General features: G+C 47.9%; 2 protein-coding genes across 2 annotated transcripts in view; one reads left to right on the top strand and one right to left on the bottom strand.

Moving 5' to 3' along the window:
• The first annotated feature begins 2,635 nt into the window (after nucleotides 1-2,635).
• CMTM7 (CKLF like MARVEL transmembrane domain containing 7) lies at nucleotides 2,636-39,538 on the top strand. Its single transcript, XM_049766474.1, has 5 exons — nucleotides 2,636-2,806; nucleotides 31,962-32,135; nucleotides 36,708-36,806; nucleotides 39,313-39,394; nucleotides 39,447-39,538. Exons 1-5 carry the CDS (start codon nucleotides 2,669-2,671, stop codon nucleotides 39,536-39,538), a joined length of 585 nt encoding a protein of 194 aa, XP_049622431.1. The 5' UTR covers nucleotides 2,636-2,668.
• A 14,688-nt stretch (nucleotides 39,539-54,226) lies between these two features.
• Nucleotides 54,227-60,948, bottom strand: part of CMTM6 (CKLF like MARVEL transmembrane domain containing 6) — a 28,161-nt gene continuing 21,439 nt past the window's right edge. The window contains exons 2-4 of the mRNA XM_049766442.1: nucleotides 60,839-60,948; nucleotides 56,890-56,988; nucleotides 54,227-54,452 (exon numbers count right to left, since the gene is read on the bottom strand). The exon at nucleotides 60,839-60,948 is cut by the window's right edge and continues 67 nt beyond it. Coding sequence (XP_049622399.1) covers nucleotides 54,318-54,452; nucleotides 56,890-56,988; nucleotides 60,839-60,948 — 344 coding nt within the window. The 3' untranslated portion in view covers nucleotides 54,227-54,317. The remainder of the gene's footprint in view (nucleotides 54,453-56,889; nucleotides 56,989-60,838) is intronic.

Raw genomic sequence — 60,948 nt, 5'->3', positions numbered from 1 at the left:
CACTTACGCTATGGGTCATCTAGTGTGAACCCTCATCTTCCAGAAGGCTTTCATTATCTCTAACCAGAGTATAGCCACAATCATATTGCCATCCATGAGCAACGATCAGTGACTGGCCCCGGGTTCAGAACTTTGGAATCTGTGTCCCCTCCAGGTAGATGAATGAGGAACTTGGAAATTCTTGAATTTCAAGAGCCAGGCCCAGTTCCAACTTCAAGGAGAATTTGAAAGGTTCTCTGAAGTCCTTTGCCTATTGCTCACACCAGTGGGACTCCTTCCAGTGAGGATGGCTCACTTGGCCGTGCAGATATGCTCTGGTGTCTGGTTTTTTCTTGTTTTTTTTTTGGGCCACACCCGGTGATGATCAGGGGTTACTCCTGGCTCTGAGCTCAGAAGTTGCTCCTGACAGACACGGGGACCATATGGAATGCCAGGAATCAAACCACTGTTGGTCCTGGGTCAGTCGCATGCACAGCAAATGCCCTACCACTGTCTTATTGCTCTGGCACCAGGTCTTGCTTTGTTGAGCTTTGTATCTGCATTCAGGCCAGCATGCAATCCTGCACAGCCAAGTATCTTTTTCAAATTTATATATATCTCCCAACTTTAGTTATAAGATCATATACTTTGGGGCCGGAGAGATAGCATGGAGGGAAGGCGTGTGCCTTTCATGTAGGAGGTCATCGGTTCGAATCCCGGTGTCCCATATGGTCCCCCGTGCCTGCCAGGAGCAATTTCTGAGCCTGGAGCCAGGAATAACCCCTGAGCACTGCCAGGTGTGACCCAAAAACCACACACACACACACACACACACACACACACACACAAAGATCATATACTTTACATTGTTAGTCATTATATATCTGGAATGAGAAAATTGGTTTATCCTCCTCAATCATAGATGGAAATTTTAGTGTGGCATAAATCTATCGGCTTTTGAAGATGTGTTTACTAATTTCTTCTTTCTTTCTTTATTTTGGTTTTTGAGTCACACTGGTGGTGCTCAGGATGTGCACAGCTAAGTATCTTTTTCAATTTTTTTTTTAATGTGTGGGAGGGCATGAGGAGTGGTGCACTCAGCAGTACTCAGGACGTACTTCTGGCTCTGTACTCAGGCATCACTCCTGGCAGAACATTTGGGGTGCCGTGGATCAAAACAGGTAAGCTATGTACGAGGCAAGCTTCTTAACTCTATCAGATCTCTCTAACCCCATTTGTTCAAGTTCTAAGTGAACAGAGTGGCTATCGTCAGTGATTTTTTACTGTGTGCTGCTGGCAATGTCCAACACCAGAGAAACCTGTCTCAACAGGAATGAACTTGGGAAATGGCAGGGTTTTTCAAATTCTAGCCACATATGAATCATGTGGAAGGAGGAGATGGGACAAAGTGTCAGAATACAAAATGGGAACCAGAGAGGTCATAAAGTAGGCAGGGTGTTTGCCTTGCAGGCAGCCAACCTGGGTTCGATACCTGGCACCACAAATAGTTCCACCAAGCCTTTCTAGGAGTGATCCCTGAGAACAGAGCCAGGGGTAAGCCCTGAGCACCTCTGAGTGTGACCCAAAAACAAACAAACAAATAAACAAACAATGGGCTGGAGAATTAAATGGAGGCCCCTTGGAGGAGGGGAAATTAAATGATCGTTGTCTGGGGCTGGAGAGATAATATAATGGTAGGGCGTTTGCCTTACACTTACATGTGGCCAGTTTAGGATGGACCTGGGTTCAACTTCCAGCATTCCATATGGTCCCCCATGCCTGCCAGGAGCGATTTCTGAACGCAGAGCCAAGAGGAACCTGAGTGCCACCAGGTGTGACCCCCCGCAAAAAAAAAAAAAAAGAAATGCAAGATCTACCAAGAACAGCCAAAAGTGACAGCAGAATAGAGCGTTTGTCTGACACTTGTGGGTGGGGGTTCCAGGAGGGAAGCAAGGCCTGGGTCACTCGGAGTTGCTGATGGGGCGGTGATGACAATGTGTGCACACAGCAGAAAGGATGGACATCTTACTGAGTGGAAGTTCACAGAAGTTCTCGGGGCTCACATCCGCAGCCGCCCCCAGAGCAAGTCCCAGGGGGCTCAGGCCACATCTGGAGGGGTCCCAGACCCCAAGCATTGGGTTTCCCCCTGCTCCCCGCAATGCAAGCTCTTCAGGGACCTCTCCAAGGGCCCCCTGCAAGGGTAGGGTGGCTGCCACCTTTCTGCAAGGTGCCGATTGCCACCTGGGATCCCAAAAGCAGTGGCCTTGGGCCGGAGGAGTAGCATGGAGGAGGTGGGCGAGTTTCCCATATGGCATCCCATAGGCTCCTTGAGCCTGCCAGGAGCGATTTCTGAGTGCAGAGCCAGGAGGAACACCTGAGTGGTACCGGGTGGGACCCCAAAACCGAAAAAACAAAACAAAACAAAACAAAAACCAGTGGCCTACCCTACCGGGGTGCGGTGCCACGGGCAGCGGGCTCCAGGGCCAGGCCTGCCTTCCAGGGCCTCGGCCCGCCCTTCTGGGGCTCTGGCCCGCCCAGGCCCCGGCTCCGGCCCCGGATAGGCCCGGGTTCGAGCCCCACCCCGGCCCCTTCGCCTTGGGCCCCGCCCCGCCCCTGTGCCGGGTCCTCCTGGTCTGGCCCTCGGCGCCACGGCCGGGCAGGGCAGCGCAGGGCAGGGCAGGGGCGCGCGATGTCGCTCGGAGGCGGCCTGGTGCGCACCACTTGCAGCAGCGAGGGTGTTGCGGGGCCGGGCAGGAGCAGCTCGGAGGGGCCGCTGGACTCCGTGTACCCGCGCACCTACCCGGCCTTGATGAAGGTGGCCCAGATGGTGAGCAAGAAGCGGGCGCGCAACGCGATCCTGGCACCCGGGTTCCCCAAGATGCTGAGTCCTAGTTGGGATGGGGTGCTAGTGGGTCGCTTCTCCCCAGTTCCTAACTCAATGACTCCTCCTCCGGGGTGTTTGCTGGACACACCCACACCACCCCCGGGGTCCCCCAACCCCCCAGATCTGGCCCTCTAGGACCCCAGCCTCTCCTCCAGGGACACCCCACTTTTTGCCAAAGCCCTTCTGGGGCCTAAGCCGCCTTCGGACGGAAACTGCAGGCCAGAAGTTCCTTTTGCGTCTCTGTCTGTCTTCCTTCCTCTTCTGGCCCCCCCCCCCCTCGCGGGCTTTGAACCCGGCCCCTCGGAATCCCACCCCCCGCACCCCTCCTTTCGTCGGGACCCTTCTAAGTTTCTGGGGCAGCTGCTCGGGTGGGTCCTGGAGGACCCCAGCAATGCAGTTTGTCCCGTAGGGGAAGGCCTGTTCTTGTAGAACTCATATTGGGGGGGTCCCCTGGAATCAAGAGGAAGTGGGGTCACCGGCGGGGTGAAGGGCAAGGCCAGGGAGGATGACTGTGTTGTTGTTCCTCACTCTTCTCTTTCGTGGCTCCTTATTTTACTTAAAAATACTTTCACAGGCTTTTCCAGTTGGTGTCTCTGGCTGCCGGGTTGGGCCTCTCCAGTCTCTAGTGTTTGCAGACTGGAGGGGTTGGGGCAGGATTTGAAGAAGTCCCAAGGAGGGAGGCATGTGGGAGAGGCAGGATAGGGATCTGGCTGGAAGTTGGGGTCAGCTTTGTTGGGGTATGTGTGAGCATACTTCAGCCCCAGGGGCAGAGAACAGAGCTGGACACACAGCCCTCAAGCAACTGTTGCTCAGATGTCGAGTCCTGGGCACTCAACCGCCCTCCTTGCCCCCTGCAACAAGGGCTGAGATGACCTGGAATTTGGGAAGTCAAGGATTTTCGCTAACAACAACATCTTTCTGAGTGGAGTGAGTTTTGAACCAGGTCGTGTTTGTATTTTAAAGCCAGTTTGCGGAACACCCGAAGAGAATGGTGGTGCAGAGGGGTGGGAGCTCACAGGGCTGCAATGGGGCTTGGCATATGGGAGTCTGGTTTCATAGGCTCCCCCAACACCCCTAGGAGAGACACTCCTCCCCGAGCGCTGTGCCTTACCAAGGTGTAGTCAGTCAATCCTCCCTGAGCACTGAAAGCGAGCAGAGGCTTTAGTTCATGACTCTCCTGGGCAGAGAAGTGTGGGCTAGACAGTGAGGTGGATAAAGATGGAGAGACCTGCATTGCATTTTAGGCTCCTCCACAAAGCTTCTTTAGTTGGTTGTTGTTGGTTTTGGGGGGCCACTCCTGGGCTCTGGGCTTACTCCTGACTACATTCTTTGTGTACCTTTCATTTAAACTCTGCCCTTTCTCTCTCTCTCTCTCTCTCTCTCTCTCTCTCTCTCTCTCTCTCTCTCTCTCTCTCTCTCTCTCTCTCTCTTTCTTTCTTTCTTTCTGTTTTTGGGTCACACTCAGCCGCGCACTCACGAGTTACGCCTGCCTCTATGCTCAGAAGTCGCTCCTGGCAGGCTTGGGGGACTATATGGGATGCCGGGATTCAAACCACCGACCTTCTGCATGCAAGGCAAACGCTTTACCTCCAAGCTATCTCTCCGGCCCCATCTTTCTAATGCACTTTTTTGGAGGAGGTTTGGGGCCACACCCAGGCTCTGTGCTCAGAAATCGTTCCTGCCAGGCTCGGGGGACCACTTTATTGGGATGCCTGCTTGGACATTTGATGTTCCATGGTTTTGCTGGGAAACTTTGCCAAGTTTCAACACTGGGTCAGGATTGACAATGGTGGTGTTCTTCAAACTCTCCTTAGGTCACTTGTGTTGTCCATGAGGTCTCACTTCCATATAGACCCCAGATAATGCTTAGGCCATGGTCTTGCTCGGCACTCCTGCCAACACGCTGCCCTCAGGAATCACTGAGGAAGGGAAATTGCTTCATTTCTCTTTCTTTTTTTTTTTTTTTTTTTTTGGTTTTTGGGCCACACCCTGTGACGCTCAGGGGTTACTCCTGGCTATGCGCTCAGAAGTTGCTCCTGGCTTCTTGGGGGACCATATGGGACGCCGGGGGATCGAACCGTGGTCCGTCCTAGGCTAGTGCAGGCAAGGCAGGCACCTTACCTCCAGCGCCACCGCCCGGCCCCTTCATTTCTCTTTCAAGGTCTCTTTTGGTTCATCCATTTCTAGCAAATGAGAAAGCGAGAGCCTAGGAAGAAAATGAGTTTCTAAGAGACTGTAGAGTGTCTTTGCAGAAACCCCTTAATCCTGTGACCGCCTTGGATTCAATTTCTGGGATCTTTTTCTTAGAATGAAGACAGCGTTTAAGTTGGTGTTTAAGGAGAGTAAGGTGTGTTTGTGTTGCTAATAGATCTACCTTCTCCCCCCCCACCCCCCACCCCCGTGTTTGGGTCACACCCCAGCGGTGCTCAGGGGTTACTCCTGGCTATCTGTTCAGAAATAGCTCCTGGCAGGCACGGGGGATCATATGGGACGCCGGGATTCGAACCAACCACCTTAGGTCCTGCTTGCAAGGTAAACACTGCTGTGCTATCTCTCCGGCCACTTTTTGTGTCCTGTTGCTCCTGATAATTGCTAGGAATGTTATGTACCTGAGGTTCTCAAAGTTGCCTAGCTACTAGGTCCTTTTCAGGAAAACAAATTTACCCAGTACCTCCTCTCCACACCCATGCACACACACACTACACTTTCAGACACAGATACACTCACACACACCCCAGCAGGCCATCACTGCAGACAAGCAGGCTCGCAGGGACCCAGGTGTGGCTGGCATGGAGGAGAGACTGCCTGCCCCCCTCACCTTGAGAGCCTCTGTTTTCTGTTGCTCAGCGAGCAACATGTTGACCTCATCCCGGGCCAGCGCCACCTCGTGCGGCTCAGCTGCCTCCTCTCCATCGTGGTCCCCATCAGCCACTGTTGGCTCCTCATCCTTCAGGGTGACTGGTTCCTGGGGAGCCCGGTGGCTCCTCTCTCTCTCCCAGCTGTAGCCCAGAATGGGGGTGGGGTCAGAGCCCAGGAGGCAGGAGGCCAGAAAGCTTTTGCGTTGAGGGGCCGGAGGGAGCGATGGAGCAGCAGTAAGGGCGCCTTGCATGTGGCCGACCCAGGACGCACCTGGGTTTGATTCCTGGCATCTCTGTTGCCAAGAGTAACCTCTGAGCATCACCGGGTATGGCCCAAAAATAAAAATTAAAAAAAAAAAAAAAGCCTTTGCGTTGAACTCAGGCTACTCTGAAACACCCCCGCCCCTATTCTGGAGCCCCCAGGAGAAAGTACTATTGCTTACTTAGAAGCACTGCTATATGCCATATATATTGCATTAAAGGTTTTTGGTTGGTTGGTTGGTTGGTTGGTTGGTTGGTTGGTTGGTTGGTTGGTTGATTGGTTGGTTGGTTGGTTGGGGGTGTTGAGCCACACTCGGTTGTGCGCCGGGGGTTCCTCCTGGCTCTGTGCTCAGAAATTACTCCTGGCTCAGGGGACCATATGGGATTCCAGGAATCAAACCCAGGTCCATCCTGGGTTGGCCACTTGTTTTTTTTTTTTTTTTTGGTTTTTGGGCCACACCCATTTGACGCTCAGGAGTTACTCCTGGCTATGTGCTCAGAAGTCGCTCCTGGCTTGGGGGACCATATGGGACGCCAGGGGATCGAACCGTGGTCCGTCCAAGGCTAGCGCAGGCAAGGCAGGCACCTTACCTCTAGCGCCACCGCCTGGCCCCTGGGTTGGCCACTTGTAAGGCAAACGCCCTATCGCCCTTCTCTCCAGCCCCAGCATTAAAGATTTTTTTTTTAGAGTGCAGTCAAGCAGTACGGTTTTTGTATCTGTTTTTGGTTTGTTTGGTTTGGGGGTCACACCAGGCTATGCTCAGGGCTTATTCCTGACTCTGCGCTCAAGGATCACTCCTAGTGAGGTCAGGGGGTTATGGGGTGCTCAGGATTGAACCTGGATGGCTGATTGCAAGGCAAGGGCTTTCCTTGCTGTACTCTCACTCCAGTCCCATGAAGCAGCATTTCTGACGGAGGCAGAAAGTAGTTAGTTGGAAGTGAAGCTACTGAAGTCCCACAGCTGTGAGCACAAATGTGTGACCAGCCCCACCCTCCCCACCCCAAGAAGACACGCTGTTAACTGATCTAAGAATCAGACACCACCTGGGCTGCCACTGCTGGACACTCAGTAGGATGGCAGAACTAATAGCAATAAGCAACTGGAGAAGTTGTGGGGGGAGACACCACATCTCTCTTCAGACTGGGCACTTCGAAAGTGGGAGGGAGTGGCGGTGGCACGGTCATAGGAGAGCATATTGTCTACACAAAGTCTTGGGAAACTTCTGAGCAGCTTTGCTTCGGAAGCAGGGGAAGGAAGCGTGGAATGGGCCTCACCCAGAGTGCTCAGAGCTACTTCAGTGCTCAGGAATAAGTCCTAGTAGAGGTTGGGAACCATATGGATTGCTGAGGATCAAACCAGGCAACTGTTTCACGCCTGTATTATCTCTCTAGTACTGGCTAGAGGATTTGAGAGTAAAAGAGTGGTTGCTCCCCTCAAAAAGGGGGGGGACACTCCTTTGTGGAGGGAGTAGAATGTTCTAAAATGAATGTTTGATTTCTTTTGGCCATACTGGGCAGTGCTCAGAGGTTACTCTTGGCTCTGCGTGCAGAAATCACTCCTGCCAGGCTCCGGGGAGCATATGGGATGCTGGGGATCAAACCTGGATCCGTCTCAGGTTGGCCTTGTGCAAGGTAAACGCCCTACCGCTGTGCTATCACTCCGGCCCAAATGAATGGTTTTAATTAAAACCATGTGTAACTCAGGGTTTTAGTGATAGTTACTGATGCTTCCTTGATGGTGAGCCATACATCGTACACTTTGGGTGTTTGGATTGCTAACTCGGTCAAGCTGCTAAAAGAAATAGGCCTCCGGGCCCGGAGAGATAGCACAGCGGCTATCTGCCTTGCAAGCAGCCGATCCAGGACCAAAGGCGGTTGGTTCGAATCCCGGTGTCCCATATGGTCCCCCGTGCCTGCCAGGAGCTATTTCTGAGCAGACAGCCAGGAGTCACCCCTGAGCACCGCCGGGTGTGGCCCAAAAAACAAAAACAAAAACAAAACAAAAAAAAAAGAAATAGGCCTCCAACTGGCAACAAGAGCTAAATAACCTTCTGTCAATGATTTAATGACTTCATTGCAAGAGAGTCATTTTCACAAATTTTCTTGTGGCTCTTTTCTCCTTTCTTTTCTTTTCTTTTTTTTTTTTTTTGGGTCTCACCCGGTGATGCTCAGGGGTTACTCCTGGCTATGAGCTCAGAAGTCGCTCCTGGCTTGGGGGACCATATGGGATGCCGGGGGATCGAACCGCGGTCCATTCAAGGCTAGCGCAGGCAAAGCAGGCACCTTACCTCTAGCGCCATCGCCCGGCCCCTCTCCTTTCTTTTCTATTTTTCTTTTCTTAATAATTTTCTCTCTTGAAAACAACTGTATTATGATTTTGTATTCCAATTATGTGATACACGAGCTTCAAATCAATTAATTTGTGTACATATTTAAAAAAAGAAATAGATCCAGGGAAAGTTGGGGTAGAGTGGAGACACCCTGCAGGAAGGCCAGATATGGGGGATACAGTTGACTCTTGCCAGTGTTTCTCATTGCTACGGAGAAATATGTCATATGCTTTTCTTGGCACAAGAAACAGATCTCTGAAATGTCCCTGTGTGTGCAGGGCCTTCTTGAGCACATGAAGCATTGCCAAACATCTTCCATCAGATATGTAGTTGAGGAGCTCTTCAGGAGCCACATTATCTCCCTTTTTCTTTTTTGTTTGTTTTGTTTGGGGCCATCTGCAGTGGTGCTTAGGGCTTACTCCTGGCTTTGAGCTCAGGGGTCACTTGTCAGGACACTGGGGGCTCTGACCATAAGCAAGTTGCGTGCAAGACAAGTACCCACCCTCCGTATTATTGCCGTAACTTCTATCTTGGTCTTTTTTGCAGAAAGATTTGGCTGATAAACCCTTACCACTACCCCACTTTTCCGAAATTCTCAGATTCTTTGCAGCAAGCATCAGACTGGGCCTGGAGAGCTGATGGGGGATCATGATAGGAGTGGAAGAAGCAAGAACAACATTTGAGTTGACTCTGTCTGTTTTGTAGTTCCATTTAGTGGTGCTCAAGAATTGGCTCTCTGGTCAGAAATGACTCCTTATTGCTCACATGGATTCCAAACAGGGTGATGGTCATATCAACTGCATACAAGAGATGAATGTGGGGAAAAAAAAAAAAAGTACAGTTGGTAGGGTGCTTGCTTTTCATGTGCTCAAACCAGATTTGATCCCCAGCATCCCATATGATTCCCTGAGCCATATCACCTGGAGTGATTCCTGAGTGCAGAGCCAGAAGTAAACCATTACCTAGCATGGCCCAAAATAATAAATGATTTTTTTATAGGATGCCAGGGATTGAACCCGGGTCCGTCCCAGGTCGTTTGCGTGCAAGGCAAACACCCAACTGCTGTGCTACCACTTTGGCCCCAATAATAAAAAAAATTTTTTTTTGGTTTTTGGGCCATACGCAGTGAACCTCAGGAATTACTCCTGGCTATGTGCTCGGAAATCACTCCTGGCTTGGGGGACCATATGGGGTGCTGGGGGATCGAACCTCCTACCGCTGCATTTAAAAAAATAAAAAATATATTTATCTGTAAATAAATAAATAATTTAAAACAAAAGAGAGAGAATGAGAGAGAGAGGTATGGGCTGGAGAGAGAGTCAAAAGAAAGAAGGTTACTTTCTGGCTAAGGAAAAATGTTTCCTTTGTGATCCCAGGAGCCCTCCTTGAGTGCAAAGCAAGCCGTGAGTCCATTTGCGTGTGGCCTAAATGAGTTTCTTAGGTTATTCATGTTTCCACTCACATCTTAAATTTCTAGACTGTACACTGGGGGTCGTGGAGAAGAAAAAGTTAAGGCCAGACATGAGGCAAGATTGGGAGGATTGTTAGCCTTCCCACCACTAATGTTTGAAAGAGGCTCATTCTCCTTTGCTATGTTCTTAACCCTGGGAAGCCCTTTCTACCTGTGCCCAAAGCCAGGGGCTGCACTATTTGCATATTAGAGAAGCAGAATCAGAACATAGTTCCACAAGCAGTAAAAAAAAATGGAATCTTAAATAGCTTCCAGAAAGTTCATTTACTTATGCAGCAAATATTTGAGCGTCTACTGAGTGCTAGGACATGGGAGAGAAGTGTAAATAAGGCAGATCAACCTGTTCACCTTACACTGCAACAGAAATTCAACATTGACCAAATGGTTACTAATATGTAATTATAGCCTGGGACAAAACCCATGAGAAAGAGGTATTCTTCAGCACAGGGAATTAAGTAAGAGGTCAGACAAGGGGACAGTAAGCCCAGGGCTTTTCAGAGGCACATTTGGAGAATGAGGGAACAGCACTGCAAGAAAAAGGAAGAGAGGGCCCAGAGAGAGAGAGTACAGCGGTGTTTGCCTTGCAAGCAGCCGATCCAGGACCAAAGGTGGTTGGTTCGAATCCTGGTGTCCCATATGGTCCCCCGTGCCTGCCAGGAGCTATTTCTGAGCAGACAGCCAGGAGTAAAACCCTGAGCACCGCTGGGTGTGGCCCAAAAACCAAAAACCAAAAAAGAAAAAAAGAAAAAGAAAGAGCACAGGCAGTGACTCTGAGCCTAGAGCATATTTCTGTGGTTGGTGGGAGAAAGAGACAGGGAAGGGATGGCCAGACGTTGGAACTAGAGAAATGTGCTTGGCCCAGATGCCCGAGGCCTGGCAGATCCTAGGGCAAGTATGACTCTTATTCAAGAAAACCAGGGAAGTGGGTCAATGCCAACCCACCACTGAGGTGAGGGTCATAACCGGGGCCATGTTGCCCTTTAAGGGCCACTTTGAATTTTTTGTGGAGCCTCAGGGACTTCTGGCAATTCTTGTCCAGCCAGGTTGGAGTTCAATTAGCAGGGTTCAAGGGCTGGAAAGAGTACAGCAGGTAGGGTGTTTGCCTGGTTCACCCTGAGCACCACCAGGAGTGATCTCTGAGGGCACAGTCAGGAGAAAGCCCAGACGCTGCTGGGTGTGGCCCCAAACCAACCAATTAACCAAACATCAACAAAAACATCAGGCTGTGGGGCAGGAGATATAGTATGAAGGTTGGATGCCTGCCTTATGTGAGGGCGGACCAGGGTTGGATTCCTGGCACTACATGGCCCCTCAAGCATCAGCAACATAGGTTGCAGCCTTGAGGATCCCTGAGGACCTCAAGGGTCGCCCTATGACCCCTGATACCACAGAACTTGAGCAGTGCCCTATCCTCAGCCCTATCCTTGTTTTGCTTTGGAGCTGCACTCAGTGATCTTATCTCTGGCCCTCCACTATCTGGTTCTGTTGTGATTTTTTTTCTTGCTCTTTTATTACTCAGTCCACCCCGCAGAACCTCTGCAGTTTGGTTTTTAGCAGCTTTTTGTTGTAACAAGCCACCGATGGGCCACCACAGTGAAACTAAGATGCTTTGCTTCTCTGTCTATTCTGAGGAATCTTGTAAAATGTTCTAAGGAATCTTCCTTGCTGTCAGCTCTGTAAATACCACCCTGGAGTAAAGGTCTGACCTTTTGCCAAGAGAGAAAACATTTTCCCCTCCTGGATAACTCCTTAGGAATTATCTAGAATCTAATGTTTAGAAAGACTGTGCCTCATTTTCTCATTTAGAAACTTCAGAAATATTTTAAGTTGTGATAGGATCTTTGATGGTTGAAAGTGGCTCTGAGGAGCCGTAAGGTGGGGCTAGAGGTGAGGTGTCTGCCTTGCAAGCGCTAGCCAAGGAAGGACTGAGGTTCGATCCCCTGGCATCCCATATGGTCCCCCCAAGCCAGGAGCGATTTCTGAGCGCATAGCCAGGAGTAACCCCTGAGCGTCAAACGGGTGTGGCCCAAAACCCCCCCCAAAAAAAAGAAAAAAGAAAGTGGCTCTGAGAGACTAGATACCTCCTGCATGCTTTCAGATGTAGTTGGTTTTTTGTTTGTTTGTGTTTTTTTTGTTTGTTTTTTTTTGGGGCCACACCCGGTAACGCTCAGGGGTTACTGCTGGCTATGTGCTCAGAAGTTGCTCCTGGCTTGGGGGACCATATGGGACACCGGGGGATCGAACCGAGGTCCATCCAAGGCTAGCGCAGGCAAGGCAGGCACCTTACCTTTAGCGCCACCGCCCGGCCCCAGATGTAGTTGTTTTTAAGCCCTGCAGTGGTTCCATGTCTGTGTGCTGTGAGGAGTGATAGTATGTCATTCATCCAGGCCTCAGCAGGTGGAATTCTTTTATTATTTTTTTCATTTTTAGCTTGCAGTACTATTATTAATATTTTCTCATGGACATAATTGTCTTCTCTCTCTCTCTCAGGGGTTATTCCTGGCTATACACTCAGAGGTCAATCCTGGCAGGCTCAGGGGACCATATGGGATGCCAGGGATCGAACCTGACTTGACCACATGCAAGGCAAACACCCTACCTGCTATGCTATCTCTCCAGCCCCATTGTGGACATAATTTTGACACCACACCCATTACCAATGTTCCTGTCTCTCTCCCCTCTTTCTCACCAGTCCCCATGCTCAGTTGTGTAGGTCAGTTCCCTTCATTATATTGCCTCTGGATTTATTTTTTTTGTTTACTGTTTTGTTTTGGGGCTACACCTGACAGTGCTTGGGGTTACTCCTGGCTCTGCACTCAGAGGTCATTTCTGGCCGTGCTTGGAGGAACATATGGGATGCCAGGGATTGAATCTGCCAAGCACTGCAACCAGAGTGTGAGAAGCAGTTCAGCTATGGTGTGTGTTACCCTCTGAGGCAGCGGAGCATGCATGAAAGTCCTCCAGGGAGCTGGGCACCCCGTAGTTATTGAAACAACATGGGGGGGGAAGGAAAGGCAACTTACTGTCCTGGGTACTCTAAGTACCACCTGTATCTACTTTTTTGCGTTGTTTTGGGGCCAAACCCAGTGGTGTTCAGGGGTTATTTCTGGCTCTGCACTCCCGGTGGACTTGGCATAAAATATGGGGATGGATTTGGTTTGGGCTGAATGAAATTGGGCCAGCCAAGTGCAAAGCAACTGACCTACCCATCTCTCTCTCTCTGTCTCTGTCTCTGTCTCTCTCTCTGTCTCTGTCTCTGTCTCTGTCTCTCTCTCTCTGTCTCTGTCTCTGTCTCTCTCTGTCTCTGTCTCTGTCTCTGTCTCTGTCTCTCTCTCTCTGCCTCTCCCTCTCTGTCTCTCTCTCCTCCCCTTCTTCAGTTTGGGAGCCCCTGGCCAGAGGGGCTGAGACAGTGAGACAAACAAGGTCTGAGGGTGGGTATAGGGCTTTCCTGAGCCTAGGGGTGCAGCGTGACTCCCTGAGCTCCTGGAGAGCAGGTTGGAGGGTTTCTGGCATTACAGTGGGTCCTAGAACAGCTCCCTGGCTGCCTGGAACCTCTTTTGGAGTTCCCTGAGAGTTCCCTCCCTAGCCTGGGGCAGGGCGCTGCTCAGTCCTTGGGATCTGATGCCTGCATTACCTACTCAAGTCACAGGCATATGCCGGGCCAGTAGTACCACCACAAGTTCATTGTGTGTTGGCTCCCCTGCCCAGACTGCTGTTCGGGGGCAGGCCTGACTGTGGCCTGAGCAACTCCTGGCACTGGTGGCCTCACTCTGTGCCAACTGCTGCCACCCAAGCCCCTGGCTCCAAGCCATGCTTCTGCAGAAGCTCAGGATGAGCTTCCAAATTAAATAAATAAATAAATAAATAAATAAATAAATAAAATCCAAAATAAATTTTTTTGTTTGTTTGTTTTTGGGCCACACCCGGTAACGCTCAGGGGTTACTCCTGGCTATGCGCTCAGAAGTTGCTCCTGGCTTGGGGGACCATATGGGACACCGGGGGATCGAACCGCGGTCTGTCCAAGGCTAGCGCAGGCAAGGCAGGCACCTTACCTTTAGCGTCACCAACCGGCCCCAAGAAATTATTATTCGATAATTTTTTTAATGTTTTTTTTTTGGCAGTGGTCAGGGTTTACTCCTGGCTCTATGCTCAGAAATCGCTCCTGGCAGGCTCGGGGGACCATATGGGATGCCAGGATTTGAACCACGGACCTTCTGCATGCAAGGCAAACGCCTTACCTCCATGCCATCTCTCCGGCCAAAATAAATATTTTTAAAAGGCAGCATCAACTATAATACTGTTTTATATAGAAATCCTTTTTTTCTTTCAATGATAATAGTAGTACTATTTTGGGGGGGCACGTCTGGCAGCGTTCAGGGGTTCCTCTGTGCTCAGAAATCGCCCCTGGCAGGCTCAGGACCATATGAGAAAGAAAGGAGGGTAAGAGAGAGGGACAGAGGGAGGGAGGGAAGGAGGAAGGAAGGAAGGAAGGAAGGAAGGAAGGAAGGAAGGAAGGAAGGAAGGAAGGAAGGAAGGTAGGAAGGAAGGAAGGAAGGAAGGAAGAAGGAGGGAGGGAGGAGGGAGGGAGGGAGGAAAAAGAAAGAAAAAAAGAGCACTGTTCCTTCAGTGCTCCCGAGCACCTGTTCTCTCAGTGTCACGGATCGCCATCGTTCCTCTGTGTGGCATGCATGTATTTTTAGTTGACCGGCTGCTGCCCAGACAGTTCTTGTAACATATGTATCTTTGTGTGGCCCTGCTGCTCGTTTTATCACTGAAGGAACCGAGGAGAGCCGCTGCCATCTGTCTGAGGCAGGATATCCTTTGCCATGTCTGGATTGAACCCAGGACCTCCTCCTCACACATGCAAGGCAGGTGCCCAGCTGAGCTGCACCCAGCCTATTTTTTTTCTTTTTCTTTTTTTGGCTCTGTTGAGCTCTCAAAGGCCCTGTTGTTCCTATTTAAAGAAAAACCAACTGGCCCTGCTTCACTGGGCCACTCCCCTCTGCTTGTTCTTTGTTGTGGGGTTTGTTTTTTTCGGGGGTGGGGTGGGAGTCACAAAGCCTTGCTTAGTAGGGCCTAAAGTATTAACTGGCAATAGTCGGTTAATCAGACCAGCAGTTCAGTGCAAAGGCCTGAGGGATTGTTGGGGGCCTGTCGTGCTAGGGCTATCTTGGGCTACCCTCGTAGTGCTTGAGGGGGCCTCCAGGGCTGCACCAGGTGGTACTCATGGGGGACCAGGAATCAAATCTGGGTCGACCACATTCGAGGCATGCACTATTGCTACCCTGACCTGTCTCTCTGGCCCTCCCATCAGATTTTGAGCAGCTCCGCCCCCCACATTTAAAGTCCCCAAGGGCCAGAGTGGTGGTGCAAGCGGTAGGGCGTTTGCCTTGCATGCACTCGGATGGACCACAGTTCGATCTCTCAGAGTCCCATACGGTCCCCTGAGCCAGGAGCTATTTCTGAGCACATAGCCAGGAGTAATCCCTGAGCATCACCCCAAAAGAAAAAAAAGTCGCCCCTAAATTCCACCTCATCCTCTACCATCATCCCCTTTCTTTTCTTTCTTTCTTTCTTTCTTTCTTTCTTTCTTTCTTTCTTTCTTTCTTTCTTTCTTCTTTCTTTCTTTCTTTCTTTCTTTCTTTTCTTTCTTTCTCTTTCTTTCTTTCTTTCTTTCTTTCTTTCTTTCTTTCTTTCTTTCTTTTCTTTTTCTTTCTTTTCTCTTTCTTTCTTTCTTTCTTTCTTCTTTTTTCTTTCTTTCTTTTCTTTCTTTCTTTCTTTTTTTTTTTTTTTTGTGGTTTTTTGGGTCACACCCGGCAGTGCTCAGGGTTTATTCCTGGCTCCATGCTCAGAAATTCTCCTGGCAGGCACGGGGACCATATGGACGCCGGGATTCGAACCGATGACCTTCTGCATGAAAGGCAAACGCCTTACCTCCATGTTTTTTTTTTTGCTCAGAAATTGCTCCTGCAGGCACGGGGACCATATGGACGCCGGGATTCGAACCGATGACCTTCTGCATGAAAGGCAAACGCCTTACCTCCTCTATCTCTCCGGCCCCTCTTTCTTTCTTTCTTTCTCTTTCTTTCTTCTTTCTTTCTTTCTTTCTTTCTTTCTTTTTCTTCTTTCTTTCTTTCTTTCTTCTTTCTTTTTCTTCTTTCTTTCTTCTTTCTTTCTGTCTGTCTGTCTTTCTCTCTCTCTTTCTTTCTTTCTTTCTTTCTTTTTCTTTTCTTTTCTTTCTTTCTTTCTTCTTTTCTTCTTTTTCTTTCTTTCTTTCTTTCTTATCTTTCTTTCTTTCTTTCTTTCTTTCTTCTTTCTTTCTTTCTTTTCTTTCTTTCTTTCTTTCTTTCTCCTGGCTCTATGCTCAGAAATCGCCCCTGGCAGGCACAGGGATGCATATGGGATGCCGGGATTTGAACCGATGACTTTCTGTATGACAGGCAAACGCCTTACCTCCATGCTATCTTTCCGGCCCCTTCATCATCCCCTTTCTACTGTGGCTTCTTTTTCTCACACACTCCTTTGCGAATTGTTCGTGATGAATCTTTCCACCAGGACCTCAGGGACTAACTGTGTTCTAAGTCGCCCCTAAATTTCCACCTCATCCTCTACCATCATCCCCTTTCTACTGTGGCTTCTTTTTCTCACACACTTCTTTGTGAATTGTTCGTGATGAATCTTTCCACTAGGACCTCAGGAACTAACTGCATTCTGACATGTCTTTGGACATTTGCTGGAGCTTTGGGTAGGAGGGCCTGAGGCTGGCCAGGCCCTGCCAGGACGATGTGCAGGGAGGTGCCTGCTGAGGGGATAGAGAACCTCTTTTTTTTTTTTTTTTTTTTTTTTTGGTTTTTGGGCCACACCCAGCGGTGCTCAGGGGTTCCTCCTGGCTGTCTGCTCAGAAATAGCTCCTGGCAGGCACGGGGGACCATATGGGACACCGGGATTTGAACCAACCACCTTTGGTCCTGGATCGGCTACTTGCAAGGCAAACACCACTGTGCTATCTCTCCGGGCCCGATAGAGAACCTCTTACAGTTAAAGCCAGAGCCAGTGGGGGCAGGGGTACACAGCCTCAGTCTTGCAGGCCAGAATTTGGGTGCCCCTGGCCCAGGAGAAGGGAAGCCTCGGCCATGAGAACTGCTGATGAGGTGCAGGCTCTGCCCTCACTGCCAGGGCAGAGGAGGAAACATCTCTCTTTTTCACTTAATTAAATGGACAGTTTTCCACTGACTCCATATGGTCAAAACAGCACGTTCCCCGCCAAAGCAAACAGAAAGAAGCAGAGGAATGAGAGCAGCAGCTGTTAGCCTGGCAATAGGATTCCTGATTCAGAGCAGCACAGGAAGCGCTGAGCTGTGGCATTGCTGTGCTGGACTCACAGATGAACACCTGGAGGCCAGGTGCGGCCAGCTTTTGTTCAGGCGCCTGTTTCTGCTTTGTATGCTAACCCTGTGGTGTTCTCCAGGGTTTGCGCTTTGCCTGGCACAAACCCTGCCAGCACTCCACAAGGTGTTTGTTTAGCACCTACTCTGTCCCAGGCCTGTGCTATTGGTGGGAGTATAATGGAGGCAGGGCCCTCTTCAGTGGACCCAAAAGTATGGACCATTCTGGACATGTGTCCTGTTTTATCATCTCAGAGGCACCTTGTCAAGAAAGAGAAAGAAAGGTTAAGAAAGAAAGGCAGTGACCATGCTGTTAGTCACATGATACAAATCTCTATCAGATAGGGGCCAGGACAACAGTACAGTGGTAGGGCATTTGCCTTGCATGCGGACCACCCAGGACAGATTCGAGTTTGATCCCCAGCATCCCATTTGGTCCCCTGAGCTTGCCAGGAGTGATTTCTGAGCACAGAGCCAGGAGTAACCCCTAGCACCGCCAGGTATGGCCCAAAGACAAAAAAGCCCTCTATCAGATAGAATATTTTTGTTTGTTAGTTTTTTTTTTGGGGGGGGGGCACACCCAGCAGTGCTCAGGGGCTACTCCTGTCTCTATGCTCAGAAATTGCCCCTGGCAGGCTCAGGGGACCATATGGGATGCCAGGATTGGAACCACCGTCCTTCTGCATGCAAGGCAAACGCCTTACCTCCATGCTATCACTCGGGTCCTATCAGATAGAATTTAAAAAAAAAAATTTGGGGGGCCATTCTGGTGGTGGTCAGGACTTACTCCAAACTCTATACTTTTTTCTTTTTTTGGTTTTTGAGCTACACCCAGCCATACTCACTATATAATCACTCTGGCCCTTGGGATTTTTATTTTATGTTGTCTCAGTTTTTTGTTTCAACATAAAATGACTAAGTGTAGATTTTATATGCTCTTTTTTTTTGGGGGGGGGTGTCACACCCATAGTACACGGGGCTTCAGGCTCTGCGCTCAGAGATTTTTCCTGGTAGGTGTGGGGACCATATGGGATCCTGGTTGGTCATACGCAAGACAAATGCCTGACCTTTTGTACTATTGCTCTGGCCCAGATTTTATATGCTTTTTTTGGTGACCAGACCCAAATTCAAATGCTGGGCATTGAAAGAAAAAAAAATAGAATACAAGAAAATATCAGTTCTTCCCTCTGAAGCACTCCCATAGAGGCGCTCAGCATTCACTCTTCTGAATCCTCATCTCTTCTTTCTGTTATTACTATTCCTTTTTTATTCATTAAATTTATTTATAAGTTCATTTAGTTTATTCACTGCTGCCCGCATGTTTTTAGAAAAGCACAAAATGATGAGACTTGTTCAGAAACGGGTGGAGAGCAGCACTGGGGTTCAGTGAGCAGGGCGGATGGGCTCGCCTGCTGTGAACGAAGCAGGGAGGTAGACTGGGCTCTGAGCGGAGGTTTCTTGTTTACTTTCTCAGTGTTCTTCTCCTCCCACTCTGCCTGGTATCTGGGCCTGGCTAGAGGCTGGTGGCCCAGGTTTCCTGAAGGGCCTCTTTGTCTCACCTCAGGGCAACCTGGAAGGGTTTGAAGGAGGATCAGCCAAGTTCCTCCTCCTCAGGTTCTTTTGAAGTCCAGTTGATGTGGAAGGTTCTAAATCGAGGTTTTTGTTTTCCCTCCCCTATGAAGGCCACAGAGAGCAGGGGCTGCAGAGATAGCATGGAGGTAGGGAGTTTGCCTTGCATGCAGAAGGACGGTGGTTCAAATCCCAGCATCCCATATGGTCCCCAAGCCTGCCAGGAGCAATTTCTAAATGTAGAGCCAGGAGGAACCCCCTGAGCACTGCTGGGTGTGACCCAAAAAAAAAAAAAAAAAAAAAGGCCACAGAGAGCAGAGATCACAGCATCCCAACCTGGGGCTGCCTTCTGAAATGACTTTGCTGAGCGTAGGGATACAGACCACAAACTGGCCGTCCCTCCCACCCACTCCACCCCACATGGGACGTGGGTTAGCAGAGAAAGGCTAGAGGAGAAAGAAGGCTTTTTATTTTATATGATTTCATTTTGATTACATCTTGTGATGTGTAGGTGTTACTCCTTATTCTGCACTCAGTGTTCGTTTCTAGTGGTGCTTGGGGGGACCATATAAGATGCCAGGGATTGAACCTGGGTCAGCTGTGTACAAGGCTAGTGCCCTACCCACTGTACCACCAACCCTCCCTGTACCCATTCTAAGAATGAGAAACTGGTCCAGAAAGAAGAATGGTTCAAAGGTCTGGACTGCATGTTTTAAATGTAGGAGCCCTGAATTCAATCTCTTGGACACAAGCACCTTCTGAGCACGAAGCCAGAAGTAGTCCCCTGAACCAATGAGTGTGGTCTAAAAAAATCCAAGCTAATTAAAGTTATTATTGTTGTTTTGGTTTGGGGATCATAATGTGGTCAAATTCTCTACCCACTGTGCTACCACTCTGGCCCCTTGTGTTTCTTAAATTTGTCTGTGCTTTAGTGACCTATGGGACTTGCTATGCTAGGTAAACTTCATTTTTTTTCATTCGGAGTCTAATCTCTGGCCTAGGCGCAAACCATCTTATCTTCTCTGCTTCTCACTGGTCCCCTCTGACAGTCAGGCATTTTTCAGAGCTTTGATTTTCCCTCCTTGACACACACTTTCACTCCTGGCATGGCCCTTGTATACTTGCTCTGTCATTTTTGATCCCCGACTAATTTGTTCTTCCCCAGGCTGGCACTGGTTTGGCATGATGCTGCCTGGTTTTTTAGTCCAAGCATCCAGTGCCCACACTCTCGAATTCAATAGGCATTTGCTCCTGGCACATGCCCTGGGCTGGATGCCAGGCTTCTTGCTGGGACTGGTCCCACAGCTGCTCCAAATATTGACTTCCCCAGGCTCCTCGCCAGGGGACCGAAAGCCCCGCTGCTTTGTCTGTCTCCGGATATCCTTAGGATGAAGTTTGGCATGTGGAGACTGACAGAGCCTTGACTCTCTAGGACTAGCACAGGGCTGAAACAGGATTGATATGCCCTGCAGAATCACTGAATAATGATGACACTTCTTTCCACTTAAAATACTCAGGGCAGGGGCCAGAGCAATAGTGCAGCGGTAGGGCATTTGCCTTGCATGCAACTGATTCAGAATGGACCTTGGTTTGATCCCCAGCGTCCCAAATGGTCCCCTGAGCCAGTAGCGATTTCAGAGCGCAGAGCCAGGAGTAACCCCTGAGCTTCACTGGTGTGGTCCAACCCCCCCCCCCCCAAAGAAGCCTCAGGTCAGGGGCTAGAGCTATATATGACATATCGGGTAGGGGGCCGGAGAGATAGCATGGAGGTAAGGCATTTGCCTTTCATGCAGAAGGTCATTGGTTCGAACCCTGGCATCCCATATGGTCCCCCGAGCCTGCCAGGGGCGATTTCTGAGCATGGGTCAGGAGTAACCCCTGAGTGCTGCCGGGTGTGACCCAAAAAAAAAAAAAAACAACCAAAAAACAAAACACACACACACACACACACACACACACACAAAACACTTCGGTTAGGGTGTTTGCCTTGCATGCATCCGACCCGGGTTCGATCCCAAGCATCCCACATGGTCTCCCAAGCTTGCCAGGAGTGATTTCTGAGAGCAGAACCAGGAGTAACTCCTGAGCACCACGAGGTGGTCCAAAATCCAAAAAATAAAATGAATTAAAAATAGAACTTTCACATAAAACCTATTAAAAAATAAAATAAAATCACTTAGCCGGGGCCAGAGAGAGCACACAGCGGTGTTAGCCTTGCAAGCAGCCCATCAAGGACCTTATGTGGTTGTTTCGAATCCTGGTGTCCCATAGCCAGGAGCTGTTTCTGAACAGATAGACAGGAGTAACCCCTGAGCACCGCCGGGTGTGGCCCAAAAATCTAAAAAAAAAAAAGCACTTAGCCAACCTGTTTTAATTCTCACCATATTTGGCCCTGTCAGGGGCGATACTTGAGCACTGCAGGATGTGACCAAACAAACTAACAAACAAACTCAGGTCAGGGGCCAGAGTGAAAATTCTGTGGGTAAGGTCTTGCAAGCTGCTAATGAGGGTTCAGTCCTCAGTACCCCAAACCAGCCAGGAGTAATTTCTGGGTGCAAAGTCAGAGTAATCTCTGAGCACCATCAGATATGCCCCCCCAAAAGAGCAACAACTACAGCCTCAGATTGGGGGCCAAAGTGGTAATACAATGAGTAGAGGACTTGTTTTGCATGTACCGGGTACCATGTGGCGGTACTCCAAGCTCTCCAGGAGTGGTTCCTGAATGCAGAGCCAGGAAGAAACCCCGTCCTCTTCCTCCAAATAAAACCCAAAAAAACCTGGGAACTCAAAGAAATTCTGAAAACCATATCCCCATTAGCACTTGCTGCAAGACAAACTAGTCCCCAAACTTGACAATAAATTTGTACTGGTGCCAGAGTGATAGCACAGTGGTAGGGCATTTGCCCTGGTTCAATTCCCCGCATCCCATATGGTCCCCCCAAGTCTGCCAGGGGCGATTTCTGAGTACAGAACCAGGAGTAAACCCTTGGCACCCTGGGTGTGGCCCAAAAACAAAACCAAAAAAAATTTCATATTGATCACTTGACTGAGTGCTGGCTTGGAGACTTTTGCCTTAAACTTGCCTTTATGTCTGGGGTTGGCTTTTGCCACCAGATATGGGTTCGGGCAGGGTGACTGGAGTGACTGAGCTCTGTCTCAAAGTCTTGCATCCTGAGATCGACAGATTGGTAACTTGAGTCAAGTGTTTGGAAGACTACCATGACACTAAGCACATAGGACGGACATGCTCAGTAACATCTCTGTGGACAGAGTGGAGAGATGAACCACAGAAAACCACTATATTCATATGGTAATCTGATTTTTTTTTTTAAGTTTAAATAAAAGATTCTGACTCAAAGAGCTTCTCTATGGGTAGGGCTAGGACATTCTTTCTGCTCCCTCTGGATTTCCAGATGGTTGAGATTCACCAGCCATGGGTCTCCACGATGCTTCTGCCAGTCACTAACATGATGAATGGAAGAGCATCTTCAGCCACAAGAGAAGTAAATCTGAGCCCTCTGGCTTGTAGATGGAGGTAGGGGTTGATGGGTCATTCCCAGGTCACTCCCACCCTGAGGCTTCCTTCTATTATTTAGAGACAGCTGCCTGATTTTTGGAAGCCAGAATCCCAGGTGCAAGTTGCAAGTGTCTGCTCTCTCTCACATGAGCTTATCCTTGCCCTGTGGCCAGGTCATAACTTCCTTATGCAAAACAAAACAAAACAGGAAACCCAGAACTATTCATATGCTACTTTTTTTTTTGGGGGGGGGCACACCCGGCGGTGCTCAGGGGGTTACTCCTGGCTGTCTGCTCAGAAATAGCTCCTGGCAGGCACGGGGGACCATATGGGATACCGGGATTCGAACCTACCACCTTTGGTCCTGGATCGGCTGCTTGCAAGGCAAAGGCCGCTGTGCTATCTCTCTGGGCCCCATATGCTACTTTTGAAATGAACCAAGCATGACCATTGTTGGTTTAAGTGCCTACTACAGCCTCTGGGTGCAATATTCGATTATGACCCCCCCACCCTCAAACTTCCTCACTATGCAGCCTCTTGCTATCTGCTCATAGAAACTGTGGGTTAGGCACTGGGGTAGAGCACAGTGAAGAAGAACCGGGATGGGATGTCTGATGTGTGCCCTTTCTTATCTGAAACAGGAGATGCTGGAGGGCTCTCACAGAGTGCGTCCTGGGTCACTGGACTAGGAGGACTTGGTCTTTAGGTCCTTGGGCCTTCAAAGCCATGCCCTGTCTATCACATACCGTATCTCCAAGCCCAGGTGAATGAGTCTAAAGCAGGGCATGCCTGAAATAATTGAGACCACGCTGAGGATGAAACATGTGTAGCCTGGCTGTCTTCTACCTCATATCTCCACCTCACTACTTACCATAACTGCTGTTTTTATTGAGGGTAGAGACCACTCCTGGGTGAGACAGTAAGGGGAGTGTAAGGACAGGTAGTTCAGGCTATCCTGAGCTAGTTCCACCCAGGTTTACAAGTAAGGCAATCTCTGTTTTGGGGTAAATCCACGTTGTAAATAAATATACATTCCTGGTATATTTGTTTTAGATATGATCTTTGTTTTAGGTAAAATAAGGTGTGATCTAATAGCCACCAAGACTGGAAGATTCAAGGGGAATGGGAATAGATTCTAGTTTGTGGAGGATAATAGAAGATTCTAGAAGAATACATAGGATTGCAATAGTCATTATGGCTGTTTTTGGGAAAACACAATTAATTACATACGTGATGATACTCCAATCCCTGCTTGGATTGGGAACTCTTATTTCACTTTATTACCTATAGAGGGACTCGAGGCAAGGAGTTTTCTCCTTGTCTGGGTCTTCACACAGACCCCCGACCTCAGGGAAAGCCTCCCTCCCTAGCCAGGGCTTTAATAATAAACTCTTCTCTCTAACCACGGATTGCAAAAAGCACAGAAGAGGTAAGAAGCAGCAGCACATTCTGGACTAGGAACCACACTTAAGGCCATAGAGGTACCACAGCAGGTAGGGTACTTTCCAACATGTGTTTAATCCTAGGTATCATGAGTCCCACCAGGAGTATCTGCCGAGCACCACTGGATGTAGCCCTAAAATCCACTTTCTAAAAGAAAGAAAGAATCACATTTTAAGGCCTCAGTAATAATTCAGGGATTACTAACTGCAACATAGTTGGTTCTATCTTTAGCATCCCATACTTCCCAGAGCATTTCTGAGTATAATCCTGGGGCCTCCAGAAGTCAGTGGGATAGCCTGGAATATTCTGAGTGATTCCAGGTATCCAGGTATCACGGGGCCTAATCAGCATTTCATCTTTGTTTTTGGTTTTTGGGTCACACCCGGCAGCACTCAGGGGTTATTCCTGGCTCTGAAGGAATAATTGATGCTGGGAATCAAATCACCTTTCTTCCTGAGTCGGCTGTGTGCAAAGCAAATGCCCTACTGTCCTACAACTGAAAATTTCTTACGACTGTTTTGTATTGCTGTGTTATGACTATCATCCTAAGGGTTTTCTGTTTTGTTTTAGAAGAGAAGGGGGAGCGCATACCTGGCAGTGCTCAAGGGTTACTTCTTTTTTTTTTTTTTTTTTTTGGTTTTTGGGCCACACCCAGCGGTGCTCAGGGGTTCCTCCTGGCTGTCTGCTCAGAAATAGCTCCTGGCAGGCACGGGGGACCATATGGGACACCAGGATTCGAACCAACCACCTTTGGTCCTGGATCAGCTGCTTGCAAGGCAAACACGCTGTGCTATCTCCCCGGGCCCTAAGGGTTACTTCTGACTCTACATGTGGGGATCATTGCTGGAAGTTCTCAGGGGATCACATGGCATGTTGGGGATCCAATGTGGGTCAGGCCACATGCAAAACAAACCTCTATACTTTTACTTCAGTCCCTTAAGGGAATATTTTTGTTAATGGCTACAGAGTATTTTGTTGTGTGCATAAAACTCAACTTGTTGTTGTTTCTGAGAGGGCCACAGCAGCGATTACTCCTGGCTCTGTACTCAGGAATCACTCAATAGGTTCAAGGAAACCATAAAGGATGGTGGGGATCCAACCCTGTTCATTCTGGTTCGGCAGCATGCAAGGCAAACACCCTACTGCTGTGCTATCACTCCAGCTCCTGAGAACCAACTTGAGGTTTTTCCCCCCTAATTTTTTCACTTTTTCAGGGGGCCACACCTGGCGGCACTCAGGTTACTCTTAGCTCTGCACTCAGAAATTGCTCCTGGCCAGCTCAAGGGACTATATGGGATATATGAATCAAACCCAGGTTCATTAGGGTTGGCCGCATGCAAGGCAAAAGCCCTACCGCTGTGCTATCACTCTGGCCCTAATTTTTCCACTTTTATAACATTCTTTGATCACTGTTCTTGTAGATAAATCATGATCTTTATGTGATAAGATGACTTACTAGGATAAAAGGATAGGCATATATCAGCAGCACTCAGGGGTTACTCCTGGCTCTACACTCAGATATCGCTCCTGGCAGGCTCAGGGGACTGTGACTCCACCCTGGATTTAGGTGTATCTACCTGAGACCTGCCCATTTCTGGGCATGGTCTTGGAAACCAGATGTTACGTTAACCATACCTGCAAGACCTCGCTCATTTCCTGGGAGCAGTCTTGGAAGGGGTAGATAAGGCTTTGACCAGAGAGGATTAGGGCTTTTGGCCCTTTTGGCTTTTGGTCTTTTGCCAGCATGGAGGTCAAAGGGAAGATAGCTGAAAGAAGTGAAGACACAGGACTAGTCTAGAATGGCTGAATGCTTAAAAGGTTATGATATAGGACACACATGTGGTGGATAGGGTATGAAGAAAGCTGATACTTCCTGAAGCCTGACTGTGAGTGAGATTTCTACCCACCTCTCATAAGCCTCCAGACCCGCCTGCTGAAGGGGGTTGCAGAGCCACGTGGCCCGGGATGGCTGAGAAAGGTCTCTCCATCCATCCATCTCCATCCAGCACCATCATTCATTAATTATTTAACACTACAGGGGACCATATGGGATGCCGGGATTTGAACCACCGTCCTTCTGCATGCAAGGCAAATGCCCTACCATTTGCTATCTCTCTGGCCCCCAATTTTTTTTTGTTTTTTTTTTGGGCCACACCCATTTTATGCTCAGGGGTTACTCCTGGCTTAGCGCTCAGAAATTGCCCCTGGCTTGGGGGGACCATATGGGATGCTGGGGGATCGAACCTCGGTCCTTCCTTGGCTAGCGCTTGCAAGGCAGACACCTTACCTCTAGCACCACCTCGCCGGCCCCTCCAATTTTTAATAGTTAGTTAATTTCCTTAATTTCCACACTGAAGCTCCATCATCAGCCCTTCTGGTCAGTGTACGATTAACTCCAATTTATTATTTCATACTTCTTTGGAACCAAACCTGAGAGATCATTCCAGTATTAAGGTGCATTCTGGAGCCGGAGAGATAGCATGGAGGTAAGGCATTTGCCTTTCTTGCAGAAGGACAGTGGTTCGAATCCCGGCATCCCAATATGGTCCACCATGCCTGCCAGGAGCGATTTCTGAGTGTAGAGCCAGGAGGAACCCCTGAGCGCTGCCAGGGTGTGACCCCCCCCCCCAAAAAAAAGGTGCTTTCTAACCGTCATTGTCATAGTGGTCTCTTCTCTGTCTTAACTGCCCTCCCCTGCTATTTGTGGCAGGCTTCCTACCAGGGACCAGCCCTTCTGGCCCTTGTCTCTATTGACTTTGGATATTATTACCTTTTTTAAATTTATTTTATGTATTACCTTTTTTAAATTTATTTTATGTATTTATGTATCTTATATTTTTTTAAGTATCTTACAAACGTGTGCAATCATTCTGTTTATTCCTTTCCCTGTGACTCATTTCACTCAACATAATATAATACTCTTCATTTCCATCCATGTATAAGTGAATTTTATAACTTTATTTTTTCCAAAAAGCTGCACAGTATCCCATTTGTAAATGTACCAAAGTTTCTATATTAACTCATTTGTTCTCAGGCACTTGGGTTGTTTACAGATTCTGGCAATTGTTAAGTAGTACTAAAATGAACATAGGAGTGTAGAGGGTTTTTCTTTTTGGAACTCTAGGGTTTATTCCCAGGATATTGGTATTGCTGGGTCATCTAGGAATTTCCTGTCTAGTCTTTTGAGGAGTGTCCATATTGTGTTGTATTATTGTAATTGTTGTTATTTTGTTTGTTTGGGGGGCTATGCCTGGCAATGCTCAGGAATTGCCTGACTCTGCTGCCATGGAGCAATTTCTTTTTCTTTCTTTTCTTTCTTTCTCTCTTTCTTTCTTTCTTTTCATTCCTTCCTTCCTTCTTTTCTTTTTCTCTCTCTCTTTCTCTTTCTCCTTCCTTCCTTCCTTCCTTCCTTCCTTCCTTCCTTCCTTCCTTCCTTCCTTCCTTCCTTCCTTCCTTCCTTCCTTCCTTCCTTCCTTCCTTCCTTCCTTCCTTCCTTCCTTTTCTTTCTTTCTTTTTCTTTCTTTCTTTTCTTTCTTTCTTTCTTCACACCCAGCAGCACTCAGGGGTTACTCCTGGCTCTGTGGTCAGAAATCGCTCCTGGCAGGCTCGGGGGACCATATGGGATACCAGGATTTGAACCACCATCCTTCTGCATACAAGGCAAACTCCTTACCTCCATGCTATCTCTCCGACCCCCCATTTCATATTTCTTGCTCCTTTCTCAAAGATTAATTGTTCATATACCTGAGGGTCAGTCTCAGAATGTTCAAGTCTATTCCATTGATCTGAGGGTCTGTCTTTATTCCAACACCATGCTATTTTAATGACTATTGCTTTATAGTACAGCCTGGAGTTAAACTGCCTCTGGTTCCAGACTCTGCCTTCTTGGTAGCAGGATCCACTTCTTCCTAGAGAGACAACCAACAAGTACTGGCTCTTGATGGGGCCTATGTAATCATTTAGAATCCTTAAGGGACATCACTTGTTTCATCTACAATACTGAGCTTCCACTGTCTTCCCAGAAATCATCTCTATTCTATACAGTTTGGCTAGTACAGTGTCAAAATGTCAAAAAGGACAGTTTGGGGAGACGGGTGGTTTCTGGTTTTTTTGTTTTTTTGTTTTTTTTTTTTTTTTGGTTTTTGGTTTTTGGGCATAGCCTGTGGTGTTCAGGTTATTTCTGGCAGGCTCGGGGGACCATATGGGATGCCAGGGGTCAAAGTTGGGTCTATCTTGGGTCAGCAGTGTAAACACCCTACCACTGTGCTGTTGCTCCGACCCTGATTACTTTGTTCTACAACATATTCCCGCATTTTTCTATAAAACTAAGAAGAAAGGAATAAAGAAAGGCCAGGGGCCAAGTGGTGTCAGATGCATTGGTGGGGAAATAAGGCCAGAACTAAATATCCAAACCAAAGTCAACAATAATAGAATTAAGGGACCTAAACTTTAACCATCTAAATTCAAAGGAGCCTGTTACACTGGCAGGCCAGGGGGCAAAAGGATGTACTCTTGGTCCATTGGTGGAGAGAGGTCGACAGTGGTGGTGGGAAGGGCCCCGACTCATGGTATATCTGAAATTCAACTATGAAGAACTCTGTAGATCACCGTAGTTTCAATAAAATAAAATTAATAAATTAAAAATTAAAAAAACCCAAAGAAAAGGATCATATGTGGTGCTAGGGATTGAACTGGGGTCAGATGCATGCAAGACAAGCACGTTGACCCTTGTACTAACTTTCCAGTCCCTAAAACTTTTTAATAATTCGGGCCCGGAAAGATAGCACAGTGGCGTTTGCCTTGCAAGCAGCCGATCCAGGACCAAAGGTGGTTGGTTCAAATCCCGGTGTCCCATATGGTCCCCTGTGCCTGCCAGGAGCTATTTCTGAGCAGACAGCCAGGATTAACTCCTGAGCATCGGCCGGGTGTGGCCCAAAAACCAAAAACCAAAAAAAAAAAAAAAAATTTTTTTTTAAATAATTTTTATTGAGACCAACATGAATTACAAGTCTTCACAGTTATGTTTAAGCTACATAGTGACAGTGAATTGGGGCAAGTCCCAAGTGTAGTCTTCCCTCTGCCCACTAAGACAAAATTTTGTTTTGTTTTTTGGGGCCATGCCTGGCAGTGCTCAGGGATTACTCCTGGTTATGTGCTCAGAAATCACTTCTGGCAGGCTCAGGGGACCATATGGAATGCTGGGATTCGAGCCACCGTCCTTCTGCATGCAAAGCAAATGCTCTACCTCCATGCCATCTCTCCGGCCCCTAAAACAAAATTTTAAAGTCTTTTGCACCCCAATATTCAGTTACATGTTGTCTGCGATCACAGCCAAACAAGTTGGGGTCTAAATGATGCAGGAGTTTCTGGCATTAGCAGAAGCCAGTCACCTGTTGGCCTGAGAGGAGATCTTTTTTGACTACACCTCAAGCTGCTGGGGCCAGCAGCGCTACCCCTGATGGTGTTTGGGAGCGGTCTTGTAGCTTCACACCTGCCAGACATGTCCTTCAGTTTTCCCAACATCACTTGAACCATCTTTACAGCCTTTTAGGAGAGTTCTTTGCAAGTTTTGTGTCCATTAGAAATAAAAGTTTTGGTTTTTTTTTTTTTTTTTTGGGGGGGGGGTCACACCCGGTGGTGCTCAGAGGTTACCCTGGCTGTCTGCTCAGAAATAGCTCCTGGCAGGCACAGGGGACCATATGGGACACCGGGATTCGAACCAACCACCTTTGGTCCTGGATCGGCTGCTTGCAAGGCAAACACTGCTGTGCTATCTCTCCGGGCCCATAAAAGATTATTTTAGTATACTAGCTAAGTTGCTGGCTAAAAATGAATGAATGGGTCCTTAGGCAAAAGGGCAACTGACAGCAGTAGCACATATAAGTAGACATATCTACTGCCAATGTTAAGTGTCTGGAATTGACCTTCCCTAAAGAAGGTCTATACGTGATAGCAGCCTTCAGCCAAATGGACAGAATTCGAGAAGTCTCATTTCATGAGCCGTTTTCCCAGCTGTGAAGTGCGTCCCGATCTGAGATCTCAGCACCCCCCCCCCCACCCCGCAGCTCAGCAGGGGAAATGTGCCCAGACCCCCTTTGTTCCTGGGGAATCTCCCACTCCTCTGGGTCACCTTGAGAAGGGCAGATTCTGTCACAGATGAAGGGTTGTAAAAATATTCTAATATTGGAATATTTGCATCAGTTAGGTCGCAAAAGTGCTTCTCCACCTAAGAGTCATGTTGCATAATCTGGAATTCTCTACAGCTTGAAGGTGGGCCTTAAGTAAAATGCCCCAGCACATCAGGGGGTCCGTGCAAGACTTGGGGAGAACTCTGAGCTCCCCAGATTGGGAAGGCCTGGAAATGGCGACCAAGAAAATGATTGAACCTTAGCAGAACCTTACAGGACTCACTTTGGAGCTTTGCGACCATCTCCAAGCGTGAGTCATACATATTACCATGCCCGAGTGGCTGGAGAGGAACCGAAAAATGAAAATCTTCACTTTGCTCATTAGCAAAGGGGAATATGCAAATGTTGAGGATCTTCTGAGTCGAGTCGGGATCACACTTTTCTGTCTTGACCTGCAGAGCCTCCTTCATACCCCCTCAAAGTTCCAACTTCAAATTCTTTTCCAAGGCACAAAAGTTTGAGAAGCATTGATTGGCCCCAGTTCAATCCCTGAGAATGAAGGGTCCCTGAAACCTGCCAGCTGTGGTTTGAGTCCCCCTGAGCATCGCCACGGTGATCCTGGTGGCCCCTGGCCCTACTGGGATTCAGTCATTGAACTGTCCTGCCAGGTAGCCATGTATTACTGGGAATAGGACTGAACCCTATGACTGCAATTCTCCACCCCCCAAAAAATCCTTGCTGTTGTCTCTATAGCCAAGGCTGGTAAGAGTACAAGAAAGAGGGAGTCAGGGAAAAGAGTTATTGTGTTTATTTATTTTTATTATTATTATTTATTTATTTATTTTTATTTTTAACACCCCAGCCGCACTCAGGGGTTACTCCTGGATCTGCGCTCAGAAATTGCTCCTGGCAGGCTCAGGGAACCATATGGGATGCTAGGGATTAAACCCAGACCTGTCCTGGGTCGGCAGCCACTTGCAAGGCAAATGCCCTACCACTGCTATTGCTCTAGACCTTTTTTTGGGGGGAGGGGGCCCACACCTAGTGGCACTCAGGGTTTACTCCTGGCTTTGCACTCAGAAGGCTTGGGGGATCATATGGAATGCTGGGGATTGAACCCGGGTCCACCCTGGGACAGCCGCGTACAAGGCAAATTCCCTACCTCTGTGCTACCACTCAGGCCCCAGAGTTGTTTTCTTTCATTGATCACTTTTCCCAGATTTTGAACCACTTTGATTTGGCATGTGTTGGTCAGCATGCATTCTCCTCATACACATGTCTGGTAAAAAACAATGTATGTTATCAGTTAGCTTTGCTTTCATGATAAATCCAAAAGTTTTTCTGTACATCCAACATCTGAATGTTACTGGCTTCATCCCTCCTAATTCTCTCTGTAAGACCATCACAAAATCTCAAACTTTTCCCCTTTTCCAATCCATTTTCTGATAGAGTTCATGGGTTGCCAATAATTTCCCTACTCTGCAATTCAACAGAGATTCTAAACAAATTCCTAGCTCTGTGCATTCCTTCCCTTGAGTATGTCTAACAACCGATCTCTGACCATCTGCCCAGAAGGAGCAGATTTCCTCAGTATCCCATGACACCCACCTTCATCAGCTTGCTTCTGTCAAGGGCTTGATGAGTGGTGGGAGGCAACAGTGCACCAGAGGCTAAAGAGATAGTGCAGAGGGGAATGCACTTGCCTTGTTTGTGACTGACCCAGTTCAATCCCCAGCTCCACATAAGGTCCTCAAGCCCTGCCAGGAACAAGCCCCAAGCACAGAACTGGGAGTAGCTGCCGATGTGGCTCTAAAACAAACGAGCAAAAATATGGCACTTCACCTGGTGGGACAGTGTCTCTGGAATACCAAGATGAGACTTGGAAGTGAACAGCACGTTGACACCACACACCACACAACTCTCTTGGACTCAATCTGATCTAGGGGGCCAGCAGCACCAAGGAAGCTCTGCAGCTCCCAGCCCAACACTGGTCCCTCTCCCAGGAGGCATCGTAGGTTTGGCCCTGGCATGGATGCTGAGCTGCTTTTTGGGAAAGGGCCTCCCCCAACCCCTGGGGTGGACCCCTTTGGTTGTCTGGGCATCCTAGTCTCTGACATCCTTCCTTCGCTTCTCAGGTCACGCTGCTCATCGCCTTCATCTGCGTGAGGAGCTCTGCATGGACCAGCTACAGTGCCTACAGCTACTTCGAAGTGGTCACCATCTGCAACCTCATCATGATCCTCGCCTTTTACCTGGTGCATCTCTTCCGCATTTACCGTGTGCTCACCTGTATCAGCTGGCCCTTGTCGGTACGGGAGGGCAGGCCTTTGGGGGATTGACTGGGGCCCATACCCTGTCTTTCTTATCTGCCCCCCTTTTCCCAGCAGGCTGTGCTGCATCAGTTTGGGCCCACCCCCCATGTCTTGGCCTTCGGTTTCAGGGCTCACCTTCGTTTCCTTCCCACTGTGTTGTTATGTAAGCTGTTCAATTGACACGCTGTCCACATGCCATACTGTTCACCCATGTGAAGTACATCATTCAGCTGGGGTGTGGCTCAGCTGTAGAGCTCTTGCCCACCCCCTTCACTCCCTCTCTCTTTCTCTCTCTCTCCTTCTCCCTCTCCCCTCTCAATACAGTCAATTTGAGGATGTTTTTTATTGCCTCAGAAAGAAAGCTGGTTTTCTCCCACAGGAGTCCAGTTTTTCTCCCTCTCCACCTCCTCTCACTTTCCATTTCCCCACTATTTACTCCTTTTTTCAGGATGGAGAGATAATAACAGGAGTTAAGGCATTTGCCTTGCAGTTCAACCCGCAGTTCCACACTATGTCTCCTAAGTACCACTGGGAGTGAACCCTGAATAGAGTGGGTTCTGACTCAAAAACTAATTAAAACACTTAGAGATACAAAAAGAAAGATATATAGCTATAGATAGATAGATATCTATATAAATATAGATATAGATATATATCGGTTTTTGGGTCACACCCTGCTGCGCTCAGGGACTACTCCTGGCTCTACGCTCAGAAATCGCTCCTGGCAGGCTCAATGGGGGGGATCATATGGGATGCCATATGGGATTTGAACCACCGTCCTTCTGCATGCAAGGCAAACGCCCAATCTTCATGCTATCTCTCCAACCCCCACCACTGCTTCTTAATTGGATCATTTGATCCTTCGCATGTAAATACATTATATTATTTTGAGATTGTTCCTAATTTCTAGGACCTCTTTCTGTGGTTCCTCTCTGCTTGTGAAAACACATTTCCCCAGTTTCTCTGAGGAACAAGCAAGAGAGAGAACAGGAGCGGGATCCAAGGAAGGTAGGCTAAGGACAGAGCATTGGGAGGCGGACCTCTGCAGGTTTGGCTGAGCTGCAGTTGGCTGCCCACTAAACAATGTTCTCTCAAGGGTTTCCTGTGAGCTGTATCCTCCTCTGGTCTTTCTTCCTTAAAAAAAAATGATCATTTTTATTATTTGCAATATGGGGATCAGACTCAAGGCTTCACACTTTCAGAGCACACACTGTGCTGCAAAGCCACACCCTGGGCCTCTCTACTACTGGATGTGTGTTGAGAATCTTGGGGTGGCAAATTTTCTACTTTTTTTTTTTTTTTTTTTTTGTGGTTTTTGGGTCACACCCGGCAGTGCTCAGGGGTTACTCCTGGCTCCATGCTCAGAAATTGCTCCTGGCAGGCACAGGGGACCATATGGGACGCTGGGATTCGAACCGATGACCTCTTGCATGAAAGGCAAACACTTTACCTCCATGCTATCTCTCCAGCCCCTTCTACTTTTTATTTATTTGTTTGTTTGTTTATTTATTTATTTATTTATTTATTTATTTATTTATTTATTTATTTATTTATTTTTGGTTTTTGGGTCACACCCTGCAGTGCTCAGGAGTTACTCCTGACTCTGCACTCAGGAATAGCTCCTGGCTGCCTTGGGGGACTATATGGGATGCCAGGATTCGAACCACCACCCTTTCTGGGTCAGTTGCGTGCAAGGCAAACACCCTACTGCTGTGCTATCTCTTCTACCCCCAAGTTTCCCACTATGAATTTGCTTCTCCATCCAAACCTTTGTCACTTCTTTCTAGTCTGTAAGAGACAAAGCAGCGACTGTGGCTTTGCTTAGCTTTGTGAACAGCTGTTGTTCAAAAGTGAAGATCAGATATAGTTTTAAAATGATTCAGCATAGGACTGTGCATACCATTCATTATTTTATTTATTTTATTAAACCATCGTGATTTACAAAGTTATTCAGAGTTCGGTTTTAGACTTGCAATGTTTCGGGATTAATCCCACCACCAGAGTCAATCTCCCTCCGCCAATGTTCCCAGAGTCCATCCTATGCCACCGCCTACCCTGCTCCGGCCTGTCATCATACCAGGCACCTTTTAAAGTTTGATTGTTAAAGTTTGGGACTCATGATTTCATTGTTGTGACTCTGGCTTGGATATTTAGTTCTGTCTTTTCTTTTGCATTGTTTTTTGTTTGTTTTTTTTGTTTGTTTTTGGGTCACACCCTGTGACACTCAGGGTTTACTCCTGGCTATGCACTCAGAAATTGCTCCTGACTTGGGGGGGCCATATGGAATATGGGGGGATCGAACCGAACCATACGCAGTCTGTTCTAAGCTAGCACAGGCAAGGCAGATCTGCCTTACTGCTTGTGCCACTGCTCTGGTCCCTAGTTCTGTCTTTTCTTAACACCAACAATGCACCTGACACCCCTTAGCCCCTGTCATTTCATATATGTCTTTCTTCTCCCTCTCATGCCATTATTTTTCATTTATATGTCCTTAAAACAAGAAACATTTTTTTTGTTTTTGTTTGTTTGTTTGTTTGTTTTTGGGCCACACCCGGCGGTGCTCAGGTGTTACTTCTGGCTGTCTGCTCAGAAATAACTCCTGGCAGGCATGGGGGACCATATGGGATACCGGGATTCGAACCAACCACCTTTGGTCCTGGATCGGCTGCTTGCAAGGCAAACGCCGCTGTGCTATCTCTCCGGGCCCAAGAAACATTTTTTATTGAAAATAAATTTTACAATCAATTTTATATTGATTTACAGTTCTGTGAATTTCAGGAGTTTAGCTTTATTCATCTATATGTGTGTAGGTCTGACTGCATCCACAATAAATAAGAAGGAAACGTTTTATAAAAGTGAATGCATGGGCTGCAGTGTGGCTGACCTAGGAGGGACCATGCTTTGATCCCAGGAGTTCCATATGGTCCCCCGGCCAGGAGTAATTTCTGAGCACATAGCCAGGAGTAACCCCTGGGTGGCACCAGGTGTGGCCTCCCCCAAAAATGTGGATACTAAGGGCCCAGGAAGTGGAAGATGTTTTGCATGATATTTTAATATCCAACACACAACTTTCCTTTAAAGTTCAGTTGAGAGTAACCACTGAATACTACTGACTGCAACCAAACCCTCCTCCCAAAATTCTCACATGCCAAAAAAAAAAGAAGGTTCTAGACTGAATGCAATACCTACTTGCTTTCAGGGGCAGAATTTGGAATAACATGAAAGAATAATTTTTTTTTTGGAAGGGTCACACCCAGCAGTGCTCAGAGATTACTCCTGGCTCTACATTCACAAATTGTTCCTAGCAAACTCAGGGGACCATATGGGATGCCGGGATTCAAACCACCGACCTTCTGCATGCAAGGCAAATGCCTTACCTCCATGCTATCTCCCCGGCCCCAAAGAATAATTTTTATACTCTCTTAAAGATGGGGGCCCAGCCGATCCAGGACCAAAGGTGGTTGGTTTGAATCCCGGTGTCCCATATGGTCCCCCATGCCTGCCAGGAGCTATTTCTGAGCAGACAGCCAGGAGGAACCCCTGAACACTGCCAGGTGTGGCCCAAAAACCAAAAAAGAAAAAAAAAGATGGGAGCCAGGGAGACAGACAGCATGTAAGACCTTGCACACAGCCCACCTGGTTTGATCCCCAGCACCGTATATGGTTCCCAAGCACTGGCCAAGCTTGATCCCTGAGCACTGAGTCCTGAGCACCACTAGGAGTGGCCCAAACATAAAACAACCTGATTCCCAGCGAGACTGTCTGTGGCCTGTGCTCCCCTGAGCTGGTGTTTGTGGGAAGGTGCAGTGTTGCTGAGGAGACTCTGTTTGGCTTCATGTTTTTTTGTGGGGACCACAGCCAGTGATCTTGGAGACCATGAGGTGCCAGGGATCCAAGCCAGGGAGTGCCTGGATGCCAAGCCTTTGCTCAGTCCCCAGGCAGCCACTAGGCCAACATGCTGGTAGGCCAGAACTTTCTCTGAAACAGAAGGCAAAAGGTGCCTATCTGTTGTTATAAATATAAAATATAGAGTCCTAGTTTTGGGGTGAGGCCTTTCTGGGCACAGTGCCTGTAACCCCTTGGCCGGCAGGTTTGAAAGCACAGGATAATGGTGCAAAGATTCACAGCAGTCAAATGAAGCATCAGGAGAAATCCAGCTTTATTTCAAGGCCCTAACTGCCATGTGCATTTCTGCACATAGCTTCCAATCTAAGATTTTCATGCAGCCTCTATCCTGCTACCCTCCATGATCCCTTCCTCCTTTGTCTTCTCCCCTTCCTTCAGGCAACACCTCTATTCCCAACCGCAGACCCCTCCAGCTGTGGGTGGGTCTGACCATCCAGGTGATATCAGCATCTGGAATTGGGGGAGAGAGAACACCTCTCTGCTGAAGGGGCCTATCTTGTCCGAGCTGGGATTTAGCTGAAACTCTTTTGCTTAGGTTTATGGATGGGTCTGACCCAGAGGGGTCAAGAGGTGAAGAGGAAGTGATTTTCCCATCCTCTCTTTCCATTCCCCTCCTGAAACCTGGGGGCCCTCACCCAACAACCACTTTCTGTCTGTCCCTAGGAACTGCTGCACTATGTGATTGGTACCCTGCTCCTCCTCATCGCCTCCATCGTGGCTGCCTCCAAGAGCTACAGCCAGAGTGGCCTGGTCGCCGGCGCGGTGAGGACCTTTGGGAAACTTCTTGCCAACCCCTCTTCACGATGGGGGCCGTGAAGAGCCAGCACCTGTCTTCAGCCACCTAGCAACTGTCTCCAGAGCCCATTGTGGGGGGTCTCAGAAGAAGATTTCAGGGGCACTTTGGGCAGATTCAGGTGGCCCAAGGCCTGGTCCCAGCCACAGCTTCTCATGAACTGTCCTCTCTGCTCATTGATCATGGCTTCTTTGGCTGGCATGTTCAGGGGAAGATTTGCAGCTTCTCTAGGGAAAGAAAGGGCCTGAGAGATGCCAGCCAGAATGCCTAGTCATTCCATTTCCGTAGTTTGTCGAGTATATAGGTTGGGAAGTTGCATGCTATACTGCAAGATGTACATCTCTCTCTCTCTCTCTCTCTCTCTCTCTCTCTCTCTCTCTCTCTCTCTCTCTCTCTCTCTCTCTCACACACACACACACACACACACACACACACACAGATATTCAGAACCTGAGAACTCAATAGGCTTGCAAGATGCAGGAGATCCAGGGCCCAACTCCAGCATCACATGGTTTCCCAACCACTGAGCCAGAAGTAGCCCCCAAGCTCCCCGCAGGGGTTGCCCAGAAAACAAACAAAAGAGATTCCTGGATTCCTGACCTATGGTCCTGGTAGTGCTGATAACTGTCACAATTCAGCGGCCCTGGCTAGCCCTGACTGGCCTCACTGATGGGCATGATGGGCAGTGTGTCTTGTATCTTGTGCGGATGTGGGAGTCACATGGACGAAGTTCTGTAGACTAGGGTAAGGGACACTCAGTGGCTGGGATTCCATCGTGGGAATGGAATGGTGTATGGAAAGGCAGTGGGGAACTCACTGTCCTTCAGGGCACCCCTTTTCACATCATGTGATTCAGGTTGCACGTGGCACATTATCCTGGGACCCCAGTAAGCCTCTTTCACTCATTAACCTTCTGAGTGGGTCAGCGGAGCCCAGGGGCATGGAGGAATAAAAACTGTCTCCCACTGATGACAGTGTGGTCAAGCAGTTTAGGACTAGATGCCAGGCACTTGCCGCAGTCAACACACAGGGCATTGTTGTCCAGAGGAGCAGGCTGCCACTCTGGGATGAAGTGCTTAATCATGCAGTGATGGCAGCTGGAGTCCAGGACCATCTGTCATGTACTCATTTGTGCAGAACAGTGAGAGGCCAGACCAGGCTCGAATGGTATCAATTATGCAATGCAGACAATCGGTACAAAAGGAGCTAAAGAAAGGGGGACCAAGGGTAGGGCCAGTGGGAGGGGGAAGTGGGGCATCTGCCTGCCTGAATCAGACTGGAAAAAACAAACCTTAAACCCACCTGCCATCTGGCTGCTCCAGGTCATACCTGCTACCTGAGCTTGTCCCTCCATCCAGGGGTCTGTCCCTGGCTCTCTTCCTCCTGCTTCTCCACCCGTCATGGGTACGTGGGAGGGTAGAGGATCTGATTAGCATTTCTTTCTTTGTGTTTTTTTGTTTTGTTTTGTTTTGGGGTCACATCCAGCAGTGCTCAGGGGTTACTCCTGGCTCTACACTCAGAAATTGCTCCTGGCAGGCTCGGGGGACCATTTGGGATGCCGGGTTTCGAACCACCGTTCATCTTGAGTCTGCTATGTGCAAGGCAAAAGCCCTACCGCTTTGCTATCTCTCCCACCCTGAAGAGGGACATTTTTAAAACCCAAAGCAGGGACCAGAGCTATAACACAGCAGGTAGGGCCTTTGCTTTGCATGCGACTGACCCAAGTTCGATTTTCAGTATTCCATGTAGTCTCCCGAGCCTGCCAGGAGTAATTTCTGAGCACAGAGCCGGGAGTAACTAACCTCTGAGCACTGCTGGGTGTGGCCCTCAAACCGAAGTGGGCCAGAGAGATAGCACAGTGGTAGGGTGTTTGCCGTGCACATGCCCAACCTAGAACAGATTTGGGTTCGATCCCTGGCATCCCATATGATCCCCAAGCCTGCCAGGAGTGATTTCTGAATGCAGAGCCGGAGTAACCCCTGAGCACCACAGAATGTGGTTCAAAATAAAAAAACACAATAAAAACAACAACAACAAAGCAAAACTTAAAATTCCACCTTTTATCTTTGGGATAATGAAAATATAGCAGTAGAGCGGGCTGGAGATAGCACAGCGGGTAGGGTGCTTGCCTTGCACTCGGCCGACCCAGGACTGTTCCAGGTTCGATTTCTGAGTGCAGAGCCAGGAGTAACCCCTGAGCACTGCCAGGTATGGCCCAAAAATCAGAACCAAAAGAAAAAAAAAAAAACAGCAGTGGAGCCTCTGCAATGTGGGAAACATGCTTTCTCACAAGGGGTTTTGAAAGGAACCTAGGGTTGGACCCCTGATGCCTTTCAGGGGACAGGGCATGTTTGTGCCTGGGTGAGGACCAGGGGGTTGTGTGGGAGCTCCCCATCTCTCTCTAAAAGTGAGAGACAAGCAGAAATCAGCAGTGATGGCTCCTGATCTAGAATGTTCCTTTCTATCTCTGGTCAGATTTTTGGGTTCGTGGCCACCTTCCTGTGCATGGCAAGCGTCTGGATGTTTTACAAGATCTCGTGTGTCACTCAGTCTACAGGTGAGTCTGGTTGCCTGGACAAATGTATGCTCTGAGTGGTCCTTCTGCTCAGGACCAGACTATGGTATCTGGAGCCAAACCACAGGAATAAGCCTGTCTGACAGGAAGGATGCAAAGATAACTGGACCCAAGCTGCTGCCCTAGTCCCATTTTGTGTTGCACCCTGGGACTAACGTCTCTGTGATGGGCAAAGCTTTATTTTTGGGAGTGGAGGTAGAATGCTTTTACAGTAGTGCTCAGAGGGCTCAGGGCCCTCTCCCAGAGTTCTCGACCTCACCCGCTTTACTCTCTAGATCTTTCTGGCCCAGTTTTGGCTGCTTTAAAAATAATTATTTGGGGCCCGGAGAGATAGCACAGGGCGTTTGCCTTGCAAGCAGCCGATCCAGGACCAAAGGTGGTTGGTTCGAATCCCGGTGTCCCTAATGGTCCCCCGTGCCTGCCAGGAGCTATTTCTGAGCAGACAGCCAGGAGTAACCACTGAGCACCGCCAGGTGTGACCCAAAAACCAAAAAAATATATATAATTATTTGGTCCTAGGACCAAAGAAAGAGGACAGTGGGGAAGGAGCTTGCCTTTTATGCAGCCAAACCCAAGTCTGATCTCACGCACCACATATGGTGCCCTGAGCATCTCCAGGAGTAACCCCTCAGCAATGCCAGTTGTGACCCAAACCAAACCAAACCCATCCCCCCAAAAATTGTGAGATACTGACTGGTGCTGTGATGAACTTTGCTAATTCCCTGTACATGTCTTGAGTGTGCTCGCCCCAGGGAGTGTACACAGCATTGCAGAGAGCCTTGCCTGAATGTACCCAGGGGATCACACATGCAGGGATCTGTTCTGCCTGAGCCACCTCCCAACCTTTCATTTCTAATTTTTTGTTTTGTTTTGAAGTCATACCCAGCAGCACTCAGGGCTTACTCCTAGCTTTACGCTCAGAAATCGGGCCCGGAGAGATAGCACAGCGGCGTTTGCCTTGCAAGCAGCCGATCCAGGACCTAAGGTGGTTGGTTCGAATCCCGGTGTCCCATATGGTCCCCCGTGCCTGCCAGGAGCTATTTCTGAGCAGACAGCCAGGAGGGACCCCTGAGCACTGCCGGGTGTGGCCCAAAAAAGACCAAAAAAAAAAAAAAAAAAAAGAAATCGCTCCTGACAGGCTCGGGGACTATCTGGGATGCTGGGATTCAGACCACCATCCTTCCACATGCAAGGCAAATGCTCCATCTCCATGCTATCTCTCCGGCCCCTATAGTATTTTTTTAAAAGTAGTTCAGTGAATTCTAGAAGCAGAATTGATGAAAGCTTTAATTAGCTGTTTATTGGTTGATTTGTTTTGGGGACACACCCAAAGGTGCTCAGGAGTTACACCTGACGAGCTTGGGGATCATATGGGATCCTGGGGAATAAACCCTGGTCAGCAATGTGGAAGGCAAGCCTTTCCGGCTGTACTTTCTCTTAGCCCCTTGAATCAGCTGTTTTGACTCATACTTTCTTTTTGTTTTGGTTTTGGTTTTTGGGTCACACCGGCAGCGCTCAGGGGCTATTCCTGGCTCTAAGCCCAGAAATCGCCCTCGGCAGGCTCAGAGGACCGTATGGAATACCAGGATTCAAACCACCATCCTGCACGCAAGGCAAATGCCTTACCTCCATGCTATCTCTCCGGGCCCTGATCTGGGACTTTTTTTTCCTTTAAAAAAAAAAGCATTGTGGGGCTGGAGCAATAGTGTAACAGGTAGAGTGCTTGCCTTCCATGCTCCATTTCTGGGTTCTATCCTCAGCATCCCATATGGTTGTTTCCCAGAGTCTGCCAGGGGTGATTCTTGAATGCAGAGTCAGGAGTAAGCCCTGAGTACTGCTGGGTGTGACCCTCCCCACAAAATATGCATTAGGGAAGCAGAGGCATAGCACAGCAGTAGGACACTTGCCTTGCATGTATCTGACTTGGGTTTAATCCCCAGAACTCCATAAGGTCCCCTGAGCCTGTCAGGATTCATCTGTGAGCACAGAACTGGAGTAATCCCTAAGCACTGCCATATGCCTCCCCCAAAAGCATTAAAATTCCCATGTCATGGGGCCGGGTGGTGGCGCTAAAGGTAAGGTGCCTGCCTTGCCTGCGCTAGCCTTGGACGGACCGTGGTTCGATCCCCCGGTGTCCCATATGGTCCCCCAAGCCAGGAGCAACTTCTGAGCACATAGCCAGGAGTAACCCCTGAGCGTTACCGGGTGTGGCCCAAAAACCAAAAACCAAAAAAATAAATAAATAAAATAAAATAAAATAAAATTCCCATGTCCAGGGGGTAGGAGAGATAGCATGGCGATAAAGCATTTGCCTTGCATGCAGAAGGTCAGCGGTTCAAATCCCGGCATTCCATATGGTCCCCTGAGCCTGCCGGGAGCGATTTCTGAGTGTAGAGCCAGGAGTAACCCCTGAGCGCTGCCGGGTGTGACCCAAAGACCAAAAAAAAAAAAAAATTTCCCATGTTCATTATGTTCTTGAGGGGCTCTGTAGAAGGTTGGGTCACTCAGTGCTTGCTTGTTTCCTCGTGGTAGTAGTCACTGGTGAAGCCCGTCACCCCCACTCAGACACAAAGCACTTCTCTTCTAGGGTCACATTTACTGCAGACAAACCCATAGCACAGGAAATAGGTCAGTTGTTTAGGGCTGGGCAGTAGAGGGCAGAGGGCATAGGGTTTCTTTGTGAGCTGACAAGTGTTCTAAAAATAAAATATTGGGGCCGGAGAGATGGCATGGAGGTAAGGCGTTTACCTTTCATGCAGAAGGTCATCGGTTCGAATCCCGGTGTCCCATATGGTCCCCCGTGCCTGCCAGGAGCAGTTTCTGAGCACAGAGCCAGGAAAAACCCCTGAGCACTGCCGGGTGTGACCCAAAATAAATAAATAAATAAATAAAAATAAAATATTGAAAACCAATAGTAAAACAACACAATCTTAGATTAATAAATACATTTAAAAAGGAAATGTCTTGAAATTGTGGCTGCATAATTCTGTGAAGACAGGAAAAACTACTGCATGTCTGCATACTGTGTCGGATACAACTATTTAAGGAAAAGAGAAAAACGTGAGGAAAATAGAGAATGTAGGGGCCGGGGAGATAGCACAGTGGTAGGGCTTTTGCCTTGCATGCAGCCAACCCAGGACGGATGGTGGTTCAAATCCCGTCATCCCATATAGTCCCCCGAGCCTGCCAGGAGCGATTTCTGAGCACAGAGTCAGGAGTAAACCATGAGCGCCACTGGGTGTGATCCAGAAACCAAAGGAACAAACACAACAAACACAACAGCAAGAATAAAATAGGGCCAGGGATGCTACTCACCCTTCCCCAACCCCCAGCAATCAAGGGTTCCCCACACATACGCAGATATACTCAGAGAATCCTCTTGCAGACTGGAAGGGGGTCCTGGGGGCATCAAACCAAAAGTCACCCTGTTTGCTTTTTCTCCCCAAGATGCAGCCGTGTGATCCCATTCTGCAGAAACCGAGGGTCAGTAGCCTGAGGAGCTTGGTGCAGCGACCCCAGGAAAGACTTCTGAACCCGTGTGCCTATGCCAAAGACCTGCTCAGGCTGGCGTGCAGGGAGAGGGCCTTCATCGTCCAGAACTCAAAGCCTCTTCCTGCAGCCTTCCTTCCAGAACATTCCTCCCCATCTGGGAGAGACAAGCCGCTGCAGGTGGAGATCTGGCCTCTCCTGCCAGTTTTCAGGCCTGCCTCAGGGAGCTGGGAGCCACGTAGTCCAGGGAGGGCTCCTCAAATCCACCATCCAACTGCCATTCCTGCTGCCACTTAAGCCTTCTCAACCAAACAGAGACACCCCCTTCTCTCGCACAGACGTCTGGTGTGAGATGCCCACTTTCACAAAGGGGGTCTTCCTGGATCAGCCTGTGCCCACATACCTCTTTGCCTTGTTATATGGTTTGTATTTTTAAATAAAATATGGACTCTGCCAGTCGCTGTGGCTTTTCCAGTTAGATGAAGCTTGTGAAAGCAACAGCAAAGGACAGACAGAGGCCCCGAAGAAGCTCCCTGGGGATCAGAGGGGGATTGTGCACCCCTCTGGGGGACACAAGGAGAAGAGACAGAGAAGACACTGATCTCTGGCAATTTGCATGTTGTTTCAGAGTAAAATGAGGCCCCGGGGTGGGAGCCAGGGGTATAGGTCCCCTGTATCTGTCCCCACAGCCTGGCTGAAGAGCATTGGACTGAGTCAAAGCCAGAACAGGCTCTGTGATTCCAATTGACACTGCTCAGACAGAAAGTAAACCGGAGCTGTCCAGACAATTGTAAGGGATTAATATATAAAGTGTACACTGGGGCTGAAGAGATAGTAAGGGAGTTAAGGTGTTTGTCTTGCACGCAGCTGACCCAACATCCCAGGCCTCCTCTCTAGAAGTAAACTTAAGCTGTCCTGGAGACATTGCAGACCCAGGTGACAGTTTTCACAGGCGTTTTGGGGCCCGCAGACATTCAAATCTAAAGTGCACAGTGGCATTTCAGACCCCCATTCCTGCCATCTACAGTACAGACTGCCTGTCTCAGCCTGCCTGTCTCAGCCTGCCTCCTGCTCAGCCCCGAGGGAATAGGGCCAAGGAGAGGGCCTGGAGTCCATCTTCAGTCCCACAGGGAACCAATCAGCACCAAACATGGCCTGTTGGGCCCTGCTGTGGCCTAAAAAGGGAGGGCAGGGAACAGGGAGCAAAGAAGAAAGTGGAGAAAGGGGAGGGGAAGGAAGGGAAAAGAAAAGGAAGGAAAGCTTAAGGGAGAAGGGGTAACACTATAGGTACCTTCTGCAGAAATCAGGAATTCTCCATCCTGCCAAGCACAGCAGGACAAAGGCAAATCCAAGAGGAGGCCTTTTCAAATGAGCCCCATTATTCCAGATTGGTTTAAACAGCAAGGACATGTTATCTGTAGAGGAAGTTTCATAGCCCAATCCTGGGGGGTCTGGAAGCTAGCTGACACAGGAAATCATCCACACGGGTGAGGGAGATAAAATAGGAATTTACATCACAACTAGCTGCCAGCAGGCAGACCCCAAGTCTTTATTGGGAAAGTAGGAACATCCCCATGGTGGAGACAGGTGGAGGTAAGAGAGGTAATCCAGAATTTCTTCCTGCCCAGGAAGACAAGCACATGCAAAGAAATATCCTGATTGGGGCTGGAGAGATAGCATGGAGGTAAGGCGTTTGCCTTTCATGCAGAAGGTCATCGGTTTGAATCCCGGCGTCCCTTATGGTCTCCCATGCTTGCCAGGAGCAATTTCTGAGCATAGAGCCAGGAATAACCTCTGAGTACTGCCGGGTGTGACCCAAAAACCAAAAAAAAAAAAAAAAAAAGAGGAGCCGGAGAGATAGCACAGTGGTGTTTGCCTTGACAAGTAGCCGATCCAGGACCTAAGGTGCTTGGTTCGAATCCCGGTGTCCCATATGGTCCCTTGTGCCTGCCAGGAGCTATTTCTGAGCAGATAGCCAGGAGTAACCCCTGAGCACCGCTGGGTGTGGCCCCCCAAAAAAACAAAAAACAAAAAAAAAAAGAAAAAAAAAAGAAATCCTGATTATGGTGAAAACCAGTTACTCCAACAGTTATTCATAAAAATTGATTATTTTTTTGTCAACAATATGTAAGCCACTATGATCAAAATAAACATATTAAAAATGGATTATTTTAATATCATTTCCTGTTTCATACGTAATGAAGTTTCATGAAATGAGAATGGCAGTGGGTATTTCTCTGCCTAAAATGTGTTGGGGGGCAGAGCGGTAGGAAACTTGCCTTGCACGTGGCTGACCCAGGACAGACCTCAATTCAATCCCCCGTGTCCCATATGGTCCCCCGTGCCTGCCAGGAGCAACTTCTGAGTGCATAGCCAGGACTAACCCCTGAGCATCACCAGTGTGGCCCTAACAAGCAAACAAAAACAAAATGTTGGGGGTGTGTGGCCAGGTGCAATAGTACAGTGGGTAAGGCACTGCCTTTCATGCAACTGACCCAGGTTCCATTCCCAGGATACCATATAGTCCTGAGCACCACAAGGACTGATTCCTGGGTGGACCCATGATGGATTAAGTCCTGAACATTGCTGGGAGTGACCCAAAAACTAGCAAAAAGGTTGAAGGGCTGCCCGGGTGATAGTACAGTGGAAACTGTGCTTGCTTTACACATGTTGAACCTGGGTTCTATCTCCAGAATTATTATTTTTTTTTTTTTTGGTTTTTGGGTCACACCTGGCAGTGCTCAGGGGTTCCTCCTGGCTGTGTGCTCAGAAATAGCTCCTGCAGGCACGGGGGACCATATGGGACACCGGGATTCGAACCTACCACCTTTGGTCCTGGATCGGCTGCTTGCAAGGCAAAGGCCGCTGTGCTATCTCTCTGGGCCCTCTATCTCCAGAATTCTATGTGGACCCCTGAACCCAACAATTGCTAAGCATTGCCCAGCATGGCCCCAAATGACAGCTAATAAAATGTTGGGACTAGAGACAGTATAGTGGTAAGTATAGTGGTAAGTTTTGCATGCTACTAATTCAGGTTCAATTCCCATCACCCCCCCCCCCCCCCAGATGGTCCCTTGAGCCCTGCCAGGAGTGATCCTTGAGTGCAGAACTAGAAGTGCATTGTTAGATGTGGGCCCAGAATAAAACAAATGTTTGAGAGCCAGAGAGATAAAACAGCCAGTCACTTACTTACCTTGCACACAGACTTAGGTTTGATCCCCCACATCCCATATGGTTCCCCAGCCCCACCAGGAGTGATTCCCCGAGTACAGAACCAGAAGTAAAACCTGATCACTGCTGGATGTGGGTCAAAAACAAAGAATTTTATTTTTAAAAATAAAAGATGCTGGAGCCAGAGCGGTAGCACGGCAGTCGGGCGTTTGCCTTGCATGCAGCCGACCTGGGAGGGACCAGGGTTCAAGCCCTGGCATTCCATATGGTCCCCTGAGCCTGCCAGGAAAGTAACCCCTGAGCACCGCTGGGTGTGACCTCAAAACAATAAACAAATGATGCTAACACTTGGGGCCTGCAGACCATGGGCAAAGGGATCTGTGAGCCCTCTAGAGACTTGGGCTGAGCAAGCCCAAACCTCGCCATCACGGCCTGCTGCAGGGCAGGGGGAGGGCAGGGGTGAAGGGTGACAGGCTGAAGGGCAGACTGAAGCCAGGGGGTCCCCAGAACCAGCAGCTGCTTCCTTCCCCGAAGCCCAACAGTGCCGCCCCCTGGTGACTAGTAGGAGAGCAGCTCTGTCCCTGGCCCGGCCGTTAGACCTCAAAACACAAGCAAGATTTCAGGGTCACATTTGAAGTGGGGACTGTATCTTGAGGACCTTGAAGAAATGCATGCAGCGCACAGTCCTTGGTGCCTCACACCCTCGCACACTGGTGCTGACCCATGAGAAGGTCTCCTTCTCTTCCCTTGTTTGTTTTTGTTTTGGGGCCACACCTGGCAGTGCTCAGGAGTTACTCCTGGCTCTGCGCTCAGAAATTGCTCCTGGCACTCTCAGGGGACCATATAGGATGCCAGGGATTGATCCCAGGTCCATTTAGGGTTGCAAGGCAAACACCTCACCTGTTGTGCTGTTGCTCTGGCCCTATCTCCAACTAGTTTTCCAAAAAAGTCATCCCAATGGTGCCAGGCATGTCAATCACCCACTCTTAACTTGCATCTCCCACTCATCTTCCCCGTGTTGCTCTCGCATTTTGCATCTCCACATCTTTTTGTTGTCGTACTGTGTCCAGGGACTATCAGGGGTTATTACTGGTGTTCATGATTTATTACTGGCACAATACAGCAGGGAACTATCTGGGGTGCTAGGGATCACCCCCGGTAAGCTGCGCACTAGTGCACCTATTCTCTGTAACTATGCTCCAGCCCCTCCTCTCAGTCTCCAAACACACACATACACACACACACACACACACACACACACACACACACACACACACACACACACACACACACACACACACACACAGAGCCGAGCCTCAGGCCACTGCGGGAACCTCTAGTGCTTCCACACGAATGCAATATGCGGGTGCAGGGCTTTCCCGCTGACCTTGGTGATGTGTCTTTCCCCCTCTCCTGGGACAGGCCATCCAGGGACAAATTTGTTACCTTCTTCAGGCTCCTGGAACCAAGCTAACATGCATCACGCATCCAGCCATACATACACGCATGCATACAGCGAACTCAGCAGTCTCTCCCTTCACCCAGCTTCATCCTGACCCAGAAGGTACGCTGGCTGGCTCTGTGGGCACAAGCAGCTGATTCACCGATCACGAAGTGCAGGAGGATGAAGGGAGATGACCCAGTGAGCAGAGGTCTGAGTGGGGCCTCATGTCACCCACTGGTGGAAGACCCCCAAAGACGAGCCTCTCTGGCCCTGTCAGAGGAAAACTCCACCAGCAACCTGGAAAGCAATGGAAATTCTGATGGCCAAGATATTGGATGAAGTACATTGTGTGTGTGTGTGTGTGTGTGTGTGTGTGTTAGGCCTGGAGCACGTCGTGTGTGTGTGTGTGTGTGTGTGTGCGTGTGCGTGTGTGTGTGCGTGTGTGTGTTAGGCCTGGACCACTTGTCGTGTGTGTGTGTGTGTGTGTGTGTGTGTGTGTGTGTGTGTGTGTGTGTGTGTTAGGCCTGGAGCACTTGTCCTGTATCCTTAAGGTCACCACAGGAAGCAGTGATGGGAAGTTGAGGACTTGCCTTGCAGACAGACCATAAGCATTATTTCATGTCCAGAAGTGCCCACTCTCCTCCATGCCCAAGAGCCTGTGTTTGCCCTAGTGTCAGATTTCTTCATTTTTTTTAATATCTTTAAACACCTTGATTACAAGTATGATTGTAATTGGGTTTCAAGCATGTAAAGAACACCCTCCCTTCACCAGTGCAACATTCCCATCACCAATAGATGTCTTGTTTTGTGTTTTTGTTTTTGGGCCACACCCGGCGTTGCTCAGGGGTTCCTCCTAGCTGTCTGCTCAGAAATAGCTCCTGGCAGGCACGGGGGACCATATGGGACACCGGGATTCGAACCAACCACCTTTGGTCCTGGATTGGCTGCTTGCAAGGCAAACGCCTGCTACCTCTCCGGGCCCCACCAATAGATTTCTTCATTTCAAGCTGGCACAAAAGCAAGTCGCAGCAATGCTATCCTTGAGTGCTATGTAACTACAGAGGCTCTATTACTAGTGCTAAGAAAAAGCACTCATGTTGGGGCAGAACAGACAGTTCAGGGAAAAGATATGGACCCGGATTCAGTATCACTCACCACCACTCTGAGCAGAAATCAAGGAATGGCTCTGAGCACTGAGGGGTGAGAACTAATCTCCCCCTCCCCTACAAAGGCATTCACATTATGAACCTTCAAATAACTCCTGGCTCCTTCAGTTCAACTTTGTGGACGACATGAAAGGTACAGTACATGCTACAAACCTCCAGTGGGCAGCAGTTATGTGGAAATTATATTTTTTGAACTTCAGAGTTGAGTTCCCCCTAGGAAAAATGGGCACAACTAAATGAAAAATAATAACACTGACTTTATTCATGGCACAGAGAAAACTGATGAGGCAAGTACAACTAAAATAAAGTTTTAGACTATAAGTCACAATAGTGGTAAGCAGAAGGGAAAGAGGAAGAGGAGCAAGGAAACGGGCTGATGAAACACTTGAGGAAGAGAACAGACTTTCAGTGAGTGGCAAGATGGATGTAACACACTCAAATGTGACTGACAAGAACACACAGCTAAAACAATAATTTATAGGGTAACTTTTTAAAAAGTCAGTTTTCCTGTGTTAAATTATTTTGGGGCTTACCAAAAAAAATCAAACTAGAAATTTTATTTATTTGGGGGGGGGTGTCACACTCAGCAGTGCTCATCAGGGGTTACTCCTGGCTCGATGCTCAGAAATCGCTCCTGGCAGGCTCAGGGGACCATATGGGATGCCGGGATTCGAACCACCGTCCTTCTGCATGCAAGGCAAACGCCCCACCTCCATAATCTCTCTCCAGCTCCTGAAAAATTTATTTCTTCTAATTGAGGTATGATCCCTAACATGCTGATAGAAATTACTAGCTCCCAAACCCAGGAGACCTTTCACAGGCCAACAAAAACAATTTCTTTCAGGGTGCAGAAGTGAGAGATGTTCTCCCAAGGCTATTCACAACCCAATGGGAGGATGCACTGACTGGGAGTCAATTATACAAATTCCATGTAGGAAGAGATCTGGAAATGAAGATCTAATATCTTCTAATCAGACGAGTCTGTGAGAGAGAAGTCCTTAGAGTCAGAAGACACTTGCCTTACAAGCGGGGACCCTAGTTCCAGCTCCTTAACTCCAAGTACCATCAGGATTGATTCCTGAGCACAGCTGGTTGTGGTTCCCGAAGCAAAAGCAGAAGCCTCAGAGATATACAACAATCAACAATCCCTTCTGGCTTCAGACTTGCTTCAAGAGCAGAATGAAGAGGGGTGGGGATCTTTTCCTGCCATCTGGACATCCTGTAACATCACTCACTGGCTGACTGGTCATCGGCAGCCACAAGATGCATGCCTGTCCCCTCATGCTACTAGGGTCAGATCACATGATTCACTAGCCTTACTTAAGACTATGAACCTAACATTCTCCACTCCTTCCATAAAATGTCAATCAATAAAAAGACAGACACAGAAGAGATGACAGGCAGAAAAACATGGAAAGTATGAGTCCAGTTGATGCTACTGAGCCACTCGACTTACCAGTTATGGAACTGCCCAGCCCAGAATTTTTCTTTAATGGGAGGGATATACCCAGTGTCACTCAGGGATCATTCCTTGCAGGGCTCAGGGAACCATATGTGATGCTAGGGATTGAACCTAGGTCAACCACATGTAAAATACCTTACCTGCTGTATTATCACTGTGACACCACCACAGACTTCTTGTTAAATGAATTTTCCTTATTATTGGAGTCATCTGACTAGCTGCTTTGATGCCCTGTGACTGGCTGAATATTGATATAATGCTCTGCATCCAAAAACAAGGGGTCGGCGAGAGAAGGGTTTAGATGCTGTCTTTGCAAGTGACAGACTCCAACTAGATTCCCAGCAACACTAAGGACCCCCCTGGGTACCACTAGGGGTGATCCCAGAGAACATCTTGAGTGTAGACCCAAAACCAAAATAAGACAAAAGAAAAACAAAACTAAAGAATGTACAAATTCCAGTGAGCTCTTGATGCTATAAAGACTTCGTTATTCTCACACATGCCGGAGGCAGGGATATTTTGCACACTCCACAAATAGCTGTTTACCAGAAGCACCCTAGTTTTGCTTCACACTTTTCTAATCACAGAACAGCCTGAAAAAGAATGTGCACATTTTGTTTTCAGCATTGTTAAGCAGGTCAAGAAATGTGCCTAGGGAGTTCGAATTTGCAATTTTGCTTCTTTGTTAGTATTTGAAGGCGTTTAGTCCTAAAATTCTTTTGCTGTTGTTTTTCTGTTTTGGGGCCAGACCCTTCTGTGCCTCGGGGAAACTCCCGGCTCTGCACCCAGAAATCACTCCTGGTGGGTTCAGGGGACCATCTAGGATGCTGAGGACCAAACCTCGGTCCACTGCATACCAGTTAAGCACCCTGCCCGCCAGACTCTCTCCATCCCATAGCCCTCCAACATTCTTTTCTGACTCCACAGGACTTAAAAAGTGTCTGACGTATATTCCAACTGTCCCACAGAGGGAGTCATGCATAGGAGCGGCAGCTCCTTCTTTGCTCCTCTACCACCTCCTGGGCAAATTCACTGCCCGAGTTTCTGGACAGTCACCGTCCAAGGTCAGGATCTGGGGAGTGTGTGTGCTTTCCTCTCAGCAACATGTTTCGGACATGAACGACTACAAAGGTATGGAATTTTAATAAAATGCATTTATTTATTTAAAAAGGCTACAAAATTTGACGAGATAAAAAAGACTTAAAGAACTTACATTGATAAATACAAAAATGATTGGTTATAAACAATACAAAATTACAGATCCCAGTCCCCAAAAAGAAAATAATTGAAGTGTAGCTATTATAAAGTTTCTACCGTAAGTGTATTTCCCCAGAATGTAAAAAACCGTTCTAAACAGTTTGTATGAACATAACAGCATACACTAACCCTGGATGCCAATGAATCGTTCGAAATCTGAATGTGATGAGTGCCCTTTGCTTTACAGAACAGTGGTTCTGGACCCTGGTTCTCCCTGAACCGTTTATTACCACAGTAGAGTAGCAGAGATTAAATCAGTTGTATTTCTGAGAGCAAGCTATGGAAAAAACAGTTCTAGAGCAACAGAAAGTATCTTCAACTATATCAGCTTTCTGAAAATTTCTTTTTTTTTTTTTTTTTTTTTGGGTTTTGGGCTACACCTGGCAGTGCTCAGGGGTTACTCCTTGCTATCTGCTCAGAAATCACCCTTGGCAGGCACGGGGGACCATATGGGACGCCGGGATTCGAACCAACCAGCTTTGGTCCTGGATCGGCTGTTTGCAAGGCAAACGCTGCTGTGCTATCCATCTGGGCCCGAGAGGTCTACTTTTGACCCAATGAAAACAAATGGGAATGAAACTTCCAATTGAACTAAGAGGCTTTATAGATGAGGTCAATAAAGGACAATGGTCCAAGTCAGCTCCGCCCAATACAGGGGTACAGATCCTGAGGAGTACTATAGGCTGGTGAGTACCAGCAGGGCTGGGTAAGAAAGATATTTAAAATGGCAATGGCACTTTTTTTTTTGCTAAAAAATGCCAGAACCTGTGTACCATGGAAGCAGTCTTTCTTTACTCTTGAACATGGACAGTTATTTCTCCTTAGATGGCAGAACCCACAGGTACATCACCACTAGCATCAACACTGACACAAATGGTTCCTGAGTTAGTTAAGACAGAGCAGAATGTCTGGTCAGAATGACAAATCTCTGAGACTCATACTAGCCCTGTACCCAGAGCTTTATCACCTCTAACAACACTACGAATAGTACATTTGAAGAGCTGGGGCCACTCAACTAGCCTGCGGGAAACATAAAGTCTAGTCCTAGAAAACCTCCACCAAGCACCACTCATGAGCTATCCTGCTTTTGACACTAGCTCTGTGCTAGTGTGTTCTCCAGGGGAAGACTATTCAGTAAGGCACTGGTTAGAAAGGCTTTGAAGACATTCTGGCAGCAACAGAAGAGCAAAGCTGGTTAAGAGTTAGCTCTTGTGATCATTCCTAGCTCTGCTTGAGGAAGCATATGGGATGTCAGGTATAGAACCCGGGTCAGCCACATGCAAGAAAAATTCTCAGCGTACTATGGCTTGGGGCCCAGAAGGGGTCTAAAATGACCAGATGAGGCTCTGACCTGGTCAATAGGATTAGCATGAACAGGATTCTTTCACTGCTCACTGGAAGAGGGTGCTCTTCACAAAAATCAAGGAGCAATGCCTGTGGCAGCAAGAATGTACCACGAAGTGAGGCCACTCTGTGGCCTGAAGAGGAAGCACTGTTTCAAACAGACAGAAACCAAAAGGCTGGAGATGCTTTTAACACAAAGTAACTAGCACCAGGAGAGTGGCTCAGCAGTACACAGCTTGTGTGCAAGAGGCCTCGGACTGATTCTTAGCGACACTCCCTACAGGAGTACTGGTTTCAAAGGAACAAGTGCACTTGCAAGGAGGAGCCTGCTAGGACTAGACTAACCTCAGGAGAGATGTTCAATGACAACAGGAAGCTTTTTATTATCTTTGTTTTTCCTTTTGGATCTTGGGCCATACGTGGCTGTGCTCAGGTGTTACTGATGGAACTTGCTCAGGAATCACTCCTGGCAGACTTGGGGACCCGTAAACTATTCCAGGGATCAAGTCCAGGTTCGCTGCATGCAAGACAAGCGCCCTCGAAGCATGTCATAAATTCATTTTTAGGAACACCTATAGTTGAAGCATTTGTAATTGCTCTATAGTACTATTTGAAGGGTTTTCCTCCTTATCTTTGGTCCATAGCAATTTCTTTTATTTTTCAGTCATAGAAAAATCTTCAGTTGTTCTTTCTTTGATATCAGCTATAGTAAAAGTGCATATACATGGGGTCTTGGGAGAAAGTGTTGCTTTTGTACACAGAAAATGTCAACTCTGCCCACTCCTTTTCTTTCAGAAAGCCTCTGAAAGAGTTAGCAATTATCCTAAAAGTCTACTCTATAACTTTAAGGCTTAGTGAAATACAGTAAATTCTAGTTATTATATTTAGAAACCTTAGTGATCTTTTAAAATGTACATTTCAGGGGCCGGGCGGTGGCGCTGGAGGTAAGGTGCCTGCCTTGCCTGCGCTAGCCTAGGACGGACCGCGGTTCGATCCCCCGGCGTCCCATATGGTCCCCCAAGAAGCCAGGAGCAACTTCTGAGCGCATAGCCAGGAGTAACCCCTGAGCGTCACAGGGTGTGGCCCAAAAACCAAAAAAAAAAAAAAAAAAAAAAGTACATTTCAAACGTATCTGATCTTCAAAACTAAGTCGAAACTAAGTAACTTTAAAAAATATTCTAAATGGATTAACTTAACTTAATCATGCTGTTTATACAATGCTAAAGTATAACATAAAGCTAAGCGAGGACAAGTGACAATGATAATAATTTATCAGTTGAGCTTATGCGATTTAAAGAAGAGATTACTATATCCACCCCCACATCAAAAACCAAACAACACATAAAAAGCCCTAAGCACTCCATTTGACATTTCAATTGTTATAAAAAACAAGCCCCCAAAATGCCTGAAGCAAAATAAAGCTCTCTGTGGTGACTGATGTAAGCCTAATATTGACAAAACTGCCACCAGGCCTGATGAAGTGGTTTATCAAGAATAAAAGCCCTCCTAGACCTCCTGCCAGGTCTCAGGCACCAAACGGTGCTGCCTCAGCTGACACTTGCTGCGTCTTCCTCAGGCATTGAGAGGCTCAGTGAGGGTGGCCTTAGGGGCTGCCTCGGGCTTGTTCAGCTTGTCCTCCCGTCGGTTTGAGATGAACATGACGACAGCATCTGCTATGAACACAAAACTCCCCAGAAACCCAAATACCTAGGAAGAAAAGGAGGAGAAGTTACATGAGGAATTTGAATGTAGGATCTTGTTTCTCACTGAGCTTTAAAAGAGTTTCATCTAGGGCCCGGAGAGATAGCACAGCGGTGTTTGCCTTGCAAACAGCCGATCCAGGACCAAAGGTGGTTGGTTCGAATCCCGGTGTCCCATATGGTCCCCCGTGCCTGCCAGGAGCTATTTCTAAGCAGACAGCCAGGAGTAACCCCTGAGCACCGCCGGGTGTGGCCCAAAAACCAAAAAAAAAAAAAAAAAAAAAAAAAAAAAAGAGTTTCATCTAAGCCAAAATTCAGCAATTATCTAATACACTTTATTTATAACTTTTTGTTGTTGTTGTTGGGTCACACCCAGCTGTGTTCAGAGCTTACTCCTGGCTCTGTGCTTAAGGATAATTTCTAGGGTCCAAGGGATAGAAACAGGATTGGCTGTGTGCAAGGCAAGTGCCTGAACTCCTATTCTTTTTTTTTTTTTTTTTTTTGGTTTTTGGGTCACTCCCGGCAGTGCTCAGGGGTTACTCCCAGCTCTACACTCAGAAATCGCCCCTGGCAGGCTCAGGGGACCATATGGAATGCTGGGATTTGAACCACTGTCCTTCTGCATGCAAGGCAAACACATTACCTCCATGCTATCTCTCTGGCCCCATGAACTCCTATTCTAACTCCCTGACTCCTTAGAAAAGATTTTAATATCAAAATAGAATTTTATTTTGAATACACTTCTATATTCAATTACCAAAAATATTTTTCAATTGTAACTGTCACAATATAATGACACAGCAACATGACGCTGTCATCTACTTCCTCTTCCCTAAATCACTTCCTCCTTCCCTGTACTGCTAACGTGTGAGCAAGTATTCTGAGAATTCTGTCAAGTGAAAGAAAACCAGGGTTCAAATGTCGTTAACCCTTGCCGAAAAGGTTGTCAAAAAAAGAGCCACTAAGAGAGAAAATGACAAGGCGGGGGTGGGGGGGGGGCATTCAACAGATCAAATGCTTGCATGTCGGCAGCCCGGATTCAATCCCTAGCAGTGCACCGACCCCACACAGCACCAGGAGTGGCTCCTAAGCTCCACTAGGTGTTGTCTAAAACCCTGAAAACAAAATACCCAAGAGAACCGATGCAGGTGACGGACAAAAGCACTTTCAACTCTAGCACTTATTCCAAGCACTTGCCTCTTATTATCTGCTGGAATCTCATCATCCTTCATACCCAAGCCCTCTACATCCTAAAACTATGCTTTATTTTTCCCAAAAAGTCAGAGTATCCTTAACACAACCAAAGGAAACAAATATCGATTCCACCCCCACCAGTATTTTAGCCTTGGCCTCTATGCCCTTAAATGACGGAGAAATTTAGCGAAGATTTTGCAAGCAGGCCACATGTCACCCTCTGGGAAGCCACCTCAGATCACTTTCCAGAGCTCCAGTCCCGGTAGGGCCTCTATGCCACAGATTCTAGACCAATCAAATAATCTATTTTCAAGATCTTTTTCTGACACACTTCGCATTATTGGGGAGGGGGTGGCCCCAAGTAATGCTCAGGAGCCCCTGTTGGCGATTCTCAGTTAACCAGGTTGATGGTTTGATGCCAGGACCCAGGGATGCAGTGCTACTCAGGTCCTGTGGTGCCAGGGATTGCCCAGACCACCAGTACACTCCAGAGCGTTTCAGAATCACACCTGGCAGAGCTTAAAAGCTTCCAGGGTTACACCACTGATGCTTAGGGATTCATGCTATGCTGGGGATCGAAGAGACACTTGGTACCCTGTACTATCTCCTGGGTCCCTACTCTATTTTCTAATGGACTCTTTCATTCATTTAAGTCTATAAAACTGTTCATGATTTTAGTGGAATGAGATGCTGGAACACTGCATAAAACCCTGTCACTGGGGCTGGAGCGATAGCATAGCATTTGTCATATCAAAATAAGTAACATGACATTTATTTTGTCCTTTTGGAGGTTTCCTAAGCAGTCCACTTGGGAAAAGTGAGGGTACATTCTAAGCATACTCAGTCAAGCAGTCTGGATGCTCGATGCTCAGCCCAGTGATACACTGCTATTCAGGCCAGATGTGCTGGTCTCCAGCACCTGGCAGTGCCCAAAAAGCCATGCAGTGCCTGGGATCACAAGTGGAACATAACACATGCAAGACAAACAATGTCCTGGTAAGCTCCGTCCATAACCTCAGTAAACCAATTTTGGTTAACAAAACTCACACAGATCCTAAGATGGGACTCTGTTTCTAACGCTGTCTTATCTATTTTCTTTAGGGTGTTCTATTAAAAATTACACTAAAAAATTAACTAAAAGGCAAACCACTGCCCCACATTCCATGCTGTAAAATTTGCCAAGTACTTCCCCAATTCCTGATTTTTTACGAAAACAGAAATAAGCGAAGATAAAAATAGAAGGTACTTACAACTGCAGCATATTCAGCTGGGGTCTGGTCTTGAGTGAAGGCAAAAATGACGGATGCCAAGAAAAACACAGCTCCTGTTGTTGCAGTAATATAAAAATCCTATTTGTATAACACGTATAAGGAAGAGAGTTTGGTTAGAGTGATGAAAACATGTTTCAGGTGGAGGTCTGGGGGAAAGGGCAACAAGCAGTGTCCAGAGTGCTCAGCGTCACTCCCAGAGACACTCTGCCTGGATGTACAGGCCAAACTCTCCCATATTCAGGCCTGAGAGTGCAGCTAGACTTGGATATATGGTGCTGGAGCCTCCAGGGCTACTCTTGGCAGTGTGGGGGAACCACAGAGTGCTAGGGATTATACTTGGTGACAGCCATGCCCTTCATCACTTTCAACCATCTACTTACACCACGTTTTAATTTTTTCATTATTGTTTTTGTTTTCGCTTTGGGCTCACACCCCATGAGGCTCAGGGGTGACTTCTGGCTCTGCATTTACAAGTAAGTCCTGGTGATACTTCCGAGGACAATGTGCAGTACCAGGGATCAAAGCTGGTTGGCCATGTGCAAGGCAAATGCTCTAGCCAACTGTATTATCGCTTCGACCCTAATTTTTTCACTTTAACCAAAAGCAAACAAACAAACTTTATGGAGTTGACACCGGAGATACGATTGGTGTTAAAATATTATATACCTAAAATTCAACTATCAATAACTTTCTAAATTAGGGATCTTTAACAAAATTTAAAAATTGGGGGGGGGCAGAGGGATAGCACAGTGGCAGGGCATTTGCCTTGCACAAGGCTGACCTGGGATGGACCTGGGGTTCAATTCCTGGCATCCCATATGGTTCCCTGCACCCAGTGACACTCAGGAGTTACTCCTGACTATGTGCTCAGAAATCGCTCCTGGCTTGGGGGACTATATGGGACACCAGGGTATTGAACGAAGGTCGGTGATAGTTCAGACACGTGCAAGGCAAACACCTTATCGCTGTGCCACCACTCTGGCCCCAAGATACTCTTTCCTTGTTGTCTGTGGTCACACAAAACAAGGGCTACCTGCAGTTGTGACCAGGGATCACTCCCAGAAGTGTTCAAGGAGGAGCACATGCTCTGCAGAGCAAGAAACTCACCTGGGCATCTCGGAAGCAAAGCACATACTTAGCCTTTTGAGCTGTCTCTCAGGTCACTGAGATCATTTTTCCCAAAAGAGTTTCTCAAAAGGCCTATGTGTGATGTGTGTGTCCTCTTTAGAACATGTTAAAGTGATCAAAGCTAGTCTGGAGAGGGACAGCAGGAAGAGTGCTTGCCTTGCATGCAGCTGACCTACTTCAATTCTGTCATCCCATATGGTCCCCCCAAGCACCTCCAGGAGTAATTAATTATGAGCGCAGAGCCAGGATTAAGCCTCAATCACCACTGGGTATGGCCCCAAAACAAAGAATGATGCATTATGAACTGAATAAAATTATGCCTGTAATTTCCTTCAGACACTTAAGCTTTCTAGACTTGTATATTCTCTTCAATTTTTTCAGGTTTTTTTTTTTTTTTTTTGGTTTTTGGGTCACACCTGGCAGCGCTCAGGGGTTATTCCTGGCTCTATGCTCAGAAATCGCTCCTGGCAGGCACAGGGGACCATATGGGATGTCGGGATTCAAACCACCATCCTTCTGCATGCAAGGCAAACGCCCTACCTCCATGCTATCTCTCCAGTCCCATATCCCCCCCCTCCCCCGTGGTTAATATTACAAAACGAGCTTGTATAAGAAACCTAAATACCTTAGAAGCTCCCCTGGCTTGTAATGGAGCTCACAACACACAGTGATATTTTCTGTGGGTCTCCTTTCTTTTTGGTTTTTAGGGCTACACTTGGCTATGCTCAGGGCTAATGCCTATCTCTGTGCTCAGGGATCACTTCTTACAGTGCTCTGGAAACCATATGGGATGCCAGAGATTAAACCCAGGTAAGCCACTTGCAAGAAAAGCATCCTACCTACTGTACTATCTCCCTGGCTCTCTGGAATGCTGAAGGCTTTCTCAAGCATTACTCTGTAAACAATGCCTGATGTACATTCCTGTCTCAGGGGAGGAAAGGACAGTTAATCCAAAATTTGTTTTGTTTTGGGGCCGGAGAGATAGCACAGTGATAGAGTGTGTTTGCCTTGCATGTAGCCAATCCAGGACAAACAGTGGTTCAAATCCCAGCATCCCATATGGTCCCCCAAGCCTCCCGGGAGTGGTTTTTGACACAGTACCAGGAATAACCCCTGAGTGTTACCTGTGACTCAAAAACAAACACACAAAAAATGTCTTGTTTTATTTTGTTTTAGTTTGTGTTTTTGGGCCACACCTGGCAATGCTCAGGGATCACTACTGGCAGGTATCAGGGGAAAATAAGGCATGCTGAGGACCGAACCAGTGTCAGCCACGTGCAAGGCAAATGCCCTACCCACTATGCTGTCACTTGGACCCCTCACTCCAAAATTTTAAAGTCTGATATTCTGAGTTCTCTGAAATCCAATCTCCACTAAACCTAAGTCATCAGTAAAGCTGTCTAACATAGAATTTTGTGCTGTTTCACTTAGCATCTATAAAGCAGTTAAAGGGAGGAGAGGCCAGGGACGTAGCTCTATGCAGAGTACCTGCCTTGCATGCATGGGGCCCTGAATTCGATCCCTGGCACCACTAAATAATAAAGCAAAACATTTAAGAGGCAGGGCCCGGAGAGATAGCACAGCGGCGTTTGCCTTGCAAACAGCCGATCTAGGACCAAAGGTGGTTGGTTCGAATCCCGGTGTCCCATATGGTCCCCTGTGCCTGCCAGGAGCTATTTCTGAACAGACAGCCAGGAATAACCCCTGAGCACCGCCAGGTGTGGCCCAAAAACAAAACAAAAAAAAAACAAAAACAAAAACAAAAAACCATTTAAGAGGCTTTCTCTTTGCTTCCAGAAGAGGTGTCTTTATGGGGTCAATGCTAGACTTAGGACACCTTACCGGCAAGCCTCAGGGTAAATGCAAATCCTGTGTCCCACAAGTACCAAACAGGATCCTGGCCTCAGAGAGCAGTGTGCTAAGTGCCAGGCTCAGAAACCACACTCCCGGATGAGCAGACACGAGAGCATCGCAACCATCACCTATGTCTCCAGTTATGGCACGGTGGGAGCCCTGAACTATTCATTCACTGTGGCTGAATGTTCAAGACTCACACCCTGTTGTGCAAGTGTCTCCCCTCCCCATACTCTCCCAAGCAGCAAAGCTAGGCCTGTGTTAAACCCACAGTCAGTGCAGCAAAAATAATGGAACAGAGCTGGGAATTAAAATAAAAGAGTGAATAAAATAATGTTCTGCATTCTCTTTTTTCCTTACCCCTTTCAATGCTATTCTAATCTGTTACAAATACAAAAAGTATTTGTATTTGGAGTATGTTCAAAGAATCATTCAAGTAAAATGCCTTTTTTACACCTTTTTTCTTGGCAGTCACTGCTAATGACATCTGTGCCGGAGGATTCTACGGTCAGACCTGGCCATGCAACACTGCAGGGGCCACAAGTGGTCAGGGTGGAACTCTGGTCCCTCCACAGGAATGTCTCAGTCCCGAGCAATCTCTGGGGCCTTTTAACAGCCACCCAGGGCCTCAGACAGGCAAGGGGAGTGGCGAGCTGGGCTAAACCCCCCAAGCTTTTTCCTAACAAAATCTAAAGACACTGGATTAAGTATCGTTATATTTTAAATCCAGAAATACAACATAAGGGCTGCATTTGGGGTTTTTTGGTTTGTTTTTCAGCCACACCCGGTGACGCTCAGGAGTTACTCGTGGCTTGGGGGACCATATGGGACGCCGAGGGATCAAACCTCGGTCTGTCCTAAGCTGGCATCCTAGGCAAGCATGCACAAGGCCTTATCACTTAGCACCACTGCTCTGGCCCCAGGAATGCATTTCTTTCATACTCACCGATAACCTGACTTTGGGAGATTCAACTTTATCATACACTGAGGTGCAGTAGACGACCAATATAAGGAGGCTCAGCAGAAAGGCACTGCAGCTCACAAACTCAAAGAAGT

The sequence above is a fragment of the Suncus etruscus genome, chromosome 20 (genome assembly GCF_024139225.1).
Source record: "Suncus etruscus isolate mSunEtr1 chromosome 20, mSunEtr1.pri.cur, whole genome shotgun sequence".
Classification (NCBI taxonomy): Eukaryota; Metazoa; Chordata; class Mammalia; order Eulipotyphla; family Soricidae; genus Suncus; species Suncus etruscus.
The sequence above is the reverse complement of the archived record's forward strand: the minus strand, read 5'-3'. Positions and strand labels throughout refer to the sequence as shown.

Excerpts from the sequence above, each read along its gene's own strand:
- CMTM7 (XM_049766474.1), top strand. The coding sequence starts at position 2,669 with ATGTCGCTCGGAGGCGGCCTGGTGCGCACCACTTGCAGCAGCGAGGGT. Across the intron at positions 2,807-31,961 it reads TGATGAAGGTGGCCCAGATG|GTCACGCTGCTCATCGCCTT; the intron begins GTGAGCAAGAAG and ends TTCGCTTCTCAG. Across the intron at positions 39,395-39,446 it reads GTGTGTCACTCAGTCTACAG|GACCAGACTATGGTATCTGG; the intron begins GTGAGTCTGGTT and ends CCTTCTGCTCAG.